General features: G+C 34.8%; 2 protein-coding genes across 2 annotated transcripts in view; one reads left to right on the forward strand and one right to left on the reverse strand.

Moving 5' to 3' along the window:
• LOC138702704 (uncharacterized) overlaps positions 1-551 on the reverse strand; it is a 12516-nt gene extending 11965 nt beyond the window's left edge. Inside the window, exon 1 of the mRNA XM_069830026.1 lies at positions 438-551. The gene's annotated coding sequence lies outside the window, so the exon portion shown is untranslated. The remainder of the gene's footprint in view (positions 1-437) is intronic.
• Positions 552-38998: 38447 nt separating this feature from the next.
• On the forward strand, positions 38999-60260 carry LOC138702706 (uncharacterized). Its single transcript, XM_069830027.1, has 5 exons — positions 38999-39123; positions 40814-40945; positions 54668-54953; positions 58319-58450; positions 60053-60260. Exons 2-5 carry the CDS (start codon positions 40834-40836, stop codon positions 60228-60230), a joined length of 708 nt encoding a protein of 235 aa, XP_069686128.1. The 5' UTR covers positions 38999-39123; positions 40814-40833; the 3' UTR covers positions 60231-60260.
• The last annotated feature ends 10066 nt before the right edge of the window (positions 60261-70326 follow it).

Here is a 70326-nt window from a genome sequence, read left to right on the forward strand (position 1 = left end):
AAACATTTGTAAATTTATACACTTTCAGAACTCACCTATTTATTTTCATCACTTATAATAACCGATCCTAATAGATACTTACTTAATTATTTTAAGATATTGATGACAAACAGCATTTTAAATTTTTCACTTTTTTCTGTTACAAAATGTTGAACATAATGAAGTCCCAGAGAATGATGATTTAAGTAATGATAACTAGATTGTAATAAAATCCATTTTGCATTAATGTTAATTTTTGTTCAATTTTTGCTAGTTATGGCTGAATTTTTGTACTTCTTTTAATTTAAGGTTAGATATTTTACATATAAATATATGAAAGATGATTATTTCACAACTTCAATATTAGTATTATGTTAAAGTAAATTTAATTGAAATATTTAGAATGCTTTATGTGATGCTGAATTTGATGCCACATAGCAGTGCTAATTTCAACATACCTGCTTTCTCGTGCTTCTCTTGCTCCACACTTCAAGTTAATTTCAGATACTTCTGAGCTTACATAACAAGCGTTCCACCTTTTAAACCACCACCCTTTACTGAAATTTGACGAGTTTCAACCAATCAGAACAATCTTAAAAAAAAAAAAAAGTATTTTTGAAGAAGGAAAGAGAGAAACGTAGGGGTTGAATATAAGGGAAAAAAATATACTCAGGAATCTGAACCTTCAATCTTCACTTGTCTGCCACGAAACATGGGGGAGGAGACGTTAAACAACCCTCAGTCAAAGTGGCTTACCTGGAATTTTTGTCATCATATGCAGGTAGAAAACTCTCCAACAAAAAACTAAGGTTACGTGGAAAGATTGAGGAAATGTTAATATGTAATACCGTTAAGGGTTTAATTTCTTCCCACAAGAGGAGGATAAAATAATTAAGCATGTTTACGAATAACTTGGTGAAAACACGATTACAAATTTAGTTTGAATTCCGAAAAAGACGAGAGTCTTTCAAGGCTGTCACTTGAAAGACAGAAAATATGTTTGTGTATGTGAAAGAATGTATGTGAGTGTAAAAATGTGAATGTACCAACGTGTGCAAAAGCATGTGAATGTGAAATAAATGCGACTCTTAACTTGTCGAATGTGGAAGTTGAGTACAAGAAAAGTAGAGCGTATGTGGTATGTGAATGTGTGTTAAATTTTGTAAGTCTATGTGTGTTAACATATACAGGGCTCATCAAAAGTAATTTAAAATTGAATGACGGGATTTTGGTCAAAAAGTTGGCATGTAAAACCTCGTATTTAGAAAGGAATATGCTAACAAGACGAAGGCCATGGTCATGAAGAAAAATAAAGAAGGTGAACTTGCGAATTCTAAATGAGGCAGCTGAGATTACCAGACATTTCCCTTACAGTTCGAAAAAATCTCGGAAAAACTGCAGTAGATAATCTGCCCAAGCGAGAATCGCACCCAGGCCCTCGGATCACGAGTCAGCTCTCTCTCTCTCTGTCTCTCTCTCTCTCTCTCTCTCTCTCTATATATATATATATATATATATATATATATATATATATATATATATATTAATGGATGTTCGCAATCACTTGTCTTGTGTTCTTGGTTTCCTTCAGCATAAATTGATTCTGTTATTTTAGAGACTATCCACTCTTTTATGTTACGCAACCAAAACATGTTTTAGGACAGTATTCTTCAGACTATTCCTAAATGATAATTTGCAAGAAATTATGATCTTATTGACAAAGCGGGTGATTCACGAGGATTTACCGTCCCTTACGGAGCTTATTTCCGCAGACATTCTGAGCAAAAAATGTCATATAAACATTTGTATTAATCTCAATATTTTCAGAGTTACACTAATTTGAAGTTGTTTGTAAAATAGGCCTACCATTATTCTTGAGTTTTAAGGATAAAAGAATATTACAGGTAAAGAATGAACTGTTCAAGAGTATCATTTATTTAATTAGCTAGTATTCTGAAGCTAAAAATGTGTTGTGAATTCCATGGTTGCTTCGTACAGAATTTTTTTTTCGGTTTTTAACAACAAAATTACATTTTCTTACGCGTTTATCATAACAATTGTTACAAATCACGCCACTCTTGTATTCTTTAAGACTGTACATTAGGATGCAGAATTAAACTGTAAAGAATCAAGTACCTGAAGATTTGTAACAATTTTTGTGATAAGTGCGTAAGAATGATGTCATTTTTAGTTAACAATTGAAAAATAAAATTTGTACAAAGCAATTAACAACACAGTTTTAGCTTCAGAGCACTAGCCAATTAAATAACACTTCTGCATAGTTCATTCTCTATTTGTAACATTTTTTTACCCGTAAAACTAAAGAAAAAAGGTATTTTACTAACAACTTCAAATTAATGTAACTTTGAAAATATTGAGATTAGGACAAATGTTTATATGACATTTTTTGGTCAGAATGTCTTCCGAAATAAGCTTCGTAAGGGACGGTAAATCCTCGTGAATTACCCTGTATAATATGCTGTATTCCTTTTGCAATCGTTGGCTAAAGTTCCAATTTATTATTGACTCTGAACACACTATCTTCCATTGTGATTCTATCCAAGAAATAGGAAGAGGTGAAGTACAATTCAAATCGTTTCAAGTTAATTTCTTGTACACACCATTAGCATCCAAGCTTCCATGTCGTGCAATAGTAGAGATTATAACAAAATTCTAAGCTCTGATTTGAAATCCGTATTATTATGTTTGACGTAAAACTTATTCTACTTACAACCTGAGAAAATGTGTAACACTTCATGTAAAATGAACTTTCTAAAGTTTATTATAGGGACAGTATTATCGCTTTCGTTACTGCATCAGCCGATAGATAGCAGTTCTCAAATTATATGTAAAAGTGAATGACGATATCATTCACTGGTAAAATAATGTGTGTCATGCGAGTACAAACTGTAAGTGTCCACATATACAAGGGAAGTTGGCTACTCGAAATTGAAAAATAAATGGAAGGCTCCACTATACATACGGTACCTATGTGTCAAGGTTGAAATCAGCAACTTTTACAAAAGTTACTATTGCTTTGCTGTGGAAGCGAAAAAGCCGGTGAACTGGTAAACCCAAAAGAACCGAAAAAAGAGGGTGGAAAGGACATATGAGAAGGAGTAGACATAAGACAACAAAAAAATAAAATTACAATTTTAGAAGATTATATAGCTATAAAATAATAATACATATACTTACTCACTCACTCACTCACTCACTCACTTACTGCTTTCAAGGACCCGGAGATTCATTACTGCCCTCCCATAAACCAGCCATTGGTCCCTATCCTGTGCAAGATTAATCCAGTCTCTACCATCACATCCCACCTCCCTCAAATATATTTTAATGTTATCCTCCCATCTACGTCTCGGCCTTCCCAAAGGTCTTTATCCCTCCGGCCTCCCAACTAACTCTCTATATGCATTTCTGGATTTGCCCATACGTACTATATGCCCTGTCCATCTCACACGTCTGGATTTAATGTTCCTAATTATGTCAAGTGAAGAATACAATGTGTGCAGTTCTGCGTTGTGTAACTTTCTCCATTCCCCTGTAACTTCATCCCTCTTAGCCCCAAATGTTTTTCTAAGCACCTTTTTCTCAAAGTGAGAATCCAAGTTTCACAACATTAATATTTTAAATGTACAAACTATAAATGTTAAAAGAAGATAATTCTATAAAGAATTTTTCAGTTATTATATTAAATATTTATTAACAATAAGTTTGGTTCCATTTGTAATGTATGCGACAGGCTGTGGTACGAACAACGTCTTAAACCTATGAATTCAATCACATACTAAGAGTAAATATGTTTTACGCAAGCCAAGTGATTTCATAATCCCCAGTCACTTTTTTATTTAAAAAATACTGCGACTATTTCGGTACCACATATTACCTCTCCGAATCCCTCCATTACGCAGTCATGTTTCTAAATAATGGCTCCACTAACATATTCAGCTGATAAACTGGGTCAGATTCCTAGTCACAACTATAAACTTGGTGTTCTTGGTGTTTATCTACCAAACTATCCCAGTAATTGTAATTTTATTGCCGTTGAAGGTCTTGATTATTGTTAGCAATAATTTCCGTATCAGCAGCATATCGGATGTTGTTAATTCATGTTCCCTTGATATGAATGTCTTCCTCGATGTCTGGAAGTGCTTCCTGGAAACTGTCTCTCATAGACTATACGAATTGCATAATAATGGCAAGAGCATGTAATTTATCGGATTTACAACCCTCGACAAAAACCTGTCAGCTCTCTATATTACAATAATTACAAAGTTTACTTACCATTTTTTTTATAAAGGACGATCGAATTTGAATAAATACTGCAGTTGAAAGAGTCGTTAAATAAAATATTACTGTTACTACAACGGACAAAATTGACACAGCCAACTGTGTAGCTCGGAGGCAGAGAATTGATCTTCTTAACTGAGGCCACACTAGGGCATGGGAGTCCACACCTGTGGAGTAACGGTCAGCGCGTCTGGCTGAGAAACCAGGTGGCCCGGGTTCGAATCCCGGTCGGGGCAAGTTACCTGGTTGAGGTTTTTTCCGGGGTTTTCCCTCAACCCAATACGAGCAAATGCTGGGTAACTTTCGGACTCATTTCACCGGCATTATCACCTTCATATCATTCAGACGCTAAATAACCTAGATGTTGATACAGCGTCGTAAAATAACCAAAAAAATAAATAAAAAAACTAGGGTATGGGTTCGAATCTCGCTTGGGTGATTACCTGGTGAATCGTCGGTCTCATCTCGCTATGTCCAATTTCATTTATTCTAGATGACCTCGTAGTGAATACACCATCGGAAAATAACAGTAGATAAATTGAGACTTCATTAACCACAGTTCTATAAATTCTCTTGCTATGTCAGAATAATGCATAGGTTTATTCAAAAGTCAAGAAAGATTTTTAAGTCCCCTAATGTTGTTAAAAGAACTCCGTTCATAGATAAATAATATTAGTCAAGAAAAATCTGAAAGTCCCCTAATGTTGTTAATAACTCAATTCATAGATAAATAATATTGTCACGAAAGATCTGAAAGTCTCTTAATGTTGTTAAGAACTCAGTTCATCTACACTAATAATAAATCTGAAAGCGAAATTTTTCTGGTAATTTTCGCTTTTCCAAAAATAATCGGTGTTAACATATATAATTAATCACCCTGAAACTGAAAATCGCTTTTTTGAAACTTTTGTTTGTATGTCTGTCTGTCCGTCTGGATGTTTGTTACCTTTTCACGCGATAATGGCTGAAAGGATTTCGATGAAAATTGGAACATAAATTAAGGTCGTTGTAACTTAAATTTTAGGCTATATGGCATTCAAAATACTTTATTTAAAAGGAGGGTTATAAGGGGACCTGAATTAAATAAACCGAAATATCTCACTTATTATTGATTTTTGTGAAAAATTCTACATAACAAAAGTTTCTTTAAAAATGATTTCCGATAAGTTTTATTCCAGGCAAAATTTTGATAGGACTGATATTTAATTCTGTCTGTCTCTCTGGATGTTTGTTACCTTTTCATGCAATAATGGCTGAACGGATTTCGATGAAAATTGCAATATAAATTAAGTTCGTTGTAACTTATATTTTAGGCTATATAACATTCAAAATACTTTATTTAAAAGGGGGGTTATAAGAGGGCCTGAATTAAATAAACCGAAATATCTCGCTTATTATTAATTTTTGTAAAAAATGTTACATAACAAAAGTTTCTTTAAAACTGATTTCCGATAAGTTTTATCCGGGAAAAATTTTGATAAGACTGATATTTAAGGATATACAAGAGTTTTAAAATAACAATACAATATATTTCCACCGCCACCTCAGATCATAGTGTCGTTGTTCCGTAACTTTTATGTGCAAAATATTAAATTTTTAGTAGGAAGAAAAACAAATTTATTCATTCTATGGCAGTAGTGCATAGGAGATCGTGAATTCTTACATTTTCGAAAGAAAGGAATATAATTAAGTTATATATAGTAGATTGCATTATTTGCTGCATCACTATTTAAGTTATTTAATAGAGCAAAAATCTGAAAATCGATGTGACATAGGAATTATTGCAGGAACGACGACGATGGCTACAATGAAATCAAAACAAATGACTCCTTCTGTTTAAGGCGGCCTTGACGTTTATCAATATTAATATACAGAGAATATAATATTTAACTCACACATGTAAGGTCAATTAAAACAGTGTTCATGGGTTAGATAATAAACATACATATTACAGAGAATATTTTGTGTGTTTGTATGAAGTAACCTCAGAAGCTAATTAACCTTCACTATTTGAAATTTGTAGTTTTCTCTAGATGGATGTAATGCTACAAATGAGGACTGAAGTAAGATGAAAAGAAATCTGTACGCACAGAAAACTTGATATTCTGTCGAAATATTGTATAACTTGATTATTGAAACTTTATTTGATCCACATAAAATTCTCTAATTTTATACACTCATTTTACCATAGAGATCACTGGAGCTGAGTTATTTTAAAAGGTGTCATGAAATGGCGTTCCTGCTCTCATAATTTACCCATATTCGTTTCCTGTGTTTCTTAAAATAATATTTATATAGAGTACCTTAATTTTTTATTTGCATAAACAATGATATACAACCGGGCGAGTTGGCTCAGGCGGTAGCATTTGAGACACGCATTCGGGGTTCCCGGGTTCAAACCCTGTGGCCGACCAATCTGACTGAGGTTTTTCATGATTTCCCTTAGTCATAAAGGCAAATGCCGGATTGGAAAGATACATGCCATTATTCATCACCGCCACAATTACCAATACCGAAAACATTAATCAAAGTCTATAATCAGTTACATGAACACAAGCCATCTACAACACACAATAGAAACAGGAAATCAGCAAGAGTAAAAACGGCCTGCTGATATACCCACACATTCTAAACACGCGATATGACCACAGATGTTAAGGCGTGAATGAAATAAACTTAACAAAAAAAAAAGATGCACAGTAAAGTTTACATAAAAATGATCTTAGTACACAATCAACTCTATTAATTTGGAGTGATTTATTAAAGGATGCATTCAAGACTAATTTATAAAAATGTTAAACGAATTATATTTGCACCAAATGAGTGGTCTCTAGACCAAAATGATAGCATTTTAATTATTTAAATAGAATTTAAATTAAGTAGCATATTAAAAGATTTATTCTTCTATCAAACACGAATGTTCCCTGGACCAAATGTTCTATTTTAATTATGTAATTACTTTATATTTATTTCTAATAAGTGCAGCGGAGCGCACGGGTACAGCTAGTAGATAAATAATAATAGTCACGAAAGATTTGAAATTCCCCTAATGATACAAATGTAATCTTCATCTTACGATGTTTGGTGACGTATATACGTCCGTTGATGTGACATATTAATGAATGAATACTATTATAGTCACAATCATGCCATGGTATGGAAGAAAAATTTCACAACCTCGAGAAACTTTACAAATGTAATCTTCATCTTACGTCCGTTGATGTGCTCGAGGTTGTGAAATTTTTCTTTCATACCATGGCATGATTGTGACTATAATAGTATTCAGTTCATTAATATGTCACATCAACGGACGTATATACGTCACCCAAACATCGTAAGATGAAGATTACATTTGTAAAGTTTCTTTCCAGCCATAAGCAGTGCTGACTAAGATCAGACGCTATGGACAGTACTCTATAACAGAGTCGCCAGTATGAAAAGGATAATTCCGAGCCTTTGGCGTGAGACGAACTCGATAGCTCAGTGGTAGAGCGCCTGACCGGAGAACAGGAAGTCGCAGGTTCGATTCCCGCTCGAGGTTGTGAAATTTTTCTTTCATACCATGGCATGATTGTGACTATAATAGTATTCAATTCATCTCCTAATGATGTTAAGAATTCAGTTCATAGATAAATAATAATAGTCACAAAAGATCTGAAAGTCTCTTAATGTTGTTAAAAATTCAGTTCATAGATAAATTGTAATAGTCACAAAAGATTTTAAAGTCTACTAATGTTGTTAAGAACTCAGTTCATACTGTAAATAAATTGTAATTGTCACGAAAGATCTCAAAGTCTCCTAACGTTGTTAAGAACTCAGTTCATAGATAAATAATATTAGTCACGAAAGCTCTGAAAGTCTCCTAATGTTCATAGATAAATAATAGCCACGAAAGATCTGAAAGTCTCTTAACGTTGATGTAGATTCATTTTCCGGGCTGAGAGGCCGTGGTCTATTAGTTGGTTTTATACCAGACGTTTCGTCTGCAACTGCGGCAGACATCTTCAGTGGAGTGGTATCCGAGGTCGCAAGACTCTTCTCGGCGTACCTGAGGCAACTGATCCTGTGTCTGAATGAGTGAGTGAGTGGGGGAAGTGGGAGGAGAAACTTTAAAGGTACGTGAAAACACGTCCTTTTTGCAAGGGGGGAGTTGGGGCTGTGAAAAACTGAATATGTGAGCTCCAAGCCTCTTGGCCACTTGTCTCACTTCGGGTTTCGCCGCCCCAGTGAAGGAGCGCTAGAAATTTCTAGTGGGTAAGCCGAAAATGGACGTAACTGATTAGCTACAACATACGGGGGGGGAGGAGGGGCAGAAGTACAGCGACCTGATCCGGAGGAGAGACGCGATGGAGGAGAAGTCTAGGCACGAAACGGTGATAGCCAGTTTGGCTGTTTGAAGATTCGAACGCGTAGGGATTAATCTTACAATAGCCAATTGGCGCTTTGATTATTTTCCTCAGATCAGGAGACCAGCCAATTGGCTCCTTGATGACTCCAGTGATCTGTACAAGGGGACGATTGAACCCTGCCAGGGCCCGTGTTCGATGTGAACAATCATTAATCTTGAGCCGTCACCAATGTCTGGGGAAGTGAATTCAGGTCCGTGGCCCATTTCTTTTAGGGCTCATCCCGACATTTGTCTTAACGCCTTAGGAAAACCACGGAAAAACCTTAGGCAGGATGAGAATCCTGTGTCTGGTTGTGCGAGCGTATTTATAGTGCGGCTCGCGGGCCGAGGCCTGTTGTCGCTGCGGTCCGCGCCGCTTTGTTCGCTGCTCCCGTTCTGGGTTCCGTCCTTTTGTTGTAGTGGCTTCTTATCTGTTCTGTTTAGGACCGGGTACCAACACTTGTTTAGCTTTACGCCTTCTTCCTTGCGATTAAAGTTGTTGTTGTGTTTATGTATTTCGATCGCTTCTCTATGTAGACGGGGGAAGAAGTGCGTCGTCGTGCTCAAGATGTCCGTGTCCTTGAATCTGATGTTGTGATCGCCCTCTTGATAGGCATGTGCTGCCACTGCCGATTTGTCGATCTGTCCTAGGCGGCAATTCCTATTATGTTCTGTCAGTCTCGTCCTGACGCTCCGCTGTGTAGTACCGATGTAGACCTTCCCGCACGAACACGGAATCCTGTAAACTCCGGCGGACAGCAGCTTATCTCGTTTGTCCTTGGATGACCTCAGCATGTTCCGGATTTGCTTGGTCGGCAGGAAGGTCGTTTCCACTTCATGACGCTTCAGCACCCTGCTGATCCGGTCCGTCACATTCCTTAAGTAGGGTAGGAAGACCGTGCCCTTCTTAGTCGCTCGTTCCTGTGACCGCATCGACGGTGTTACTCTGGGACGCATGGCTCTCTTTATCTCCGGCCTTGAGTAGCCATTGGCCATGAGTGCTGTCGCTACATGGCTCAGCTCCCGTTGGATGTGTCGTGGCTCGGCTACCCGCCTGGCCCTGTTGATCAGGGTTTTCATCATGGCCCGTTTAACGTTGTTAAAATCTTAGTTCATAGATAAATAATAAGAGTCACGAAAGATTTGAAAGTCCCCTCATGATGTTAAGAAAGCAGTTTATAGATTAATAACACTACAGCCTTATTCATAAAAGAATCTGGTTAATTCTGGTATAAATCAGTTACAAAATAGAATCATCGCAGCATTCATATCGTTTTCCATCGACTTATATCTTCCACAAAGTTCTTTATCTTCCACGAAACAGGTGTCTTCAATTTTTTTTTACAAGCTTCCACGACTGTAAATTGCAAAATCCATCTCTAAACCCATTTATAGCTTTCTATAATCTCAGTGAGCTGAAAAAATCTTTATTAAATTGTAAGAACCCTGTGTAAGACCATTCGAATTTGTAGATGAAAAACCTTTATTTTCTCGTGAGGATTTGCTAGAAAACAAAAAGAAAACAAAAAATATACACATGTTAACTCACTCGAAATAGCTTGAATTGCTATTTCATTTATCACAGCAACAATGTGAAACAATTGAGACGGAAATTTCTATGGGAATAAACTCCATACTTTTATGAACAAAACTCTATTATTATTGAGTTGATGCAAAAGTTAGTAGCATTTCTTCGCTGTTACAAATGTTTTCATTTGAGATTAATAGAAGACAGCAATTGATCAGTAAAATAAATATTCTGCTACATTAACTATGACTATCTGCCAATGCTGGGGTATTTTTCATTCTGTGTCTAAAGAAATCTGCTGATTTGAAGTTAAAGAAGTTGTCAAGCCAAGTTTGTAAAGTATCTTCGTTATCAAAGGAGTTTCCTTGAAGATTTTTGGATAGAGAACGGACAACCTGAGGGAACAAAACCGGAAGAATATGGGAGGGTGTGGAATTACCTCCCAAACAAATTCCTGGATATCTACTTTCGTCATGTTAGCGGAGTGCGGGTGTGCATTGTTGTGTTGCAGCAGCAGTTTGATGAAGTTTTCCTGATCGTTTTTCTTTAACTGAGATCGCAACGCGTCTAAGTTGTTGACAATAAATATCAGCAGTTATAGTTACTTTACTGGGAAGCATTTCGTAGTACACGACGCCTTCTTTATCTCACTAGACGCAGAACAGTATCTTCTGTGGATGGACACTAACTTTTGTACGGGATGTTGTGTGTTGAAACGACAGCATTATCTTGCAGTGCTTTCTGCGGTGACATTCTCCCTGTACACGGCACAAATGTTTCGAGCCGTCTCCGCTGCCTTTGCTCTATTAAACTCAAACGGGAGAATATGCCGGAAATGTTCGTTCCCCCTCCCACTTGATACACCATCTTCTTTATCCCACAAGTAGCACAAATTTTCTTCAAATCTGCAAAATTCAAGGCGTATTTACAAGCACAATGTTCCAAATGACAAACGGTAAACAATCTCCTCACAACGCAATGCTGTAATAACGAACAAAAACGCTATGAACTTATGTATCAACTTAATATCTTTCTATAAATTTACTTCTTCATAAAATTAGAGGACTTTCAAAGTTTTCGTAACTTATGAATAATTCTATACATGTAAAATGGTTCCTCTGTTTTTAGTGGTGTGAATGATTGATCAGTAGAATATCAGATACAAAAGCATTTAAATCTCTTGCTTCTGTTCAATTTCCCTTTTAATTATTAGAAATTAATAGCTGTACGTCATAAATACATACACAGCCTATTTCAGTCAGGTTTGTATCTAGATTCTTGACTGTTTTGAAAATAAGTAAACTATTAATATTGGAGGAGAAAGATCAGGATGGGAATAATTTTGTTAGTGTTTTTGTAGGAAGAGCTTGATTAGGAGTCAGTCATAAACATTTTTATTTTTATTTTAGATAGGATTGACAATTTAAGATCTCCCTGCAAAAAGGGGGTAGCTTCACTTTTTGTTCAAATTAATGTTTTGCTTGTTTCATACGTTAAAAAATATGACCGAATATGCAAGAATTGTGTGATTCCGAGCATTTGGTAGTAACACAGTGGAATTGGAGCTGAGCTCCCAATCGTTTGATTGCAAACAGGAGGCAGCTACTGGAGCTATGTACAGAGTGAACCGTGAGTAGTGGCTTTAATTTCCAGGGGTTATTCTTTGAGATATTTCAAATAAAGAATTTTAATAAAATTTTGCTCGCTTTTACTTTTTTTTGAGATAAAAATTGCTTTATATTAAATATTTCATAGCGTGTTCTTGGAAAAACCATTGATATAATTTCCAAACTGTTCAATCAATTAAAGAAAGCAGTGCATTATGATTATAAATGGTTGAAAGAATTTTAGTTTATTCCTATAAATGTGCAAAAATTTGAGTCGAACAAATGTAACATTTATTTCTGCAAAGAAATTTTACAATATTACATTTTGTTTGCATCATATTCTTCACATTTGAAGGACTAAAATTCTATCAATAATTTATTGTAAAACACTGCTCTCTTAAATTGACTGAGCGTAAATTAAATCAACGGCTTTCCCAAAACACGCTATGTAATGTTTAATATAAAACTATTTTTATTTAGAAAAGGAAGCAAAAACGAGCAAAATTATACGAGTGTGAAACTATTTTGTTTGAAATACCTCAAAGAACAACCCCCTGAAATTAATGACATTACTTACGGTTCACACTCTATATATAAATCTGCTATGTTGTAGTTGATCACATTCGCACAATACTCGTATATCGTCGTTGTTCCTGCAGTAACTCCTATGTGCAAAATATAAAATTTTTCAGTAGGAAGAAAAACACATTTGTTCATTCTATGACAGTGGTACAGAGGAGATTGTGAATTCTTACATTTTCGAAAGAAAGAAATATAAGTCACCGGCGTGGCTCAGTCGGTTAAGGCACTTGCCTGCAGGTCTGAAGTTGCTCTCGGGCGCGCGTTCGATCCTCGCTTGGGCTGATTACCTGATTGGGTTTTTTCCGAGGTTTTCCCCAACCATAAGGTGAATACCAGGTAATCTATGGCGAATCCTCGGCCTCATCTCGCCAAATACCATCTCGCTATCACCAATCTCATCGACGCTAAATAACCTCGTAGTTGATACAACGTCGTTAAATAACCAACTTAAAAAAATACATATAATTACACATAGATTTTTTTTATTTGCTGTATCACTATTTAAGTTATTTAATAGAGCAAAAATTTAAAAATCGATAAATATGTCACATAGTTACTGCAGGAACGACGACGATATGGTGTTCAATGCGTTCGGTGCAAAATGTGGCTAATTATATCCAATTTTATTGCAAAAAGGGAGTAGCTCCATTATTTCTTTATATTTTACCCCCTCCCCAAATTGCTCTTTGTAATAAATGATTGAGTGATAAAATGATACTCTTATGTACCAGGACATACTCTGAAAAAGAAAAGAACCTCAGTTAAAATTTGAATTTTTTGGAATGTTTTTGTTGTTTTCCACATCTCCTTTTTGCAGGGAGCCCTTCAGTTGCTGAATTACATTATTTCTAAATGCAACGTTGAATAGGGGATTTTCAATATCGTTTTGTATGTAAAGGTATATGGAAACAAAATGTTACTATTACAAATTATCTTGTGTGAGTGTAGAATTCAGCAATGATCGTAGTTTTACAAAGACGATTATTTGACAGCTTCAGAAAGAGTCTTAGCTAATGCGTCATTGCTATACACATTAAGTTTACGATTAACCATAAAACCACTTTCGACTAATTTAGCGTATATTTATTCAAGGCTAGCAAAGAAAGAAGGGATTATCATGTTTTCTCTCTACTCACTTTCGTAGAAACTCAGCATTCGGGCTTGAAGCCATCTGTTACGAATGACATCGTAAAGATGTTCACTGGGGAAGAAAATTGATCAACAAATTGTCAGTTATCTGAACAAGTAAATTTCACTTGATTAACTTCTTACTTTCCTCCAACGATTACAGAAATCTAACCAGAGGAAAGTTTTAAAATAATAGATACAGTTTCGACATGGAACACTGGTAATCTCAGAGATTTTCTTTAACTTTCCTGTTATGTCAAATATAAATGAAAGTAATGCTACAGGGACATCACTTTATTTTTACTTCAATTTTTATTCTATCTGAGTTTTTGAATGTACTTCCCTCCCACCCCTTCTACTATTAAACTTCCACCCGTCTTCCACACAGAACCAAGGCCGCTTATGCAATCAAAGTCATCTTAACGGTCACAGTATACAGTACTGAGTGAGTATAGTACGTTCCAGAAATATGGTCTTATTTTGCAGTGAATAAAGTGAAATCATTACTGATTCATATTTTCGCATAGGTACTGTGTTCGTTTGGTTACGTCGCTTTCCAGTTTCCCGCACCCATATCTACTGGCCCCTCTGTAAAGGTTAGTGGCTGGGCTGTCAGCTCTTTTCTGAAAGCATTTGCTGCCAGGAATTAGAAGTCTAAGTAATATTATACAACTGTTTAAAATAATTTAAATAAAAGGGCCTCGTTAAGTAACTGTCACGTGATTTCCCCCTTTTCTACGACCCTGTGATATAACTACTTAGATGGACAGTAGATAGCAGTCTGAGTAAATTTATCTGTGCGAATCGGGCAGAAGTGAAAATTGAATTTACAATGCGTAAGGTACTCTGTATTCTTCACCTGACATAATTAGGAACATTAAATCCAGACGCTTGAGATGGGCAGGGCATGTAGCACGTATGGGCGAATCCAGAAATGCAGTGTTAGTTGGGAGACCGGAGAGAAAAATATCTTTGGGGAGGCCGAGACGTAGATGGGAGGATAATATTAAAATGGATTTGTGGGAGTGAGATATGATGATTGAGAGTGGATTAATCTTGCACAGGATAGGGACCTATGGTGGGCTTATGTGAGGGCGACAATGAACCTGCGGGTTCCTTAAAAGCCATTTGTAAGTAAGGAAGGTACTCTGTTATAGAGTAGATACAGAATTATTTGAAGAGGCACAGGATTATGATGCTTTGCATTATTTCTTTTGGGGGTACTGTAAAACAATAATGTGTTTGTTAAACATCCTACAACAGTAGAAGAATTAAAGAATTACATTCCAGAAACAATACATTCAATTTGAGAAGATATGCTTAAAAACGTTTTCAATAATATGTACACAACAGAACTGAAGTCTCTATCGAAAAGAACGGCCATCATTTTCAACAATTTGCTTAAATATCCAGATTTTGATAATTTTTCAATTTAAATGCACTCTCCATATTGTATGCCAATATGATGTAGACAGTGTAATATAGGCTGCATAATGAATACGCCCGCCTGGATAGTTCAGTTAGTGAGTAAAAACCCTTATTGTTAATACTATACTGTATTTTGAGTAAATAAAAATCTAACGAAAGTTATCAAACTGAAAATCGTAATAGTTCCTAGTTTACGTAAATGGATGCACTTCTTTTCTTCCCTCCTATACCTAGTAAAGTGATTTGTTTGTATTTTACTCTAGTATCATCAAACTCCGGTCGTGGAAGGGAGTAACATAGTGTTTGCGGTTCTCAACCGTTAATCTAAAGGTATAGCCAGGTTAATATTAGAAATGTTAGTAAAAACAAAATGATGACCCGGTATAAAATATGTATATATACTTGGACGTTTACACAGAAATAGTTACATGTTTTATGCCTACCATACCGACAAGGTTGTTTTATTCTTATGCCTCTTACCTAATTGACATTGCTGGCCTTGAACGTGTTCAGAGTTCGAAGACCTACTGTACATATACATCCCTCACAACAACAAAAAAGTGTCCGTCTTTCACCCCTACAGAGACTTAAAATACCGTTAGGGTTGAATTTTTTTATCGTGACCAAGTACTGACGTAATTCTGTTGTGAAACTTAAAAGCAACCCCTAGTTGGGAGGGTACCGTTAGAATTCTTGTGACCAGGAAACGGAATCAGCCTCCATACTGAGACGAACAGGTAAAACATAAGAGGGTGAACCAACAGGTGCACCACACACGCAGCTTGCTGCGGCGTGATGGGAAGACGGTAAACAATGCCTTCATGCTTTTGTCTTCCAATCTGAATTACTGCAACATACTTCCTCTACAGCTGCATAGAAATGGACGAATGGGTTTAAAGGGAAAAATGTAATTTATAGTAGGCTAATCCTTATAGATAAGCATTTCTTACGTATGAATAGAAATCAATGTTTAATCAATTTGCCCAAATATGTTTATTTATTTATTTATTTGTTTATCTATTTATCTATTTACTATTTATTTATTTATTTATTTATTTATTTATTTATTTATTTATTTATTTATTTATTTATTTATTTATTTATTTATTTTCTCTACCTTTTTACAGGGTTCTTAAAGTATTTATGTATATATTTTTAAATTGGTTATTTAACTACTCTTTATCAACTACTAGGTTATTTAGCGTCTATGAGATTGGGATAGCGAGATGATATTTGGCGAGATGAGGCCGAGGATTCGCCATATAATTATATTTTATATTACTTCATTGTATATATATAGACGTGTGCAAATTATTAGACTCAAACGATAATATATATGATTTTTCGATGTTTTCATCCCTGTGTCATATTTGGATAAGTGCTTCTATAGGTCCACCTTGGTGGTAATCGTCGTTTTTTTTTTTTAGTTTTTTTCTTTACGATATACCAAAGATTTTCAATTGGATTTGCGTCTGGACTGTTACCTGGCCAGGGAAGGACGTCTACATTATTTTCAGCCGAAAATTAGTTACCGGTACTGATCTGACTTTGTGATAGGATGCCCCATCCTGCATGAAGACACATTCACCATCAGAGAACCAGTCCCTCATTTGTGGAAAAATTCGAGTTTCTAGGACTTTTTAGTGATCCTGCCACATAGAGTCCTACAGACTTATTCTGTGGCCAGTAATTCATGATAATTATGAAAATGTAAAAAATGTGGTGCTGAGTCTAATAATTTGCACACGTCTGTATATATCTCTGTGTATATACTTTATTCAGTTTTTCCCCATCTTTCTCCTTTCTTTCTTATCCTCATCTTCATATTTTCTCTTTTACCCTTCAATTCCGATCAAGTTCTCCTCTCCTCACTTCACTCCCTTTCCCCGCCTTCCTTGTGTCCGTCTTTCCATATTTTAATACTTCTCTCAGTTTTTAATTCGTACATTTACTTACCTAACTTCGTTTTCTCTTTTGCTTTTCTTCTCTTCTCTCTTTTTTCCCTTCTTCTGTTACCCTTCCTTTCCTTTTTCTCCTATCTTCCTTCCCCTTAATTTCCCCCTTTTTCATTCCCGAAACTTCCTTACCCACTTCTCCTTTCTTATCCATTCTTCTTTCCTATCCTATCTTTTTCAATTCTTCTCTTCCCCATTTTCTTCTCCCCGTTTTTCTATTCCCCTTTTCCTCTCACTTCTCTTTCTCTTCCTTTCCACTCTCAACTTCATATGTTCTCTCTTTTATAATTCACGTCTATCTTCCCCCTTTCTTTTTTCCTCCTTCTCATTCATCTCTTTATTTTTCCGTCCCTCCTATTTAAATTCTTCCATTTTGCTCTTTTCCGTCTTTCCGTTTCCCCTTCCCTCCTTTTCCATTTATCTCTTTCCCCTTTTCTCTTCCACTTTCTCTTTTCCCTTTATATCTTTCACTTTTCCTCCTCTTTTTCTCTTTCTTCATCTCTTTCTGTTTTCTCCTTTCCTCTTCCCCTTTTCCTCGTCTCCTCATCTTTTACCTTCATCTCTCTCCCTTTTCCTCTTTTCTCTTTCTCCTTTTCTTCTTTTCTCTTTCCCCTTTTCCTCTTTTCTCTTTCCCCTTTTCCTCTTTTCTCTCTCCCCTTTTCATCTTTTCTCTTTTCCCTTTCTTCTTTTCTCTTTTCCCTTCTCCTCTTTTCTCTTTCCGCTTTTCCTATTTTCTCTTTCCCCTTTTCCTCTTTTCTCTTTCCCCTTTTCCTCTTTTCTCTCTCTCCTTTTCAGCTTTTCTCTTTTCCCTTTCTTCTTTTCTCTTTCCCCTTTTCCTCTTTTCTCTTTTCCCTTTTCCATTTTTCTCTTTACCTTTTCCTCTTTTCTCTTTTCCCTTTTCCTCTTTTCTCTCTCCCCTTTTCCTCTTTTCTCTTTTCCCTTTCTTCTTTTCTCTTTCCCCTTTTCCTCTTTTCTCTTTTCCCTTTTCCATTTTTCTCTTTCCCCTTTTCCTCTTTTCTCTTTTCCCTTTTCCTCTTTTCTCTCTCCCCTTTTCCTCTTTTCTCTTTTCCCTTTCTTCTTTTCTCTTTCCCCTTTTCCTCTTTTCTCTTTTCCCTTTTCCATTTTTCTCTTTTCCCTTTTCCTCTTTTCTCTTTTCCCTTTTCCTCTTTTCTCTCTCCCCTTTTCCTCTTTTCTCTTTTCTCTTTCTTCTTTTCTCTTTCCCCTTTTCCTCTTTTCTCTTTTCTCTTTTCCCTTTTCCATTTTTCTCTTTCCCCTTTTCCTCTTTTCTCTTTTCCCTTTTCCTCTTTTCTCTCTCCCCTTTTCCTCTTTTCTCTTTTCCCTTTCTTCTTTTCTCTTTCCCCTTTTCCTCTTTTCTCTTTCCCCTTTTCCTCTTTTCCCTTTTCCTCTTTTCTCTTTCCCCTTCTCCTCTTTTCTCTTTCCTTTTTCCCTCTTTTCTCTCTTCCCTTTTGATCTTTTCTCTTTTCCCTTTTCCCTTTCTTCTTTTCTCTTTCCCCTTTTCCTCTTTTCTCTTTTCCCTTTTCCTCTTTTCTCTTTCCCCTTTTCGTCTTCTTCTCTTTTCTCCTTTACTGTTTTTTCCATTTTCCCTCTTTTCCTTTTCTATTGTCCTTTTTTCTTTTTTTCCTTTAAACTTTTTCTCGTTTCTCTTGTCTCCTTTCCCTTTTTGCCTTCATTTTTCCTCTTTCTTTTTTATATTTTTTGCTCTTTCTCTTTTCCTTTTTCTTTTTTCCATTTTCCTTTTCCTCTTTTCTCTTTTCCTTTTTCCTCGTTTCTCTTTTCTCTTTTTCCTTTTTCTCCCTTCCCATTTTTCTCTTTATCCCTGTTCACTTTTTTCTCTTCGTGAATTTCCCTCCTTTACTTTCCTCTCGTCTCTTTTTATTTGCCCCTTCTCTCTTTTTCCCTTTTTTTATTTCTCCTACTAAATCTTTCCACATCCTTCGGGCAGTGTTCCGCACACTGGTACGCCTCCACAAGGTGGAAGGTGCGACGCGAACGTTTACCTATTATTGTAATAAATTAATAAAATTAATTAAAACTAAATTAAAATTAAATTCTTCTCTCTGGTGATACAATTAGTCGCAGAGTTACATGTCCAGTGACATCCAAGACATTATGAAGGAGAAAAGAAAGAGCAGTCAGAAGTTCTCATTTCAGATCAACGATATTAGGATTGCGTTAGCGTTTCACAGATGGAGCCGTTTCTATGAAAGGTTTCGTGGCTAAAGTACGTGAAGTATTATCATAACATACGGAGCGACCATTGTCTCATTCACCGCGAAGCCATTGTTGCGAAGTCTTTGCCATCTCCTCTGAAAATTGTGATGTTACGAAGTAATAAAAGTTAATATGCTATTGTTATTTTCAACTACATGAACTGGGCTTCTCGACGTTAACTGAAATTAAGACATTAAAGGGCGAGAGACTAAAATCCATCGATGAAGAAATTAGGCTTGCATTGTCAACAATTCCGCCGCGGTTCAGCCACCTGTGTGCAGCTAAGCAGGTTCAAGTATCATATTGAAATATAAGTAGACTTATTTACTTTAATATTGGTAATAGAAATGTGTAACTACTTTCTGCAGTGAATTAATGTTCATAAATTGTTAATAAATGCAAGAGTCAATTTCTGTTTGACAATAATAATAATAATAATAATAATAATAATAATAATAATAATAATAATAATAGTAGTAATAGTAAATTTGATTACATTACGTAATTATATTAAGAGAGTCGCATCATATATTTTTGAGGGGATTAACATTTTGGTGTGCCGTGTTGAGTCTAGGCCTGTCTAGGGTGTGCCGTAAGTAAAAAAAGGTTGCGGAACACTCCTCTAGACTTACTTTCCTGCTCCTTCTTTTATTTTCATCATTTGCTATCCGATTTTCTGCCTTCCTTCCACATTCTTTTATTTTTGTTCATTCCCTTCTATTATTTTTATACATTTTTCTTTGCTCTACTTTTAACGCTTCTCTTTCACCTTTCTTCCTTCCTTCCTCCTTCCTAACATATCCACAAGCATGTTTCATATTGATCTAGTTTGTTTACTAGATGGCAGATGCGGCACAACTGGTAATCCTCATAAGTCTGAAAACAGATCCTGTATTCCCCATTAGCGAAGTATAGTAAGGCGCGTTAACAAGCAAAATCGTAAATGTCAACAACTCCTTTTCCTATCGCCGTGCTAAGTGGCTGTTTCAACGGAACAGGCCATCCGATCGACAAACAAAACACGAGGACAAGGCCCAGATCTGCTGAACAAAGGGGCTAAAACACGTTTACATCATACGGATAGGCGTAACGACGCCGGGCTTCCTGTAACCTGGATTACGAGGCAGAGGCGATGACGTGTGCCCATGGCCTCGAATTTCTCGTTCGTAAGCGTACAGCACTAATATGATCAGTTTACAGACTGCAATGTTCCCAGAGGCCGTAACTAAATTTGGACGCAAGGACATCGCTAAATAAAATTGATTTTTTTTTAAAGTCATGCTATTAGTCAACAAAAATTAGGCGAATTTTAGCACTTGTTTAATCGTCATGAACTGTACTTATCTTTGCCCTCCACTTTTGTTAATCTTACAACTATTGCATTTCTTTCAATTGAACTATTGTTTTGAAAATCCGATAAGTTAAGTAAAGAAAATGCTATAAGAATTTTAACTGTACATCAACACTGTCATTATTATTACTAGAGACCGGATTTTAAAGGGAATTCCTTTTTTTTTTTTTTTTTTTTTATTATTTCAACACGAAACATGAAATAATTACGAAGTTCAAAACTATCTTCCACCGACCAAATTATGTGGTTTTGACTTCCTTTTTTTTTTTTTCCTTTTTTATTTCGTATTAGTCGTACCCGTACGCTCCGCTGCACCTGTTAGAAATAAATATAAAGTAATTACATAATTAAAATATATCGTTTGATCCAGGGAACAACTTTTACAACAGCGCAAGATAATCTGCTTCGCTCATTACCCAATTTTTTTTGCATTGAATTTATTGCATATATATTTTATGTATTTTAACACGATTCAATTGAGCATAATTAAAATTTGAATTATAAAATAATGGATTACTAAGCTAACGTACTATTACTGCATACTAACACTCTCGTTGTTCGTTAATTCTCTGAGATTAAAATGAGTGTAGGGCCTACATAAATATTATTTTAAGAAATACAGAAAACGACTGTACAAAATAGCCTATCAAATTTTCTGTGCATAAGAAGCTATTTTAATCTTATCTGCCCTCGATTTACTCAGACGTTACTGTAATAACATTATAGCATTATGTCCATCTAGAGAAACTACACTTTCCAATGGTGAAATAATAATTAATTATACAAATCGGTTAATTTAGCTTCTGATATTACTTCATACAAACACAGAAATATTCGTTGTAGCCTATGTTTAATAGCTTTCGATTGTTGATGTCCAAGGCCCCTTATAGACGAAGTCATTTGTTCTTAATTCATTGCACCGTCTTAGATGGCGTTATTTTAATTTTAAAACTCATTTATCTCATTAAATATCAGTCCTATCAAAATTTTGTAAAGAATAACACTTATCGGAAATCATTTTTAAAGAAACTTTTGTTATGTAACATTTTTCACAAAAATCAATAATAAGCGAGATATTTCGATTTATTTAATTTAGGACCCCTTATAACCCCCCTTTTAAATAAAGTATTTTGAATGCCATATAGCCTACAATCTAAGTTACAACGAGCTTAATTTATATTCCAATTTTCATATAAATCGGTTCAGCCATTATCGCGTGAAAAGGTAACAAACATACAGACAGACATACAAACAAAAATTTCAAAAATGCGATTTTCGGTTTCAGGGTGGTTAATTATATATGTTAGGACCAATTATTTTTGGAAAATCGAAAATTACCAGAAAAATTTCGGCTACAGATTTTTTATTAGTATAGATTTTTCTCCCTTTTTAAAAAAACATCTCTTATTTTGGTCCTTTTTTTTTTTGACAGAATACCGCAAAAATATAGATAATTTTCCTATATTTTTTTCCGATAGAACTATAACTTCCTGAGCAAGCGAAAATAAATGTCGTTCTTCTTCTGATTCCAGACATTGAAAAACTAATAAAGTGTGCTGATTTAGAGTTCAGGATAAAAAGAAAATTTTCACCTCTGGTTTCAGTTGATGTTGAGCGGTCATTTTCTGTTTATAAAGACATTCTGCATTCAAAGAGGCAGAATCATATTGAAACATATTGAAATGTTGAATGTGATCAAATACAACACTTTCCTTATGTAATGAAGCGGTAAATGTGGGATTGTGTGTGCCATGTACAGGGACATCATTTTATTTTTACTAACATTTCTAATATTAACCTGGCTATACCTTTGGATGAACGGTTGCTAACCCCTTCCACGACTGGAATTAAATGATACTGGCGTAATATACAAACAAATCACTTTATTATGTATAGGAGGGAAGAAAAGTAGTTCATCCATTTACGTAAACTAGGAAATATCGTGATTTTGAGTTTGATAATTTTCATTAGGTTTTTGTTTAATCAAAATACAGTACAGAATTAACAATGAGTGTTTTTACTCACGAACTGAGCTGTCCGTGCGGACGTATTCATTATGCAGTGTATATTATACTTTCTATAGCACATTAGCGTACACTATAGAGAATGAAGTTAAATTGAAAAATAATCAAATATGGATATTTAAACACATTTTTGAAAATGGTGGCCGTACATTTTGATACAGGCTTCAGTTCTTTTGTGCATATTATCGCACTATAGACTATTGCACCTAATTCCAATTACCAGTTTCGTCCCGCGTACCAGTAACTCATGTTGAAATAATTCTGTGCCTACTCTATAACAGAGTACCTTACGTACTGTAAATTCAATCTTAACTTCTGCCTGATCCGAAATCTACTGTCCGTCCAAGTGGTTATGTCGCAGGGTCGTAGAAAGGGGGAAAATCACGTGACAGTTAATTATTTTACGAGGCCCTTTTATTTCAGTTATTTTAAACAGTTGTATAATATTACGTAGACGTCCAATTCCTAACAGAAATTAATGTTTTCAGAAAAGAGCTAAGACAGCCCAGCCACTAGCCTTTACAAAGAGGCGAATAGAAGCGGGTGGGGGAAATCGGGATGCGACGTAGGCAAATGGACGACAGTACCTGTGCGAAAATTATTCAATATTGAAAGCTATTTCGTCACTGGAAAACGCGAACATATTTTTGGAACGTACTGTTTACTATGACCGTAACGCTACTGTACCTGTATATGCGGTCTTGGATCTGTGTGGAGGAAGGTTGAACTTCATTAGTGGAAGGGGTGGGAGTGAAGTACATTCAAAAACTCAGGTACAATAAAAATTGAAGTAAAAATAAAATGATGTCCCTGTATAACCATGAATGTGGTGAAGTGTGTTTTGGGGAATAATAGGCCTATAGTCCTTTTTCAAGTCCTTTTTTTTTTACTATAATTTTCCCTTTTTTCTTCTTTTTTGATGAAAAATTTTCCCTTAAAATCCGGTCTCTTATTATTATTATTATTTTTATTATTATTATTATTATTATTATTATTATTATTATTATCATCATCATCACAAATACATTAATTACTGATGTAATTATACTATTAATAATAAATTATGTAAAATGTTATTGAAGCAAAGGAAAACAAGATTTGATATTGTAAAAGAAAATAAGCAAACTAATAAATTGAATACCTCCCGGAATAATGATCTAACCAACAAATAATGTAATACACGTTTCAGGAGAAAGGAAAATAATTTCAGAGGCATATTTCGTTAGGTCTATATTTACTAGCAGAATCATTTGATTAATCAAGGATACAAGTGTATTCAGCTATTGGATGGAATAATGTATTGTTATAAATGAAAGCTTAATTTATTAATTTTATGTTACATCCTTTTTTTTCCGGTTAGGTCTTCAATTATCAACAAGTATAATAAAATAAATGTCAGCATTTTTGGACATCTAGTCAGTGAGATGCGTACTCCTGGGGGTACGCTACATAAATTGAATACCACTGATCTAGAGTATTGTACTTTTTAAGGAATTTAAAAACATTTATGCCGACGACCTATATTAAAGCAGCATATTTCTCTTTTTCCTAAAGTATTACTACATTATAGTTTATTACTTTGGGGAAATGGTGCTCACATTGGCATATTGTTTGTTATTTCATCAGATTATTAACAAATTCTAAGTCGTAGGCCTTTATTTATTAGAGAATAAATTTTGACCATAACTAGTCTTTATATTATGGAGCTATTAATGTATGAAAAAGCAATTTAAATTTAATTAAGCATAGTAATGAAATCCTTGCCTATAGCACCAGCAATAATGAAAAATTGAAAGGTTCAGAGCATAGTGGGCCAAGAGCCATTTATTAATAACAGAGAAAGCAAGTGTTAATGTTAAATGAATACCATAGTTAATGGAGATTGACATATCATTTAGTTTTAATGTGCATACTTTATATTACTTGCTATATGTTTCATTAAATTATGGTAATCACTTAATTTTAACCCTTGTTTTCTACGGTTTTAATATATGGCGCTTGGCCCACTATGGCTCTAAACCCTTCAATTGTACATGCCTAAATGTAGTCTTTCCATAACAGATAACAACCATCATGTTATGAACTTTAAATTATACAATTACCTTCATATAATTAGTTTGAATAGGCAGAATTTTAAGACAATTATACATAAGTGGTTGATAGATGGAGCATTTTATAACATTGATGAGTACTTTAAGACTCATTTTACATATTTAGTTTTAATTTAGGTATAGGAACTATGTCATTGCAATTTAATTTCTATTAGACAATAAATAAAAATATCAATATCACAGTGTCGTGTTTAAGGCTAAGCAATCTTGGCAGCTGTCTAGGGTGGTTCTCTCACAGAGGATGGCGATGGTTCGTAATTTTTCTCCCCATTTATTTATTATTTCTTTTTAATTTTTTTCTGGTTCTAGGCGAGGGATGACTTGGACACGACCAACTAAACTAACGGTAAACCGGCATTTTAAAAGCGAGATCGGAGGCGGATACTGTACATCCCTTATCCTTTACCTCAGAAACACTTCTGACGAACACGTTAATTAGATTAAGGGGTTAGGTACAGCTTACAGCAGTAAAAGTTTTGGAAATATTCAACATATTTTTCCTCCATTACTGTATCTTGTACCATAATGAAAATTGGTATGTGTAAAATACTGTCCTTCTGCTATATGGAAAAAACATTTTTACGATTTAAAAAAATATATATATATATATTTTTTTTTTCAAAATTCATAATTGTGGTAGTTCATTGTGCAGTTATGAAGCTTTTCCCTCATAATTCATAAACTTATCAATTTTTTCATGTTCTCTCTCTTTTATTTTATTGTTGAAACTCACATTTACAATATCATGCTCTTTCAACTACATTCCTTAATAAACAATATATATATTTTTGTTATGTTGTGTTAGAAGAAAGTACTGATATTTGACATTTTTAAATGAATTTATTTTTTATCAGACAATCTATCAAAGATATAGAAGTGATCTTGCATCATATTGTAGCTATTACATGCATAAATACACACAAAAAATTTCATCACAGAATATTGGATAGTTTTTCAGTTACGTGGAAAACGCTTCATCACTGCACAGTGAAATGAATTTTGAAAAAAATAAAAATGTAAATATTTTTTTAAATCGTAAAAATATTTGTTTTCATATAGCAAAAGGACAGTGTTTTACACATATTAATTTTCATTATTGTACAAGATACAGTAATGGAGGAAAAAATGTTGAATATTTCCAAAATTTTACTGCTGTAAGCTGTACCTAACGCCTTAAAGGAATTGAATTTCTTTTTCATAATGATACAGGTAATCTTCTGTTACGCTGCAACAATTGAATTTCTTTTTCCTAATGATACAGGTAATCTCCTACCACGCTGCAACAATTGAATTTCTTTTTTCGTAATGATACAGGTAATCTACTACGCTGCAATAATTGAATTTATTTTTTATAATCATAAAGGTAATCTTCTGCTACGCTGCAGCAATTGAATTTCTTTTTCATAATCGTACACGTGATCTCCTACTACGCTGCAACAATTGATTTTTTTTATAATCATACAGGTAATCTCCTGTTACGCTGCAACAATTGAATTTCTTTTTTCGTAATGATACAGGTAATCTACTACGCTGCAATAATTGAATTTATTTTTCATAATCATAAAGGTAATCTTCTGCTACGCTGCAGCAATTGAATTTATTTTTCATAATCGTACACGTGATTTCCTACTACGCTGCAACAATTGATTTTTTATAATCATACAGGTAATCTCCTGTTACGCTCCAACAATTGAATTTCTTTTTCATAATGATACAGGTAATCTCCTACTACGCTGCAACAATTGAATTTATTTTTTCGTAATGATACAGGTAATCTACTACGCTGCAATAATTGAATTTATTTTTCATAATCATAAAGGTAATCTTCTGCTACGCTGCAGCAATTGAATTTCTTTTTCTTAATCGTACACGTGATTTCCTACTACGCTGCAACAATTGATTTTTTTTATAATCATATAGGTAATCTCCTGTTACGCTCCAACAATTGAATTTCTTTTTTCGTAATGATACAGGTAATCTACTACGCTGCAATAATTGAATTTATTTTTCATAATCATAAAGGTAATCTTCTGCTACGCTGCAGCAATTGAATTTCTTTTTCATAATCGTACACGTGATTTCCTACTACGCTGCAACAATTGATTTTTTTTATAATCATATAGGTAATCTCCTGTTACGCTCCAACAATTGAATTTCTTTTTTCGTAATGATACAGGTAATCTACTACGCTGCAATAATTGAATTTATTTTTCATAATCATAAAGGTAATCTTCTGCTACGCTGCAGCAATTGAATTTCTTTTTCATAATCGTACACGTGATTTCCTACTACGCTGCAACAATTGATTTTTTTTATAATCATACAGGTAATCTCCTGTTACGCTCCAACAATTGAATTTCTTTTTTCGTAATGATACAGGTAATCTACTACGCTGCAATAATTGAATTTATTTTTCATAATCATAAAGGTAATCTTCTGCTACGCTGCAGCAATTGAATTTCTTTTTCATAATCGTACACGTGATTTCCTACTACGCTGCAACAATTGATTTTTTTATAATCATATAGGTAATCTCCTGTTACGCTCCAACAATTGAATTTCTTTTTTCGTAATGATACAGGTAATCTACTACGCTGCAATAATTGAATTTATTTTTCATAATCATAAAGGTAATCTTCTGCTACGCTGCAGCAATTGAATTTCTTTTTCATAATCGTACACGTGATTTCCTACTACGCTGCAACAATTGATTTTTTTATAATCATACAGGTAATCTCCTGTTACGCTCCAACAATTGAATTTCTTTTTTCGTAATGATACAGGTAATCTACTACGCTGCAATAATTGAATTTATTTTTCATAATCATAAAGGTAATCTTCTGCTACGCTGCAGCAATTGAATTTCTTTTTCATAATCGTACACGTGATTTCCTACTACGCTGCAACAATTGATTTTTTTTATAATCATACAGGTAATCTCCTGTTACGCTCCAACAATTGAATTTCTTTTTTCGTAATGATACAGGTAATCTACTACGCTGCAATAATTGAATTTATTTTTCATAATCATAAAGGTAATCTTCTGCTACGCTGCAGCAATTGAATTTCTTTTTCATAATCGTACACGTGATCTCCTACTACGCTGCAACAATTGATTTTTTTTATAATCATACAGGTAATCTCCTGTTACGCTGCAACAATTGAATTTATTTTTCATAATCATACATGTAATCTCCTCTACGCAGAAACGATTTAATTTTTTTCATAATCATACAGGTAATGTCCTGGTACGCTGCAACAGTGACAGTCATAATAACTGTTACGTACGTTTTTGAAATTGTGAAAACAAAAGCGTTAAAAATATAGGCCCATTCCAGAAAAAAAAATTATTGCAGTAATCACGACAAAAAGTTTGTTCGTTTCTCTTATTAGTTATTAATACACAAATTCAACATCTTCTTAATATAATTAAACCATACACATCATAACGAAATAAATATAGACTGATAATATAGTGATATACTTATTTTATATAGGAATCTAATTTCCGGATGTGTATTATTTTTATCTTAATCGAAATAATGTATTTTTAAAGCGATTCAGATATCTGTGGTGTATAAAATGTAGCGTGCAATGAAGTGTTTGAACTTTAACACAACATGCTAACGTATTCAGGAAGCGGCTGGTGAATATTCTGACATTATTTCAGTATCCGAGGCGTGACGTGCCAATTTCCAGTAATTTTGTAAATAATGTATCAGGACAGGAAATCATCACCGGCCCGTGTCACAGATTTAGAAACATCCAGTATTTCGGAGCTGTCTATCGGCTCCGACATAAGGGAAAGCTATGAAAGGAGAAAAGCCTGTCTGTTAGGAGTTACGTAATTACCAAAATCTAGAGTAGCGGACCCAAAAGATCTTTTTCTTTTTTAATTCCCTTTCTTCCTTCATCTGATAATGATACGTAGTCCCGATATTTTATTATATTCACATCTATAGATATTACAAAAAGGAGATAATAATAGAAGGAATGTATGGCGTAATTTGAAGATGCGTTTAATTGATATCGAGAGGCAAGAGATTGAGCTCCAGTGTTCGGAAAAATCCTCACTTTATTTACAAGCAGATCTCATGCTTAACTGGGGGAGGTGTGACTATATAAATTCTTGTAACAAAGACAGTAGAGCAGGTTTAGCGTGGCTAAGGTTGGGGGCATGGAAGGCTAATAAAATTGTTAACGAAGAAGGAGGGCGCCTTTGTTCACTGTGCGGGGAAAAGGACTTCTGGAGACATATTTTATATCCGGAGAAAATATCTATCACTCTCGATGCTAAGTCAGAATAGGAGTTGGCTTGCATGTCTTGACTTCGTGGGGAATAGAAAATGCGAACAAAAGACTGCATTGTTCCTCTTGAAGGCGAGACAGATTAGAACTTCAGCTGTTGAAGTTTGTGATGCAAACTGAAGAAGGGATAATGCTAACTACTCAATTATACACTTTTATGCCTGTTTTAGGTTAGAATATATTATACCCATATAGTAATGTGTTTTGTTTGTGCCATTTTCATTTTAATCAGTGTGTTCTTTTGGAGAGTGGTTGGATTAATCATAGGTGAGGGGGGGGGGTGAAACCTACAAAGTAGGATTTATTTTACAAAGCACGTACGGTCAGAAGACCCGTGCATTGGATTTAAGAGAAAATTCTGATAATATAGTACATCTGTATGTATAATATTTCTCAATAAATTCATCTATCTATCTTACAGAATGTAAACACCTAAAATATTCGCAACTATATGTTTTGCTTTTCTGTTTTAATGCTAATATCTGTACAAAAGAAACATAAGAGAGAAGTCTTCATTTGACCTGCATTTCATTTAATGTCTTGGCCGAAAGAACAATTACTTATTTAAAACAGTGATAGGACGAAAATGAAACAATAAATAACTACCCCGACAAAATCCACCTGTACACTTCTCGCGGAATCTCCAAGGAATTAAGTTCTGCCCTCCTTAGGTCAGATAACTCTTAGGTTGATGTCTAAATTCGTCATCACAACACTGCGTTAACAGTAATTATCATTTGTCATTAGTCATTTGTTATTTTGAGTGTTGTGCTTGTAAAGAAGCCTTGAATTTTGCGGATTTGAAGAAAGTTTGTGCTATATGTGGGCTAAAGAAGATAGAGTGTCAAGTGAAAAAAAAAACCGAACACTTCCGACGTATTCTTTTGTTTGAGTTTAATAAAAGAGCAAAGGCAGCTGAGGCGACTCGAAACATTTGTGACGTGTACGGAGAGAATGCCATCGGAAAAAAAAAAACACTGCAAGAAAATGGTTCTGTCGCTTCAAAACACAACACCACCCTGCACAAAAGTTAGTGTCCATCCACTTTGCGGCCGCAATTGAAGAAAATCGACGGAGAAGACTGCATCAAGTACTGCTGCAACACGATAATACATACTCGCACTCCGTTAACATGAAGAAAGCAGCTATCCAGGAGCTTGGTTGGGAGGTGATTCAACATCTTCCATGTTCTCCCGATCTTATGCCTCAGATTTCTACATTTTTCGTTCTTCATCCAACAATCTAAAGGGAACTCCTTTGATAAAGAAGATGCTTTACAAACTTGTCATGACTAGTTTTTTTTTAACTCCAAACTAGCATATTTCTTCAGATGAGGAATCGAAAAATTGCCCCAGCGTTGGCAGAAAGTCATAGATAATTTAGGAGAATATAATATTCCTGATTAATTTCTGTCTTATATTCATCTCAAAAACATTTGTCACCGCGAAAAAAACGCTACGATTTTTTGCATCAACCCAATAGATTGCTTCCGCAGCTCGATCACTGAATTATATCTTTTGTTTGTAGGTTTATTCAAAAGACAAAAAAGATTTGAAATTTCTTTACCTTTGTTAATATTTAAGCAAGTTTATAGAAAAATAATAATGCAGTTTTGTTCAGGTATAAACCAATTTCAAAACATTAAAGTATTTTCATTATGTTTCTCACCCATTATTATTAGTATTTTTCCTTCTGATGAATGAACAGTATTCAGAAGAAAATCTTGCGTTATATTTTCAATTTTGTATTAGCTTCAATAATAACAGCATATAATTTGCAGAATCCATAGTAATATTGAATAACTCCAATTCGCATTTGTAGAGACAAATCCATTATGTTCTGATATGGTTTTGCAAAATAATAGTAAACACAAAGTCGCTCAACAATAGATTGAATTCTTGTTTATTTATTTCCATAGCAACAGCAGTTTTAAACAATTGAAACCGAACATAAGTTTCTGTGAAAATGTTGTTGTTGTTTTCTAATGCCAGGCGTTTGACAATAAAGTCATTTGACTTCTTGCACTCCAATATTTTTCAAAGATATTATCATGACCAGCCAATGAAGCACAGATTTTGAGATGTTCCGAATCCATTCTTGGTTTGAGTTGCACAATGGGCAGTTAGAGGACTGATATATTCCAATTCTATGCAGGTGTTTAGCCAAACAATCATGGCCTGTTGCCAATCTAAATGCAGCTACAGACGATTTTCGTGGCAAATCGGGAATTAACTGTGGATTTTGATGCAGAGAGTTCCATTTTTTCCCTTGGGATTGTGTTATCAAATTTTGTTTGTTGAAGTCTAAGTATGTAGATTTAATAAATCTCTTCACAGAGTAATACGTAGATTTAGTAACAGGTCTGTAAGTAGCAGTGCTGCCCTTCCTTGCTAAAGCATCCGCATTCTCGTTTCCCAGGATTCCACAATGGGATGATATCCATTGGAATACAATTCTTTTTATTGAGTGATATTAATTGAGAGAGCATTTTAGTTATTTCTGCTGTTTGAGATGAAGGTGTGTGTTTAGAGACAATTGATAGAATAGCTGCTTTGGAGTCTGACAATATAACTGCATTCCTAAATTTATTGATGTGGCATAGAAGATTCCTGAGACATTCACTTATTGCAAGATTTCACCATCAAAACTTGTTGTTCCATATCCAAGTGATCTATAAAGTGAGAAGAGACAGCACGTAACACCTGCACCGGCACCTTGTTCTATGGAGATCAAGGATCCGTCGGTGTACAAATGAAGCCAGTTTTGTGGAGGGTACCTAATATTAATTGTCTCTAAAAACAATTGTTTCAGTATTTCAGTGTTTACTTCTGATTTCAGTATTTCTTCTGTTAAATTTAGATTATATTCTATATTTAATAGAATTAAAGGGTTTGGTTTAATTTGTAAGTTTTCTTTTAAATTCGGGATATTGATTTTCTGTTTTAATTCTTGAACAATGGTTATGAAACTTTTTTTGAGTTTTCAATCTGCAGAGAGGACTGTATGAATGCCAATTGTTTCCTGGTAATCTGATAAGTTTTTCATATTGAATCAGTGCTTTTTCTTCTATTGTCATTTTGATACTGTTAATATTAGTGAGGAATTTCATAGAATCTATTGGAGTTGTTTTGATTCCACCAGTAATGAGTCTGAGAGCATGGTTTTGAACATATTCTATGTCGTTTATGAAAGGTGAAGTAATTAAAATTTCTCCGCAGTATGTCAGCACTGGCTGTATAAACATTTTGTATGTAGTGTTCAAAGTATTCCTAGAGGATCCCCATTTCTTTCCTGCTAGTCTTTTTAGAAGGGAGAATCTTTCACGAGCTTCTTCAGAAATATATTTCAAATGGTTGCTCCATGTTAACTTACTATCGAAAATAACTCCAAGATATTTGGATTCATAAGTCCTAGGAAGGTGTTGGCCATTGTATTGGATATTGAATTCTCGTTTCTACGAAAATAAAGAAGTATTTCCTAACTTTTGAATAATCCTATATGATGTGTGAGCATATCGTTATGTCTACCTCTGACTTCTGGATTCCTATTGTTAACTCAGTTTCGAGCATTTCGAATTTTCAGCAACTCTGTAGAAGTCCTTCAAAACCTTAGAAAAATCCTAGAAAAAGTTTCTGTGTTCCTAATGAACGATGGTTCTAAGATAAAAATATTTTAGGTGTGCACTCAGTGCAGTGGATAGTTGAAGGATGTAAACAGTCACGCAAGGTCACATATTCTTTACCTACCCGTGTGGTTTGCCCATACAGGAAGGGAACAGGCTGTAGTTTGTTTACATTCTATCACTATCCTCTGCGCTGTCTGTACGTGGCACAAACTTCAAGTAGATCTATCCTTGCAACTTCAACTATTTATTTTGTAACAAATAGCGTAGTTTGAATAATTTGAAATCATAAACGAAATTAAATATGCAAGAAAATCTCTCCATACCTTAACTAAGTGTAATCTATCTTCTTCTGTCAATAATTTGTAACAAGTTTAATTGCGTTACAGAAAAGCAATAAATTTATCATACTATGAAAATCGTGTTTAATCGTAAAAGAGTAATTATTTCGGAATATGTATGATAAGACTTTCTTGTGTTAAATTCTAACGTACCTTGTTTACATTTTTCGACCTATTTATGGGTCATCCTTAGAACTAGTTCTTGTTTTGTTTCCTGTGAGGGTATGTTTGTGTGGTATAATGTAGAGTGAAAGAGCGTGTGTGTTCTGAAATTGAGTTGTGTGTTGAGAATTTCGTTCGGGTGTGTTTTCGTGTGTATATGTATATATTTCATATTGTTCTAGTGTGTTTAGTTTCTGGCTTTTTCGTTGGATGTGTAGTATTTCCATGTCTGTGTTGATATCTCTGTGGGTGTGGTTAGCATTTGTGATGTGTTCTGCATATGTGGAGGTGTTTTGTACACTGGTGGCCATAATTCTGGAAACTTTTTGTTTTTGTACTGAATTATTATAACATCTGCATTGATTCACAGATTTATACAATTGAAAATGTTTCTCTTGACTGATTCGTTAATTATGGGGTTATAACAAAGGTATTATATTAAATCCTGAATATTTTAACAATAAATAATCATTACTATGTAGGAAATTATGTTCTTGTCGTTTAAGATCTAAATATTAATTTCAGATTTTCATTATAAGTTTCCCTTCGATCTTTCAATGCTAATCGACAAATCTGCTTCACTTCTCTTGGACTTACTTTAGGTTTTCTACCAGTCCTAAGTGTTGTTTTACAAGATTCTATGGATTTGTACCTCTTACATATCTTCTGGACGCCAGGCAATGTAGCACCATTACCAAGTTTTCTTGCAATTTCCTTGATTGTGTAGCCTTCTTCTCGAAGTATGGCTGCCCTAGAAGGTGTTCAGTCCTTTCGTGGAGCCATTGTGATAAAATGATCAATAAAGTTTGTTGTAAAGCAATCAGGTGTTCACCTAACGAAATCTTAAGTCAGACTAATGAGAGAAACAAATTAATAATGTCCATATTTTATGCTACCAGTGCTCAACAATACTTCTACTGACCAACAATAATCTTAAACTCAACAATGGACCAGTTTTTATAACAGTAAATAATAGGAAATTATAATGAAATCTGAAATTAATATTTAGATCTTAAACGACAAGAACATAATTTCCCACTTAGTAATGATAATTTATTGTTAAAATAGTCAGGATTTAATATAATACCTTTATTATAACCCCATCGGTAACGGGTCAGTCACGAATAACATTTTCTATTGTATAAATCTGTGAATTAATACAAATGTTATAATAATTCAGTACAGAAACAAAAAGTTTCCAGAATTATGGCCACCAGTGTAATCCAACCAAAAAAACAGAAAGTAAACACATTAGAACAATATGAAATATACAGACAACGAAAACACACCCGAACGAAATTCTCAACACACAACTCAATTTCAGAACACACACGCTCTTTCACTCTATATTATACCACACGAACACACCCTGACAGGAAACAAAACAAGAGGCGCCAAGACCAACAACGACCAGTTCTGAGGATGACCCATAAATAGGTCGAAACATGTAAACAAGGTACGTTAGAATTTAACACAAGAAAGTCTTATCATACATATTCCGAAGTGATACAGTGCTAAAAGTTGTGTAATCAAGATGTATGAGTAATTATTGGTTAATTGGCATCAAACACTGTCTACTAATGTCCACTGTTACATAGTGATGTGGCACGTCTGTGGCTGAGAGCTAGTCTTCGATTCAGAAAGCCCAGGTTCGTTCTCAGGATTGGTCGTGATGGTATTTGTGGCAGATAAAGCCGAAATTATAGAGGGTTTTTCTCATAGTGCCCCTTTCTTCTTCCCCCCAAAGACATTCTTCATCTCTTCCTCATTTCATCTATCATCCGAAATAGTAAAAATAGGCTGTGGATGTTAAGTATTTGCGGTGATCATATAGATTCTAAAGACTTGGGACTCCAAACCCTGGCGTTTATTAGGCAATCGTCCTGGCTCTGTCAAATTGAGACAGGGTGACCTGTTCGTCAGTGTCGGCTTCAAGAATGACAACCAGACGTGCTATTGGAAAAATTATCCCATATGTAGGGTACACAATGAATCACTTGTGAGTCACGAACTCTTAAAATAACAATTTTATTTCTTGAAAAGCACCTTTTACTGATTCAATGTTAATTCTGCTAATTCTTGGTCATTTCTTTTTCTTACAACTTTACAATGCTGCTCAACTATTAATTCAGTGACTATAGTGCGTAACATCTTTCTGTACTTTCTGCTACTTCTTTTTCTCTTGGTAATTAGTTCCAAAAATGTTTAATATTTTAACCAAGAAAAATAACTTACGAGAATACGCTACTATAAAATAGTTGAAAGAGTCGTAATATTTTGTGTTAATGGTAATACATCAACATAAGAGTCACAAACAATATGGGACATGACATGGGTATATCGGTATTGAGGTAGAGTAGCACAGCAGACAAAGAGAGTTGCTTGGAGTTTTTGTTTATTTTACATCACTTTGTTGGCTTACTGGATTACGTCAAGTCTCCCAGGTGACAAATTTGACATTCAACATGTGCGTTTGTTTAGCTGACATACATTACATTACTTTTGAGGTTCAAAACAAGCATTGTTATTTATAACTATGAATTAAACTGATTTTATTTTGAGTCCCGGCAAGACAAGTGAAGAATTAAACATCGAACACAGGAACATTGTGTTTCTTATGTGTTTATTCGATTCATGACTTTCGGTTATACCAATAGCATGACAAGATAATTAGCTAAATAATGTGTATTTATGTATGTACTGTACTCGTCAAACTTAGACGACCCCGGCTCAGAGGAAAGAAGTCAAGTCAACATGCTGTCGATATTTATGTATGTTAGGTATGCAGTTGGCCGCGTCCCATGACTGAATTGCTTTATAACAACGTTGCCAAACATAGACGGCCAACCAGTCTTAGGACTGTTGACTAAACAAACATACATACATATATACAGTCCACACCTGTGGAGTGACGGTTAGCGCGTCTAGCCGCGAAACTAGGTGGCCCGGGTTCGATTCCCGGTCGGAGCAAGTTACCTGGTTGAGGTTTTTCCGGGTTTTCCCTCAACCCAATATGAGCAAATGCTGGGTAACTTTCGGTGCTGGACCCCGGACTCATTTCACCGGCATTATCACCTTCATTTCATTCAGACGCTAAATAACTTAAGCTGTTGATAAAGCGTCGTAAAATAACCTACTAAAATAAAAATACATACATACATACATACATACATACATACATACATACATACATACATACATACATACATACATACATACATACATACATACATTCAGTTCTCGACAAGCTTAGACGACCTCAATTACACCACTCTCCTGACTTGTGGCTTTTTTTTCCTTGTTAAGAGGGAGGGAACATTCCTGAGATTTATTGTACACCCCCTATATAGGATGAATTGCGTGCCCACCGATCCTCTACCCCAGTGATGTCAATTGATGCCCATAAGAGCAAGCGCGCGCTTTAGAGCTCAGGAGAGCCTGAGCGCTTTACAGCGGAAAGGAAAGAGACAGACGAAAGTGGTAGTATATTATGCCGCTTGGTCGAGCTATATACAGGGATGGCCAACACTGATTCAATAGATAAAGGGAAGAGAACTTATTAAAACTGTATCCATGTTAATTTTTAGATTTGTCTGAAAAGTATAAGTGCATTATAAGAATGTAAGTTTTAATTTTAATGCTCATTTTTTCACAAGTTTCATTTTTTATTCAAAAGAAATATTTTCTCAACTTCTTTTATAGAAAAGTGAAATTTTCAGATATATGCCTATTTATTTAGTAGCCTTACAGAATGTTTTCGTAAATCTAATACACGTAAATACGTATTGCTGAAGATAGTGTATTGAAAATTTTGAAAATATTCGCATGGAAATTGTTTGTAAGCAACTACTGTTACATCATAAGCAAAAGATATGTGCCCATGTGTTGTAATAATGTCAGCTGTATAGCTTCTGGACATTTCGAGAAATTAATTTAATATTCTGATATTAGGAAGTTGCTAACCAATATCACCTTTGTCCACACCTGTGGAGTAACGGCTAGCGCGTCTGGCCGCGAAACCAGGTGGGCCGGGTTCGATTTCCGGTCGGGGAAAGTTACCTGGTTGAGGTTTTTTCTGCGGTTTTCCCTCAATCCAATATGATCAAATGCTGGGTAACTTTCGGTGCTGGACCCCGGACTCATTTCACTGGCATTATCACCTTCATCTCATTCAGACGCTAAATAACCTAAGATGTTGATAAAGCGTCGTAAAATAACCCACTAAGAAGAACATATCACCTTAAAAGCATAATATGATAAGAGTTTTGTTAGGAATATTAGTTACACTTAAAACATATACAGCACCTAGGTAACGTTGCTTTGTACTGTAATATTATTTTGATTAGTTTAATGATGACTTTTATAAGGTAGCATCAATATCAATCCCAACTTACCATGTCATACTCAATCTATTTTTTTTTTTTTTTTTATTGAATATCACTTTCTTTATGATTGATGTATTTCATCCATTTAGTACAGTATAGTTGTACTACTATGGAATTTATGTGAATATTTCTGCTTAACTCTTTATTATGTTAAAACACAATTGCAATATTAAGAAATTGGTATTATTACTTTTGTTTTACAGACAATATAGATAATATCAAACAGAAAGAAGCCATATAAAAATAACGACATAAAATTTCACGTTCCGTTTGAAGCTTGTGCACCACTGTTTTCTTAATCCAACAGGCTGCTTATTCATATACACAAACCTTCCTCTTTCCAAACTTAGCGATTGATGCCCGCGCACGACGTCAAGGTCAGAAAAATGCGCTTGCTTTGACATCACTACTCTACGCGCACCGATCTAAACACTTGACCCCTTTAATGACCGTTCCCTACAGTCAACAGAGTCCATGTACCACTCCTGCTTCGGCAACCTCCCCCCCCCCCAAGGCTCCCTTAACGGTCCGAGGCGGAAGTCCTCCCCCGAGAATGTCTGCCCCAGGTGCCGTTGCAGAAGCTATCCATCATCACTTGAATACAATTCACGGAGGCCGGTCGAGTGAGCCAGCAGCTTCGGAGGGCCGCCTGCAGAGCGATCTGAAAACCAGAAGAAGTAACGGGATGATGAATGAAATGATGATAGAGGAGGAAAGGAAGTGGCGAAGATGAGTGGGGTTCCAATCACCTCATAAAGTTACCTGATATTCATCCATAGGAGTGAGGGGAAAAACCCGGAAAAAACCTCACCCAGGCAACTCGTACCAACCGGAGATCGAACCCGGACGCGCTAGGTTCGGAGTTATAATCCCTAACCCCTCAGCCACAACGGTGGACTGACTCGTGCCTTACCCAAAACATAATAAAAGATAAGGTGCATGCCTATTAGTTATGCAGCGTTGTCACATTGTGACTCTGAATTAGCCCAGTCGCTGATCTGAGGCAAGTACAATTTTTTTTACAGAGAAATTAGTAGTTGCCTGTTGCGACAAGACCCGTACTTAACTGACTGCGCTAAGTTTCGCTATGTATTCGGGTTGCGAGCAGGAAACCCCACTCGTGAAATTTCATGAATTGCTAATGATATTGAGACCTTTACGAAAGGATGTAGATGCCTAATATGATGGGGAAACGGGAACACCTCGAGAAAAACTCCAACTGTGACCTTTTCTACCAAGCGTCAAGAAAAATTCCAGGTCAGACTGGAGTTCGAACCCGGACCATCAGCGTGACAGTCCGATGAGTTGGTCCACGTAGCCACAGCAGGGGTCTGCAACCTTCCATGCTGCAGTATTGATGACAAAGTACGAAGTAAACAGATGTTTCTTTTGAGTGGCATTCCTATTTGTGGGGCAAACAGAGCATGTGAAGCACAAATTGAACTGTAACAGCAGAAGCAATATGCAAACCAAGACCGGAGAAGGAGAAATAATTAGTGTAGTAGTGCGGAGGGGACACGAGGGGGCGATCAGGGAAGTATAAGAGCAAGCTTCGCTTCTTGGAGTGGTTGATATTGTGCAATGTACTGTGCTAAGCTGCCAAGTGATGGAGTACGCGTGTTCGATGTGATCTCATGGCGTATTAGTGACGTTGAATTATCTCTATGCAGCTGGATCTGTGTTCGTACATGACTGTAAGAATTAATAATACTCGTATATCAAATTAAGAAAGCTTGTACATCATAGTGTTGGATCATGTTACATTCTATTTTTAGATCGAGAAATTTTGTAACATTTATTTTTAGTTGGTTATTTAACTACACTGTATCAACTGCGAGAGTATTTACCGTCGATGGAACTGGTGATAGCGAGGTGATATTTTGCGAGATAAGGCCGAGGATTCGCTATAGATTACCTGACATTTGCTTTACGGTTGGGAAAAATCTCGGAAAAACCAAACTAGGTAATCAGCCCAAGTGGGAATCGAACTCGCTCCAGTGCGCAACACCTGATCGGCAGACAAGCGTCTTGGCCGGCTGAGCTACACCGGTAGCTTTGTTACATTTAACAAGTGTGTAACGATTCGGCAAGTCCACCGCTGTGGAGTAACGGTTAGCACGTCTGACCGTGAAACGACCGGGCACGAGTTCAAATCCTGGTTGGGACAAGTTACCTGGTTGGTGTTCTTTCCGGGGTTTTCCCTCAATAAATTGAAGCAGAATTGCTGGGTAACTATCGGCGTTGGACCTCGGACTCGTTTCGCCATCATTAATTCACAATGAAGGGTTTGCGGGAAAAAGATGAATGTCACAATTCTGTTAAGGTTGATATCATTATCTAATTCAATGGATCACTACGAAATTTAGTGTTGTTCTTATGAAAACTGGTAAAAAGGAGAATTACTACCACGAATAGCCTACAGTAATATTTCCTTTACTTTCTATAAAAACAGCAATAGGCCTACATCTTGCAGTTATAGACTCAATTATATAATTATCTAATCCTTAACAGAAATATGGCATTCATCGTTTTTTCCCGCAAACCCTTCATATGAAGAGTCCACTGCAAGAATGATGGATGTCATTTGGAATACATTTTTCAGGAAAAGCAGTTGAAAGTTTGAAATGCTTAGCGCTCAAAGCTTAATTGTGATTTTCCGATCATTACTGGACAATGACTATCAGTGTTAATGCCATGTAACTCTCTATGTACATTCTATATGTCTTTAGCTATGCATTGACAGTCTTGGTTCATTTTCGACAAGAAAGTGACATCCATCATTCTTGCAGTGGACTCTTCATATATAATCATCATCATCATCATCATCATCCATACCATAGCCTGGATTAAGTTCACGGTGCAGTGTGCTATACTTGTACAAGAGCATGGCCGTTCGGCTACTCAATTATTCACAGAGTAGTCGGCCTCGGTAGCGTACTTGGTATAGCGCTGGCCTTGTATGCTCGAGGTTGCGGGTTCGATCCCGGCCCAGGTCGATGACATTTAAGTGTATTTAAATGCGACAGGCTCATGTCAGTACATTTACTGACATGTAAAAAGAACTCCTGCGGGACAAAAATTCCGGCACACCGGCGACGCTGATGTAACCTCTGCAGTTGCGAGCGTCGTTAAATGAACAATTTTTTTAATCACAGAATAGGAGTGATAAGCACAACAAGCTGCGTGCAAGAAAGAGAGAGAATGATTCAGAATTTATATTAGCTTAGGTTCTGTTAGTCTTGTGGATTACAAAAAAAAAGTATGAAGATCTGGTTGCTGCGTTAAAAGTTACATTTTTGTTGGAAGATGTATTAAGTGGAAGCACTACTGTAATATTACCAAAAAAAAAAACAGCATTGTTAAGTTTATTCTTTATTGTTTCAGAAAATTAATTTCTCTTCATTATGAAAAAAATTATTGTATTGTCAATCCTGGTGACTGTTGTTGTGTCAACAGAAAATGATTTACCGGTAGGCTTAAATGACGAAGCGGAGAAAAAGGATACTATAGGTACATGTAAGTATGAATTGCTTTCATGCTGAAATTAATGTCAATGTGAATTTCTTATAATCCTAATCCTACCTTGTTATAGTTACGTATAGCTATTTATATCTATACCTCACCCCTTCATTTGACAGTTTATTCTACATATCATAAAAGTGACAAAGAAAATTGTATAATTTCATGTTTTCCTTTACAGTGTGTGTTTACTTCAAAGATCTATGAATTTATAGCAAAAATATTATACAGAATTGAAGTAACATAACTGTGTCGACTTTAAGAGCTTATTCCTAAGATAGAATACAACAAACATTTCTAATACCATATTACAGTAGAGCGTCGCGTTTAGGCACAGTGAAAACGTAAACAAAGTGCAGGTAACGTGTCGGGGAGGACGAGCCGTACGATAAACACGAGGGATGCACAAGGTTTTAGTTACAACATTTATGGCGGAGCATTAATTGAAATTATATTTTCCAAAATCACACGAAACAAAAGAACACAAATTGCATAACGTTATCATATAGGCTACACATTTTAACAAACAAGCAAGAAAATTGTAACGTTGAAATAGTTCAATATAACAAATCAAATTTTGCTACTTGTATGATGTTGCTTTCAAGCAGCATTTTTACGGTCATGAATTTCATTTTCTATACAACTAACATAATATCACCGTTTTCTGTGGCCGAACCAACAAAACTACAGTATACTGGTCTGAAGTGACAACACTATTTCCTAAACATAATTATCCATTCTCAAAGTTCAATTTATTCAGATACAGTTCAGACCAATATACTGTAGTTTTGTTAATTCGGCCACAGAAGACGGTGATATTATGTTAGTCATACAGACAATGAAATTCATGACCGTAAAAAATGCTGCTTGAAAGCAACATCATATAAGTAGCAAAAGTTGATTTGTTATATTGAATTATTTCATCTTACAATTGCTTGTTTGTTAAAATGTGTATATGATAACGTGATGTAATTTGTATGTTTTTGGAAAATATAATTTCAATCAATGCTCCGTCATAAGTGTTTTAACTAAAACCTTGTGCATCCCTCGTGTTTATCGTAAGGCTCGTCCTCCCCCACAAGTTACCTGCACTTTGTTTACGTTTTCACTGTGCCCAAACGAGACGCTCTACTGTAGTTTCAAATGAATACTTTTCTATTAAAAAATATATATCGTAAATGTAAACACTGTTTTACTCGATAAGTACTATCCCTACGATTCTGATTTATACTCTATCATTAGATAAACTAATAAGGAATGATTTATCCTTTTGCAGTTTTTTAATAAAATGGACGGTATTCTTGCAAATTAAATAAAAAAGATTAACACTATCGTTGTTTCCTACCATTATGAAGTCTGGCAACTCTACTGTAGTGACTAATGGACGGAATACTGCTATTCAGACCTGAGTTATTATATATTCATTCGTAGGTGACTGGCGATGCGCTGTTGCTAAACAACGCAAATTTTCAGCTTAATTTTGTAATTAACCACGCACTTAATTACAAGCACATAGTAGGTCGTCTATTGATTTAATATATTCCATTGCCACCTTCAATCTACATAGTTATACAGCGTATTTAAAAGTATCCAATATTTTAGGAGATGATAGTATGCATCAAAACAAGAAAAACAATGTCTAATAAACATAGGTCCTACACCACATACTTTCTGAAATCTGAACACTTGTTCATAGGAGGTGCTCAATGTGATGTCCATTTATGGCAATGCATTCTTCTGCCCTACAATACAGTAGACTACCAGGTAATCACACCATAGTTGATGGGATACTGATATGTCGCGAGGAATACTGAAAACAAAAGTCTGGTTGCGGATATGAGCGGGGTTCAGCAGAAATGGTGTTGTGAATTTTCGTAATCAGCTGTGTGGGCTGATGAAAATCCCCGTTGAGTTGAAGAAACAAGGCATCAGCACCGATTCTCAATCAACGAATGGGCAGGCGTCCTTGGCGATAGATTAAGGGCCATATATGCTACCACAGAGATTAACTGTGTCTCGTTATCAGGACTTTCTTATTAACGTATTGCCTACCTTGCTGAAGTATGTGCCATGTCAGCAAAGACTAAAGATGTGGTTCATGCGTGATGGCACATCAGCACATTTTCTCCGCAATGTGCGAGAATGCCTGACGCTGACATTTCAGGACCGCTGGGTTGATCGGCGAGGCCCCACACCTTGGCCTGTTCGTTCCCCAAACCTAAATTTCCTATACTTTTATTTTATCAAAAACAATCAAGTCAATTTCAAAGATTGCGTGATTCCTTATGCCGAAGGACAGAGGAATGCATTGCCATGAATGGACGTCACATTGAGCACATCCTATGAACAAGTGTTCAGATCTCAGAAAGTATGTGTTGTAGGTCCCATGTTTATTAGACTTTTTTTCTTGTTTTGATGCATACTATCACCTCCTAAAATATTGAATGCTTTTTTCAACACCTTGTATAAATTCCACTCTGTACTCCATGAGCATCATTTCCGATAAATTGATTCGTATACACTGAATAGCCTATGAAAGAAGTCCGGCAAATAGTTTAGAAAGAACCGCTCTGCAGAGACAGATAGATTGCACACCCATGTAGCCTATCATGGATGCTAAATTTATGTGTTTTCGCTTAAATCTCAAAAACCATTTTTGTAGCAACATATTTATTGCTCCCTTTTTGTATTGTCATAACAGTATTCGTTCAGTATTCATTTATGAGTTGTCAATATACACTTGTATACACGTTTCTGACATTGTCAAAGTCTTAAGGTCACATAAAATCTTAAAGTAACAGTCTTTATTGAAAATAAATGTGTACAGATTCAGAAACAAAATTTGGGCCACCCGAATTTTTTAAAGTTCTAGTTATAACATACTGCGCATGCATACTAGCGTATGCAATATAGGCTATTATAACAGGTGGTCGAAATTTTGTTTCGGGATCTGCACAACTTTCAGCTTTTTTTAATTTATTTTGGAGGCCAGGCCCAGGATCTCAGTAACTTATGGAACGAAAGGAATTGAACATTTTTTAATAACAACTTTTAACAAACTTCCTTTAGAATATAGAATTTGACCAAATTGCCGGTGTTTTAAGAATTGTTTAAAAATACGTTTTTCGGAAGATTATTTATTTTAATTCTCAGTTGATTTATTTATTTCGTGGTTTCAAACTTTTTCTTCTTTCTGCCCAAAAGTTTATGTTATCTTACTATTTGTTTTTATTTTGCTTTTTTTCTTTCATAAATTCTTCTGTTATTGTTTGTTTTCCACAAACTGTAGTTTCATTACTTTTTAAATTACATTGTACAACATATGTATGTGTTTTTGTATAGCTTCTACATACGAGTTATTCCGTTGGGGCATACTCAATAAATTAAAAATAAAAACAGGAGAAGCCCGAGATAAACTCCTCCCCCGCTTGGACTAGCACAAAATCCTTCATGACTCAAACGGGGAATGAATCCGTGGAGGCAGAGAGACTAACCACTCGGCCACGGGTGAGGCTCTTTGTATTTTTTACAAGCGAAAGTAAAAACAAAATAGATTGTTTATAGTTAATACTAGTTTGATCAAAGGCGATATATGACAAAAATACTGAGTGTACTACATCTTTGTTAACTTATAAAATAAAATGTAACTCACTTAATGGTGAAACATGAAGTTATACCACACTTCTTTCTACTACAAAACTTACCTATTACTCTGATGTTGAACCCTTCTCTACTTGAATCATCTTCTCAGTAGACAGGATTGCAAGAATAGTGAGACGTTTCTGTGATATGGTGTATCTTAAAACGAATTTTATCCTTTTCAGTGAGGAAAAACACGCTTCTGGTTAAATAATCGCATTGGCATTGTAGCCAGGTTCCTCAACAGCTCTGCTACTTCCGGAAAACATATATAGTAGATTATATGAAAACCCAAACTGCAGTAATGGAACAACACCATCAGTGTTTTTGAAAGATTTCGTCTTCTACAGAATAGCGAGCTCTGTCTTTAGCCTATTCTTTCCCAAAGTGGGGTAATTTTGAACAGTAGCTTCAAGTTCCCTTTCTGTGATAATGTTTAGAAAAGTCACTGAAGTTGGCACAGTTTAACGAGTTTTCCGCATCAAGATGGCGTAATGACCTAAAAAGATGATGAGTCTCTTGCGTGATTCTGTCACACACTTCTTCGGCATGAATAGGCCTATGCTTGCCTTCCAGTTTTCTTCGCTGGCTGACTGATGAAGACTCAGTTCCGGTATAATGCGGTCTGTGGATTTCCTGATCTGTTTGACAGCCCCTATAAAATAAGTCACGGTATTCCTCCCTTTAATTGCATGAGTAGATCTTGCTTTTAACTGGTTGTAAGTTAGTCAACAAAGAAATAACATCTCAGTCCAATAGCTCCGTGACAAGTCTTGTCAGTCACATTTTCTTCAGTTCCAAGAAAGACGGTTTTAAATATATTGTTCTTGTTTCCTGACAGTTCATGAATTAAAATTACACCTGGTCGCAGAACAAACAGCTAGAAATTCTGACAAGCGTTGTTGTGACCTTGAAAAAGAAGGCGAGAAAAGCCGACAGATCCAGAGAAAATACTCTACGGAATACTTCTATGAAATCACTCGTTCCATGTTTAATTTCAATTGATAAGCATAGTAGTGAATGAAGTGTGTTTATTTTTTCTTGAAATTCTTTCATTTTATCCATCAAAAATCTGTCCAATTACTTTGTGTGGTTCATCTTTAAAAAGTGGATTCACTTAAGATTTATGGAATACGAAAAATGAAATGAAATAAAAAATGAAATGAAACTTCATTTAAGATGCATTCACAAAACGCATTTTTACTTTGACTCTACTTCAGTGGTGACCAAAACTCGAACGGCAGTGATTACACGCGAAGAGACAGTCTATGAAGTAAGGAGATAGGGTGGTTCGTGCACTAACATTGAGTTCTTCATCAACCCGCGAATAAAAATCGCAAGCTTTGCTGTATCGGTAGATAATGTCACTACTGTCACAAGAGCCAATAAAAAATATATACAAATTTTCTTGCTTTTTTTAAATATTCCTCATGGACACCCTCAGAAATCTCCTGAATTCTCTTCTGGATATTTAGTCGAGAAATGCACAGTTTTTAAAATTAATTAACAACTTACATTGGACAAATTATTTGAGCCACCTTGATCATTACGATTTTATAAAACTCTCCTTTGTTGGAAGGCTTAAGAGAACGAACTATTTCGTTCGCCACTAGATAGCTGGTTTCCTTACATTTATTTATGTCATCTTTCTCTTCATGACGATGATTTATGGCTGATTTCAGTTCTTGGAGTTTAATAGCTCGTTTCATTACTACACTAGCACGTAATATTCAATTAGTTTCTCTATATTATTATTATTATTATTATTATTATTATTATTATTATTATTAAATCAATAACTAGTAAATAACTGATAATAGTCATCAAAAGATTTAAATTAAAATGGAGATATAGCGTAGTCTAGTAATTATTTTATTCAAGGGAAGATGTAGGCCTATATATTTAGGCACACTTGCTGATAAATAATAATAATAATAATAATAATAATAATAATCATCATCATCATCATCATCATCATCCTTCACGAATTAGGCCTCTGTAGACCTGTTTCGGCCACATCTAGCAGTCTAGTAACCTATCTTAGGGAAAATTACATTACTTTCAAGCCTCAAAAAAGCAGAATAATAATAATAATAATAATACCTGTTATGCTGTATATTCAGGGTAATGCCCTGTAATGTCGCTTCTATATACTACTATACTAATTGAACCGTTGAACAAAGCAACATATTACATTTTCTCCGACAGAACAGCGAATAAATTCCTCTTCCCTTTCTGTACGAAACCTTCTGTTCCTGCTAGAGACAGACGGTTTGTAGTGCGACATGGTACCGACATTGCTTGCCTTTAGTACGTTAGCGAGACAGGGAGCAATGTACAGGAAACTCCCCTTACCAGTATGAATGTCTTTGATTACACGATGTAATCACGATACCCAGTTTGGTCACCGCTGCTCTACAGCTTAGAAGATTCCATAAACTCTTCAAACGTCACATCTTTGTTTTCATAACAAAAACCCGATGCTAGCTGTGATAGTTCGGAGACATCCGTTTCTTCATCAAACATTCTTGCAGTGAAGTTTGCTTCCTTTATTCCCTTCATTATTTCACGGCAGATTTGCAACATCCTATTTATTCCTTTACTTTTGCTCTATTTTCAGCTTTATTTTCGCTCTCTTTTCGCTCTAGTTTCCGCTCTATTTTCGCTCTAGTTTCCGCCCTATTTTCGCTCTATTCTCGCTTTACTTTCGCTCTCATATCATATACTACATTATGAACTGTTGTGCTCTAATTACATCTTAAACACAAATTAGTCTTCTGATGCTTTTATATTTGTACATTGAAACCGGGCCTAAGGATTTTGATCAAATGGAGCGAATCTATTATTTTCGTGTGCGAGAAAGTTAGAGAAGTCTCAACTTTGGGAAAACTCTTTCAGGGAGTTAAATAAGGAGATTAATTTCTATGAACCAATTATCTAAAAAAGATAAAATAAATCAAAAAGGAACTTTTACAAATCCAAATTTATTTTAAGTGTTTTCGTGGTCCGTTTAAAAATGTGGTTCAACTCCGTGGTCCTTCACAGACTGTCTGTACTCATCACGAAATCTATCAGTCCGAAGAACACACCGTTATTTTCTGAAGTGTCAACTTCATCGTGGCCTCTCATATTAAACTTGAAAGCCCCACAGAACTTAATAAAATCCATTATTTTTAAAAGTACATGCCTATTATTTTCAACTTGTTAATTTATTATACATCGTGTCTCTAAATTAAGTCCCACTTTCATAATTATTTTATTAAAATACTATCTTATCTTAGGCAATATACCTCTGATTGAGGTTCTGGCTGATATGTACATCTATTATCAGGCAGTACATCTCACTTGACGATATGTGTCAGAGGAAGAACAAATTGTTTGTATGCATCTGAAGTCTGATTAGTGGAATATGTAGCTAATCGGCGATGTATGCATTGGAGGAGGAAAGGAACTGGCCACCCTACCCCATTATCTCCTGGCCTAGTTGCCTCATGAGTGTTGCCTTATCGGTGTTACTTATGATGTTCAGACCTGTATTCGGACAGTTGACTAAACAACAACTTAGGCAATGTTTGATGACTCATGATGCACAAGGTACATAGGTTTGTTTCATTAGAGTTACTCAATGTGAGCACAGTGTGTGACGTAACGAAGATCAACGCAGAAATTCAGCTCCTGCTAGATTTAAAATGTTAAAAAAAATCTCGTGATAAAATAAAAATATGTAGGCCTAATCAAGAAATTAAATATAGTGACCATGTCAAATATCTTGGTATTACTCCTGACTAGAGTTACGGCGTCATTTAATAGCCAACCAGAGCCGTATGTTTGGTATAATACCGAAAATGCGTATTATATAGTATAACACGTGGTATCATTGATAACATTGGTTGGATTGGTGACATGAATGCTTGTAAGAACTATAAACATGTTCTTTTTTTGTTCTGAAAAATATATTTTTTCGTCATCAAAATAGTATTATAGCTTCATTGTACATGTACGTAAAGTAAATACTAGTAAATTAATTACATTTTACTAATGTAAACATAGTAATATTAATAAAACAAAAATAGAAAGAAATTGAATTGCAATTGATTTTTGGCTTATAATTTTAATGAAAAATAACTGCACTCATTCTTGCAAAAGAAAACAAAAATAACATTAGATACCGTATATTCTTTCACAATAGATTTCACGAAAACACAGAAAGCAAAACTTAAATATTTTGTACCAATATTGTAATGTTTTTATAAAGAATTGCAACAATTCCCAAGATCACTCGACCTCTTCATCGGATGACATTTGCGGTCCTTCATTCTCAACTCGTTCTGGTGAATCATCCTTGTATCGGAGATTTCATTGTACCGAAACCAGTTGACTGAGAAAGCCTGTTTCCTATTTTTTTGTGGATTTGCCTATGAGTTGACCAGTTGCGCTCATTTGCGGCTCATGATGGGAGTACATTCAGAAGTTTAGATGTCAGTGAACTTATCGGTTTTTTGCCACACAATTCCCTCCACCAGGTAGAAGGTGAGACACGTTGATCAGCAGCCCACAAAAGCACGTTGCTACAATCAATGATGTAGTCACTAGTCGAATGCTTCGTTGTCCTCAATTGCCGACCCCTTACACCAGTGATGTCAAAGCAAGCGCATTTTTCTGACCTTGACGTCGTGCGCGGGCAGCAAGCGCTAGTATGGAAAGAGAAAGGATTGTGTATATGAATAAGCAACCTATTGGATTGAGAAAACAGTGGTGCACAAACTTCAAACGGAACGTGAAATTTTATGTCGTTATTTTTATATGACTTCTTTCTGTTTAATATTATCTATATTGTCTGTAACACAAAAGTACTGACACTGATTTCTTAATATTGTACTTGTGTTTTAAATCTTAATAACATAATAGAGAGTTAAGAAGGAATATTCACTTAAATTCCATAGTAGTATAATATTATATTGTATTAAGTGGATGAAACACATCATTCATAAAGAAAGTGATATTCCAACGAAAGAGATTGAGTATGACATGATAAGTTGGAATTTATATTGATGGTATCTTTAACCTTACAAAAGTAATCAATAAACTAATCAAAACAATATTACAGTACAAAGCAAAGTTACCTAGGTACTGTATCTGTTTTAAGTGTAACTAATATTACATAACAAAACTCTTATCGCATTGTGCTTTTAAGGTGATATTTGTGAGCAACTTCCTATCATCAGAATATTAAATTATTTTCTCGAAATCTGCTGAAGCTATAGAGCTGGCATTTTTACAACACATGGGCACGTATCTTTTGCTTATGATGTAACAGTAGTTGCTTTGTTAATTCATTTCCTTACAAACAATTTCGATGCGAATATTTTCAAAATTTTCAATACACTATCAGTAATACGTATATACGGTATATTAGATTTACGAAAACATTCTGTAAGGCTACTAAATAAATAGCCTATACCTGAAAATTTCACTTTTCTATACGAAAAGTTGAGAAAATATTTCTTTTGAATAAAAAAAATCAAACTTGTGAAAAATGAGCATTAAAATTAAAACTTACATTCTTATAATGCACTTATACTTCTCAGGCAAATCTAAAAATTAACATGGATACAGTTTTAATAAGTTCTCTTCCCTTTATCTATTGAATCAGTGCTGGCCATCCCTGAATATAGCTCGACCAAGAGGCATATACCAGCTCTTTCGTCTGTCTCTTTCCTTTCCGCTGTAAAGCGCTCAGACTCTCCTGGGCTCTAAAGCGCGCGCTTGTTCCTGTGGGCATCAATTGACATGCCTGCCTTACACCGTTGATCCAATAAGTTCGCTGTAGCATGAATGGGCTTACATGTGAATTTCTTTATGTTCTTAATTGCAGCCTTCATAATTAAGTGATAGGACGGAGAGAACACTGAACTATCTCATAGTAGGCTACTTGATTGGCGTGATATGAAATTTGAGCTAATTTCTCATGGACATCAGACAAAATAGCAATATCTGTCTCAACTGTGTTAATAGCTGCCGACATGGGTCCTCTGAGAAAGTTTCTAGATTCTAGAAGCATCTTACTACGTGAACCAAATGAGTACTTCTAAATTTGAGACAAGTCGCCTGATGTTTATGCACAACGGAGAACATTGCGGTAGTGAATATGCGTCATTTTATACATATTATACTTAATAATCCATTTTGAATCTAGCGTACACTACTTTTAACATTTGAATATAAGTAATTGATTAACTAGCGGACTTACTCGTGTTAATTATGTAAGTCTGTGTGGCTTACAGCTGTTTCGGTGCTTCATCACACCATCCTCAGAGCCTACTAGATCTCGGCGTCATCTCGAACTTATCTGCCTGTTATGTAACACAAACAAATAAATACGACCACACAGGTGTATAACAATCTCACATGTAATAGTTGCGACAAGTTCTACATTGGACAGACAGGCAGATCATTCCAAACACGCTACAAAGAACACATTAAAGCAATAACCATTCAGGACAATGGTACACAGATTACTCAACATACCCATGAGGCAACAACACTACAATGAAGAAGTGAACACAAATACATAGCACACGAAAACGGTTACAATCCAAACATAATAGACAACATCATAAGAAAGACAAAACAAAAACTTAACAAACACAAAAACACGCAAAACACAACACAAACACAAGAACACAAGAAATACATCACACTAACATATGAAAACAAAAGCATACATAAGATCGCATCTTCATTCAGAAAGCAGAAATACAACATAGCATACAGAACAGAAAACACACTACAAAGACATCTCAACACACAAAGAACACAAACAAATAAATACGACCACACAGGTGTATACAAACTCACATGTAATAGTTGCGACAAGTTCTACATTGGACAGACAGGCAGATCATTCCAAACACGCTACAAAAAACACATTAAAGCAATAACCAGAGGACACAATACATCTACATACGCCGATCACATAACCAATGCTAACCATACATATAATAATATAAATCCGGACATGGAAATCCTACACATAAACCCTAGAACCAAAAACTCAACACACTAGAACAATACGAAATATACAAACACACTAAAACACACCCCGATCAAATTCTCAACACACAGATCAATTTTAGTACACACACACTATTTGACTCCACTTTTCAACACCGTTCAACAATCAAACGCACCCACATAACAGGCAGAGAAGTTCGAGATGACGCCGAGATCTAGTAGGCTCTGAGAATGGTGTGATGAAGCACCGAAACAGCTGTAAGCCGCACAGACTTAGAATAATTAACACGAGTAAGTCCGCTAGTTAATCAATTACTTATTATACTTACTTAATTACTTACTTATTTACTGCTTTCAAGGAACCAGGAGATTTATTGCCGCCCTCACATAAGCCCACCATCGGTCCCTATCCTGAGCAAGATTAATCCAGTTTCTACAATCATATCCCACCTTCCTCAAATTAATTTTAATATTATCCTCCCATCTACATCTCGGCCTCCTCAAAGGTCTTTTTCCCTCTGGCCTTCCAACTATTCGCCCATACGTGCTACATGCCCTGCCCATCTCTTTATACATCATATACTATGATTAATGGAGTATTATACAATGCTCGTTGGCAGGATGCGAATTAACGGGGGTGATGGGGGGATTTCCCCCGTTGGAAAGTTATTCCCCTCTCATAAATATATTAACATCCTTGCCAAGGATAACTTCTATCCCCCCCCTCACAAAATATAATTTTATTGTTTTAATACGAGTATGCTTTATAAAGTACAAAGTAAGCAAAGAAAATAATATTGATGTATTATCATCTCTGGCAAGCTGACAACAATCAATAACTTAGGAATTACGCATCTTATCTTAAAGCCTGCTCATGGATATAATTAATTATTATTATGATCAAATTGCTAGACAAACAACTCAGTGCGACCAAGCGTTGAGCCATATCGAATGAAGATAATAATTTTGTGTGTGGCATTCTTATCTAGGATCCACACTTGTGGAGTAACGGTTAGCGCGTCTGGCCGCGAAACCAGGTGGCCTGGGTTCGATTCCCGATCGAGGCAAGTTATCTGGCTGAAGTTTTTTCCAGGGTTTTCCCTCAACCCAATATGAGAAAATGCTGGGTAACTTTCAGTGCTGGAACCTGGACTCATTTCACCAGCATTATCACTTTCATCTCATTCAGGCGCTAAATAACTAAGATGTTGATAAAGCGTCGTAAAATAATATACTAAAATAAAAAAAAATCTTATCTAGGATTCTATCCCCCTCCCCACATCAGAAATCTTAATTCGCACCCTGCGCTTGTTGGTATTATACGGTATTTTTACAAATCTACTCTTGATAAATTGTTAAAGTAGAAGCATATAAAATCTGTAACAACTAAGAGCTTTCTTACAACATTTAATCTTTTTCCTCTACTCAAATCTCTTGTTCTCAGTTCAAGAAGAAAATTAGTGATTTTCGACATTTAATTCTAGAATAAAGTAACCATGTGGCAATTTGTAGTAACATTATGACAGAACTAATAGTTTACTGTAGAAACAATAAGTCATAATGGTTATTTACTGACCCCTACAAAGAATAATATAATACATTTTCCTGATAAGTAGACTTCGTTGAATTGCCACACGCAGCATGCAATCAGGTTGCCGATGTAAGGTAGTATAGAGGAGGTGAGCGACCGCCCGATCTCGTAGTATAAACAGTTCATGTTAAGAGATGTGACCGGTCCAAATAGATAGTGCAGCTACAGCTAATGTATACCTATGTAAGCACTTGTTTTTGCATTACTGTGGTTGGAATAGTCAAAGCTTAACATTTGTTCAGTGCAGACAAGAATTCAATCAAACATACTACAATGAGAGTGTTGCTGTTCCAAATAATTGCCCCTGGAATACCCTTACCCCTGCAGCCAGTCTTGACCCGTTGGGGAACGTGGTTGGATGCTATTAATTATTATGCAGAACATTACGGCAAAATAATGGAGGTAATTGATGCATTGGATAGCACAGACAGTTCTGCTGTTGCAGCTGTAAAAATCATTGCCTCCTGAACAGCTATTGGAAGATATTCTGTTCATTGATTCTAATTTTAAAATCGTGTCCAAAAGCATCATCCTGTTAGAATCGTCTAAACTACAACTCTTAGAAGCCCTTAATATAGTGGATAAAGTATCACAAACCGTTATCAAAATTAACAATTCACTAATTTCAGAAAAAGTGAAATGTAAGTTGAGAAACATTATTGCTAAAAATTCTGCTTATTCACAACTTCGTATTACCGGTATAAATGATGTACCATCAGGTCACGACAAGACATCTGAAGTTGGTGTACTAAAAAGTAGTGACTTTCCGTTCTTCAAATATGTGTGTATTACATCTTGTGATGTTGAACGTACATTTTCCCAAAATAAAAACTGTTTAAGTGACCATCGGAGAAGGTTATTTTGCAGTCGCTCAAAATGTACGTAACTCTTCACTGTAATGCACATATTCAAGGATGATGTATCTTAAATTAAATTTTAAAAGTTAATATATCTCACTATAAAATAATTGTGTATTTACATGTTTAGACATTTCCTACTTCAGTGATCATTCATCATATTTCTTGAATGCAGGATACAGGTTTTATTGTAGCCGCAGTATGCTGCTCAGTGTTCACATTAGAGGCATACTCTACCCGTTGCACGTCCCCTTCTCATACAGTCTATACCGCATGCGCAGTAAACCTTGCGATTCTCGTGGCAATTCCACGAAGTCTACTGATAAGTGATAAATCACTACTTGATTGTTAAGTCATTATAATTATCCCCGCATAAAAATTAAATTCTTGTGGGAAGAAGCCATACCAAAAATTTAACATTGCTTTTATTTGCTCTCATCACTTCTCAATAAAGTATTTTAATACGTTGTCTTAGTGTTTCTTTATACTTAAAAAAATATATATATATATTTTTCACCATTAGCTTTTCCATGTAATTCAACTTACCAATGCATATTCTACTATGTGCTATTTGATGTAAATACAGTGTTATGTACAATAATACTGTTCTGCCACCAGGGCATCATTATGATCTTGCTGTCCTGGGCACAATACTTGCTATCAAGTTCAAGGCCGTTCTACTTGTGCTGGCTGTGATTTTTGGAATAGGCGTATACTTCAAGCTGTTTGCAGGATTTGGTGGCTATTACAAAGGATTAAAATGTCCACCACCTGTTGTCTATGAATCTCCGCATAAATATCATCATGAGGCATATGGACACCCTGATAGACGTGACAGAGCGATTGGGACGACAAAATATTCTGAAAAACTGGATTTTGAATTGCTCTCTACAGTCATGAAAGGGTGAGTGCAATGTTATTGTTTTCTAATGCCAGGCGTTTGACAATAAAGTCATTTGACCTCTTGCACTTCAATATTTTTCAAAGATATTGTCATGGTCAGCCACTGAAGCACAGATTTTGAGGTGTTCCAAATCCATTTCCGGGTTCGAGTTGCAAAATGGGCAGTTAGGGGACTGATATATTCCAATTCTATGCAGGTGTTTGGCCAAACAGTCATGGTCTGTTGCCAATCTAAATGCAGCTACAGACGATTTGCGTGGTAAATCGGGAATCAACTGTGGATTGTGATGCAGAGAGTTCCATTTTTTCCCTTGAGATTGTGTTATCAAATTTTGTTTGTTGAAGTCTAAGTATGTAGATTTAATAAATAATTTCACAGAGTAATACGCAGATTTAGTAACAGATCTTTAACAGGAGTGCTGCCCTTCTTTGCTAAAGCATCCGCATTCTCGTTTCCCAGGATTCCACAGTGGGATGATATCCATTGGAATACAATTCTTTTATTGAGTGATATTAATTGAGAGAGCATTTTAGTTGTTTCTGCTGTTTGAGATGAAGGTGTGTGTCTAGAGACTATTGATAGAATAGCAACTTTGGAGTATGACAATATAACTGCATTTTTAAATTTATTGACGTGGCATAGAAGATTCTTGAGTGCAATGTAACTTCCAACATAGGTAGTGTTTAAAATACGCAGCCATTCTAAAATTAAACTGACTATCAATGTATGTACACAGCAGTTAGTAGCATTTGGGGCTGTCAAACTCTGTTTCATGCTGTGCTACACCTTATGTTGCAACTGGAAAAAGGAGTCAATGTCACACCAGGGTACGAATTAACGGGGGGGGGGGATGGAGGGATTTACCCCTGTTGGAAAGTTATCCCCCTCCCATAAATTCATATTAACATCCCTACCAGGGGTAACTTCTATCCTCCTTACAAAATATAATTGTTTTAATACGAGTATACTTTATAAAGTACAGTACAAAGTAAGCAAATAAAATAATATTGATGTATTATCACTAGAGACCGGATTTTAAAGGGAAAATTTTTCATCAAAACAGGACAAGAAAAGAGAAAGTTATAGCCAAAAAAAAAAAAAAAAAAGGATTTGAAAAAGAATTATATTACTCCCCAAAACACACTTCAACACATTCATCATGGATATACATGGCACACACAATCTTACATTTATCTCTTCACAACATAAAGTAAGTATTGTATTTGATATAGTCAAAAAAGGTCTTCAAAAAGGACTATGTTACTCCCTCAAAAGGATGCAATTTTAATTTAAAACACACTTCAGCACTTTCATGCATATACGTAGCACACACAAGCTTATATTTATCGCTTCACAACATAAGGAAAGTGTTGTATTTGATCACATTCAACATTTCAATATGTTTCAATATGATTCTGCCTCTTTGAATGCAGAATGTCTTTATAAACAGAAAATGACTGCTCATCATCAACTGAAACCAGAGGTGAAAATTTTCTTTTTATCCCGAACTCTAAATCAGCACACTTTATTAGTTTTTCAATGTCTGGAATCGAAAGAAGAACGATATTTATTTTCACCTGCTCAGGAAGTTATAGGCCTATCGGAAAATCATCTAAATGTTTGCGATATTCTGTTAAAAAAAAGGACCAAAATAAGGATGTTTTTAAAAAAGAGGGAAAAAAAGGGAATATGGACTAAAAAGGGAATAAAAGGGAAGTCAAAACCACATAATTTGGTCAGTGGAAGATAGTTTTGAACATCGTAATTAATTATTTCATGTTTCGTGTTGAAATAAAAAAAAGGGATTCCCTTTAAAATCCGGTCTCTAATTATCGTCACCAGTAAGCTGACAACAATCAATAACTTAGGGTCCACACCTGTGGAGTAACGGTTAGAGCATCTAGCCGCAAAACCAGGTGGCCCGGGTTCGATTCCTAGTCGGGGCAAGTTATCTAGTTGAGGTTTTTTCCAGGGTTTTCCCTCAACCCAATATGAGCAAATGCTGGGTAACTTTCGGTGTTGGACCTTGGACTCATTCACCAGCATTATCACCTTCATCTCATTCAGATGCTAAATAACCTAAGCTGTTGATAAAGCATCGTAAAATAACCTACTAAAAAAATAACTTAGGAATTACACATCTTATCTTAAGCCTGCTCATGGATATAATTATTAAAATAATCAAGATGGAAGACAAGTAACTCAGTGCGACCAAGCATTGAGCGGTATCGAATGAGGATAACAATAATTTTATGTATGGTATTCTCTATCTAGGATTCTATCCCTCCCTCATCAGAAATCTTAATTCGCACCCTGGTCACTGCTAATAATAACGCACAATGTAACACTTTTGGTACTGAAAGCAAAAGTGGATATTTAACATTGATGATAATGAGCACTATAATGTGTTACAAGAATTGTTGAAAATCTCAGCAACACTTTCTTGAGATCCGTGTAGAAAATTCTCGTACGCAGAAGTTGCTCAGGTGTGTTTAAAACAATTTTTCGACTCATATTTTCTCCATGTTGAATCTTTCTAGTAGGCTTTGAGGATGGTGTGAAGAAGCACCGAAATAGCTGTAAGCCTCACATGCTTACACAATTAACACGAGTAAGATCGCCATTTAATCAATTATTCATATTTTCTTTTAGTCTAACTTTTCTTCCATAAAAACTCGCTGGATAATTTCAGAGATATGAACTGTTTCTGAGGGCCTTCATGCTTTCATTGACGACCATAGCTATTCTTCTTCACAGCTTCACAAAACTTTGTATCGTCGTCCTTTTTTGGTACACGACAATGACGGTTCTCCCCATGTAGTAACCTACTGAATGACAATAACACTATTACCACGAATAAAGGCTTCCATAGCCGGATTCTGATCTCAACTGTTCAACAATTCATAGCGAACTAAATGACAATAATGTGTCGAAAAGACAATGCCAGCGTGTTTTGTTAACTGCATTGCTGCATATACTATATGTATACTACAGTATATCTAAAGGTCCATCTTGTATTAATTAGAATTTCTTGCAGTATCACCAATTTTTTAATTTTCTCTTATCTTAAATTTTTTAGATTGCATTTTACTCCCCCCTTTTTTTTTTTTTTCACTTTGTCTCCAAACTTATTCTCCACACTGTGATGGTATCCACTGCAATATAATTACTGAAATATTATATTTTTTAGCATTAAACACGTTTCTTTGATTTTAGGTGGTTTTTGGAATGAGAGAATATGTACTGTTTTTTGAATGGCTGCTTCAAATACAACAAAAATAGCATACAGTAGGATTTGGGAAGAAGTGAAAATTTTTGAAACACTTATAAGATTTAATATTTTAATTGATGATGCTTATTTACAGAATTGGTCTTGAAGACTTAAGTTTTAATGTCACAGATAAAGAAAATGTTTCCTGCAAGAAGCGGTTTATTTGTGAAGCAGACAAAATGGCGCCTGAATTACCTGTACTCAGTCACGCCTTCCATGTCCTAAGGTACAACATAACATTCACTGCTGCTCATAATTGATCAGTATTAAGACTACCTCATTGAATTCATATTTTTTTATTATAAATTTTCGGTTTATTTAATTGTATTGAGTTAAACTGAGTGGCTCTTCTTTGTCTTATTACTCTTTCTGTTAAAACATAGATTTTAAATTTACGGCGGAAATATAATATGGTAATTTTCCTTTTGATGAAAACTTGGTTCTGGCTTCCAGAAAAGTTGTTACATACTTTCTCGGTAAAATGACGCCCAAAACAACACGTGCTCACTTAATAAGATTAATCTGTTGAAAAGAAGAAAATGTGTATATAGCCAAGTTTTCAAAGTATATAAAAACAATTAATTATGGTAATTCTTCAGAATCTTTTGCTCTTCGACCAGGAAATAATGATTCAAAGTTGAAAGATATTTACTCTAAAATTAACATATACTCCTTCATTGAGTGTAGTGTATAAATATTGACTGATACATATCTACTTGTAATACCGGTACAGTTCATTAAAATAACAAAGTCCTCTCCGCATGTTGCATAACAAATTCAAGTGGTACCAGTAGTAGAGTCAGAGCACAAGACTTTATTTACATTTACATAATTATAATTGTTGTGTGCATTCAAAATGATTCTCTACTATTTTATTTATTCTAAAAGAAAGAACAACTGGAATCCAGTTACCGGTAACACAAAATAGAACCTAGGATGGAAAGTGATAAAGAAGAAATTACTCTTTTCCTACATGGAATTTGTTCCATTTTTTTATTGAGTTTAAATTAAATTTATTTGCAAAAAATTACAAGGATTCGAAATTGCGTGAAACATTTATGCTATTCGTGATTGTTACCCTGAGTGTGGTTGAGATTGTAAAGATGCTTGGGATTTGAAATGAAATGTTTAATTTTTATTTGTTATTGATTTTGTTTTTAATTTTCGAGATAACAATGATAACAAATTGACTGTCGAAACGATTCACACATCAATATGATGCCAATGAATTGTTTTAAATTACAGTGAATAATTTATGTCATTACAGAGAACTGGTTTAATTTGGAAATTAATACCACAGTTAATTTCTTCAGAATTAGACTATGTTAAATTAATTATTTCTGTTTTTACACTCCTCGCATTTATTAATCACATCCATTTGTGTACAAATAATAATGAATTCATTATTATTTGGCATTCATTTGTTCCTATTTCGTTTTATAACAGCTGAGTGAATTCGAAATTACTTTCTTTCAAACACATTATAATTTCAGTCATGCAATCTTATTGTAATTAATGACGTCATTGCTTTAACAGAAGTATGACCAGATTTCTCGAATGTGAAGCACATAAACGTTTCAAGTTAAAAATATTTTACTCATAAATTCGTAGAAATTATATTAAAAAAAAATAAATCCACAGTGATTTAGAGGAAACTGAGATGGGGGAAGGATAGTGTTAGTTGGTAATCTATAAATTTCTTCAAACAACTGTTGGATTCCATATGATTGAAACCAGATTTTCCTTAAATTCACAGAATAAGATTCAGTACCGCTTCTATTGCTGAACAAGACTTTACAATTTTAACTTATATTTGTTATTATTTCAGTGGTTTAAACAAATACAGAACTTCAGGATTAAGGAACAGAAGATCATATAACTGCACTGCTCTTTACCCAGAATGCATCAACAGTGCACATCTGTACTCCGAAAGAGTGCATCATATAAATAAACTTGTAGAACAATCAGGCAGCAATGGACGAAATAGACAGCATAGAAGAGAATAATTTATATAAGTTATTTAATATTTTAATAAATTATTTTAAATTTCGTTATGTTGTTAGTGTATTTTACATTGTTCCTGAATTATTTTTCAGCACTCTACCTCTTTTTTCCCTAAATTTAACTTCACACCATTTTCGTATGCTCACATAAACCATTTTACCATTTTATCTGAGGCTGCTAGAAGACAGTTCATGAAGTGCTGTTAATCTCTACGTTCTAAACTACCAAATGGCATGGTCTAGTCTGAGCATTCAATTAATACCCAGTGGTGTCAGAGACGACACTTCCCTCTGAAGAGGTAAGATAAGAGTTTGTCAATTGATTAGGCCTTCTCAGATGCTGCTCCAGTCAGAAGGAGCAGTAAGATATATCTATCAGTGATGCCTTAACATTTTTAATTGACATGCCGATATCATTTCCACATTAAGTATATAACATTATCACATCTCGAGTTGATTGATGATGACAAAAAAGGTTAGTAGGTACCGTATTAAATTTCAATTTTAATTAAAAGTCATCTTATAGCTTAAAATTTATTCACTGTGGATGGTGGTAGTAGAAATCAATGTCTTGGTGTTGATGTAAAAATAATTTTAACTAGGGACAATCTTTATAATGAAAATGTGACAACATCGCTTGATGCTACAAGCAATGATGGGTGCAAAGAAGATTATATCCAACACAAAGTCTGTCGCTAGGGTATTAATTCAACGACTTTACTGTAGTAACCAGTGCGTAGTAATATTTGTCTAACAAATATTCTACAATATAACATCTGAATTCGTGTTTTGATCTCACGTGTTGTATTGATCCTCAGTAACATCTGAACCTATGTTTCGGTGGCACACATTTTCATAAAAACACATGAAAGGATCTGCCTGTCTGCCAGCATATGACCACTTGCAGCTGGTTCATTAACATCAGATGGAGATTTAATGTGACACAGAGAAGCATGCAACTTGCTTCTTCATTATTTTCCGACAAGAGAAGTTAAAAGGATAGTTCATTATACCCATGAATGTGCTATCTGTCAAAGTTCTAAGATGAGAATATTTTTTGGTCCAAGGAGAATCCGTATTTCTTTCAATCAATCAATCAGTCAGTCAGTCAGTCAGTCAGTCAGTCAGTCAATCTTCTTAATGTATCCAGCTGTTTGCTGACAACATTAAGTCCACTATAGTCCACTGTAGTCTTTTCAGTTCTTGTTTTTCATGAGAAATGTGGAGTATATTGATCGGTGGTCATTATATATGCCTGTTGCTAGTAGCCAGAGTTGGGGTGTAGTTAATATATAGGTATTGCAGAGCTGTCTCTTCTGCAACTGGTACTGATGAATTTAACTTAATTCTTTTGTGGTTTATGGATGGACAGTATAGAATAATGTGTTCCAGATCATGATTATTAAATCACAGACAAATAGGAGTATCAGAAAGATGAAATCGGTGTAGGTACAAATGTGTGACAATGTGACCTGTTCTGGCTCTTGTTAAAAATGTTTGAACATGTCTGGGAAAGTTTTTGTACATTTCCAGGTCATTTGGTTTTTTTTTGAACGGAATGTAAAATGTTTCCTAATGTGGACAGAAGAGAGCCAATTGTTGATCCATAGGTTTATAAAATAAGACCTTACTGAAGCAAGGGCAATGAATAGAGATATCACTTGAAGAGGTCTTGGTTGCAAATATATTGTTTGTTTTGCAATATTATCAACTTTCTCGTTTCCAGGTATGCAACAATGACTAGGTATTCATTGAAATGTTATTTTATTTTGGAGTTTTTTTTTTTTTTTCAATCAATCGAACAAAATTCACCTCACATTATGATTTGATAGGAGTAACAGAAGATCTTCCACTTGGACTTCATTTCTTTCTTTTTTATGGCACAGTGAATCAGACTACTTATCTGCCTGTGATTAACAAATGGTTACTTCTTGAACTCTAGGAGAAAGGCATATCTGAAACTGTGTCACTTTACTGAGATAGTGCACCAGCTCATTTTGCCAAGTGTGAGATTATGCCTTAATGAAGTTTTTTCAAACTGGTGGATTGGTCGGGGATTCAAGAATCTTTCTTTACCTCTGCTATGGCCAACACGAAGTCCAGATCTCACTATGCCATGCGATTCTCTTTAGGGAATCATAAAGCAAGATGTCCACAAAAGGTGCTGTTTCAAATGCTGAGTTGAAGAATGCTGTGTGTAATGCCTTCATAACTGTAATGCATCAAGTGGTAGAGCAAATGAATAAATTGACCTCGTGAGGCATTCATCTTCGCAGAGATCATGGAACCATACAGATATTTTAACCTATAATAGGAAAGTCGTAACATTTTAAATCTATACTGATGGCAGAATTATACAGGCTTTTAATTCACTCTGTAGAATAAACTGACAAATGAGAAGGTACCGTAATAGCATCCTTTATTTATTAAGTAGGTTTATAGAAAAATAATAATGCAGTTTTGTTCATAAACGAATGGTGTTTATTCATATAGGTCTATTGTTGTTGTTAGTCAACTGTCCGAAGACAGGTTTGAACTTCATAAGTAACACCAATAAGGCATCACTCATGAGGCAACTAGGCCAGGAGATAATGGGGTAGGGTGCCCAGTTCCTTTCTCCCTCCAATGCATACATCGCCGATTAGCAACATATTCCACTAATGAGACTTCAGATGCATACAAACAATTGTTCTTCCTCTGATACATATCGTCAAGTGAGATGTACTGCCTGATAATAGATATGCCAGAACCTCAATCAGAGGTATCATATAGGCCTGTAAACCAATTTAAAAACATGATGCCTTAGAACACGTACCAGTATCTATGGCACAAGACGGACTGCATTATACAAAATACAATTCATGTCACTCCTTTGAAGTTCGTAATTTTTGTTTTTCTTTGTTTTTACATTATGCCAAGTGATGTTAAAGGGCTTAGGAGTGTAACAGATACATTTCAGATATGTAAAATTTTAAATTATGGTTTATTTAACGATGCTCGCAACTCCAGAGGTTATATCAGTGTTGCCGGTGTATCGGAATTTTGTCCCGCAGGAATTCTTTTACATGCCAGTAAATCTACTGACATGAGTCTGTCGCATTTACACACACTTAAATGCCATCGACCTCGGCCGTGATCGAACCTGCAACCTCAAGCATAGAAGGTCAGCACTATACCAACTATGCTACCGAGGGTGACTTCAAATATGTATGTATGTAAACAAATGCACCTAACAATCCCATCCTTCTCCTATAATTATACATCTCCAAGTTATGCAGAACTTTCTTCTTCTTCTTCTTCTTCTTCTTCTTCTTCTTCTTCTTCTTCTTCTCCCTTCAAGGTTTAGGTGATATCACCTGTTCCAGTCTCTTATCGTCCAGCCACCTCTTGCGAGGTCTACCCAGATCCCTTTTCCCGATCGGGCGATAATTCATTATCTTCTTTGGTAGCCTATTCTCTGCCATTCTGTCAACATGATCTTTCCATTTTGTTTTATTTTCTTCTACCATGTCGTGTACTGAGAAAATATTTAAATCTGATCTTATTGTTTCATTTTTTATTTTATCGGCTTTAGTGCATCTTCTTACGTATCTCATAAATTTCATCTCTGCTGATTGTATACGTGATTCTTCTTTTTTTGTTATTGTCCATGATTCAGAGCCATATATAAGAGTAGGTACAGCCATAACTTTATAAAATTTCATTTGAGTTTCTTTTCTCGCTTTTCTTCCTAAAGTTCTTCCAATTGTTCCACATATCATCTGAAATCTATTAACTTTCTTCTCAATATCTTTCTCATAATTAAAACTAATATCACATCCTAGATAATTGAAGTGGGATACTTGTTCTAAAATGTTTCCATTTACTATTATCTTAGATCTAACAGGATTTTTCCCTTTAAAAGCCATTATCTTTGTTTTGTTTGCAGATATAGTTAGATTGTAAAATATTGCGTTTTGGCTTAATCTATACACTGCTCTTTGTAGGTTATCTTCTGTTTCCTGGATAATTATTTGATCATCAGCGTATAGTAAAGTATTTAAAGGTGTGTTAGATTCTATTTTAATCGCAGTCTGTATTTCATCTTTCCACTTCAAAACTAGATCGTCAATATATAAATTAAACAGAGTGGGTGATAAACTGCACCCTTGTCGAACACCTAAATTTGTTAAAATTGCTTCTGACACTTTAAAACCTGAGCTAATAACTATTTTGGTATTTACATATAAACTCTTAACGGCACTAATAAGGTGCTTAGGAAAGCCTCTTATTTCCAGTATTTTCCATAAAAGGGGTCTTTCCACTTTATCGAAAGCTTTTTCATAGTCAATGAATGCTAAGTGGGTTTCCAAACCAAACTCTCGACGTTTTTCAATAATCTGCCTCATTATAAATATATTATCACTAGATGAGCGTCCTTCTCTAAAGCCTGATTGTTCCTCTGATATTACTACATCAGCAATAGCTTGTAATCTTTGATTAAGAATTTTTCCATAGATTTTATATCCTGCATCTAATAAGGTTATTCCTCTATAGTTTCCTGTGTCATTTCTATTACCTTTCTTGAATAGGGAAATAACTTTGGCTGTATTCCATTCCATGGGCACTGAACAATTTTTCCAACACATGTTCAGAAAATGAAGGAAACAGAATTTTAATATCATTCCACCATATTTAATTAGTTCAGCATTAATTCCGTCCAATCCAGTAGCTTTTCTATTTTTTGTTACTTTTAAAGCCGCTTCTAATTCTTTTATGTCTATTTGATCTATAGAACTACTGTCACTTTCTACATAATAATTCTCTTCACAGTTTTCATCATACCATAAGTTTCTGTAGTGTTGTATCCATTGGTGTTCTGTAATAATGTTAATACTTGCAGTATCTTTCTCTGCTTTATTCATATGTTTCATAAGCTTAAAGGCTACGTTCTGTCTTCCGTGGATGTCATGTTCAATGCTAGCAATAAATCTTTCCCAAGATTCACTATGAGATCTTTTTATCAAATTTTTTGTTTTATTTCTTTTTTGTTTATATATTTCCCAAGATTCATCCGTTCGTGTTTGTAAGTACGATTTATAAGCATCCTGCTTTTCTTTAATACTATTAGCTATTTCTGTGTTCCATATTTTCAGACCCCTTTTCCGATTTGATGTTTTACTTTTTCCAAGTACCTCATTAGCTATTTTCAATATTGCTGATTTTAACCTACTCCATTCTTCTTCAATATTGTCTTTAGTTTCAACCATTTGCAGTTCACGTATGAGTCTTTGTTGGTATAAGTTCCTTATACTCTCTTCCTGTAGAAGATGCACCTTAAATTTAAAATTCTGATTTTGAAGTTTCGTTGAACATTTTTGTTTCTTCCATCTTGCCCATATTTCAACCTTTGAAGTAACTAAAAAGTGATCGGAACTTATATCATTGCCTCTAAATACGTGGGTATCTCGAATTTGGGAAGACATTTTCTTATTGGCTATTACATAATCAATTATTGAGCGTGAGCCCCTTGCATTCCAAGTATATTTATTTATGTCTTTCTTTCGAAAAAAAGGTGTTGGTAATTTTAAGCTGATTAAAAGTAGCAAAATTTCGTAGTGTTTTACCATTTTCATTTAAGGTAATTTCACCAAATGGCAGAACTTTCTTAAAACATAAAATGACTAAATGAAATTGGCTTCTTTAGAGACAGAAGTATGTAAAAATAATCAAAACACAAGTAGGTTCTCCTCCCAAGCTATTGAATTGACCCTCGATTACTTGCATTGCTGCACACTTATGTTTCCATGCAGAGCTATGTCTGGAAGAATAATAGTGAAATGAGTTTTCATGATTATCATATAGCAATTAGCCCTCCCATTTCAAACAGGTATTGGTTTGTTTACTTTATGACGTCCTTAATGGTTTCTGTCTTTCAGTTGTGGAAGGAAGACGATTTACGAAACAAACCCCATCTCTTTTGAATGAAAAGTTTTCACCGAAGAAACAAATGTGAGGAAACAAAAAATAATAGAACAGCTACACAAATAAAAGTTCACCGACTATATGTTGAATTTTAAAAATTTAAATACCTAACCATTGTTATTTAATAAATACGGAATTGTGAATACAGAAGGAAAAGTGTACCGTACCATTATTACCAATATAAAATAGTAATAAAAAGACCTATTACTTTGTAGTCTTATAAAATATGTCATAACCCCTACTTTATAAGCCTAATCAGATTATAAAAAGTGCCACACATAACCCTAATTCAGCAATAAATAATCTTCAATTTTAAAAACAAATTACTGGTATTGGTAATACAAGTGAAACAATATATAGATATTTTTATGGATAGGTGTATGTGAGAGAATTATTAAATATATACATCTTGATTACACAACTTTTAACACTATATCACTTCAGAATATGTATAATAAGAACTTTGTGTTAAATTTTAACGTACCTTGTTAACATGTTTCAACCTATTTTCGGTCATCTTCCGAAGATGACCGAAAATAGGTCGAAACATGTTAACAAGGTACGTTAAAATTTAACACAAAGTTCTTATCATATTAAATATAATTAAAGAGTGTGATCCCAGAACGTGTTCAGTCCATTTTTAAGAAAGGACAAGGCCAGTTTTTTTATCCACCAGTCTACGGACTGAGCGAGTTTTCAAGTGACATGCACAATAACACAAACTTTTAGACAAGGATTGACGTTATTTTTGAAGAAAAGAAGCTTAAAATATAGTGAGAGGTCTAAAAAAATCATATATAGGCTATGTGTAACTCATAAAAATGGTCAAATGGACTGAGCGAATTTTGGGATCACACTCTTCAATTACAGTTGAAGACAATCCCACTTAATGCACTAGTAGGTATATATATATATATATTTTTTTTTTTTTTTTTTTTCAGGATTAAAGATTTCTGCTTTATGGTTTAATGCATTTATTATGAAGAATTTATTTACTCAACAAGCAATACTCTTCGAAAAACGTTGAGATACCAGTATATGTTTTTGATTACACACCAGCAGCCTAATTAATTGAAATAAGATGAATATATAAAATATAAACCCATACATGCAAAGTTTATGTACATACTGGATGTAAAACGAGATTCAGTAAAGAAAAAGCAAATGAACGTGTACATGCTTGCATAAATGCATCACAGTATGTATAAATAAATAACCTGAATATGATAATCACTACATAACAAATTAAAAAAATATAACAACAATTAAAAAAACCAGGAAGGTGGAACCTAAGAATCGAACTTGGATCTGAAAAGCTGGAAGTGCAACACTAAACCAACGCAGCCATTCACAGAAAAGAGTTCTTTGCTCCAATCGCTATAATACTGTTGGGGAGTATCTACTTCAAGCTGACAGTTTTTTGAACTGAGAGCCAGAACTTAGAAATCACAGCTACAAAACACATAACATTTTCAGTGACACCCACTGTATAGAAATACCTTTTTTACATTTTAATTAATTTCTTTCGTGCTTAGACTTTTATTACAATAATGGAGTAAATACTTTAAAGCATACATTTCGAAGTGGCATTCGTTTTCGGAATTCATACTAATAATTTCACGTGATCAAACAAAATACATTTTTAGGTTAGGTCTCGTGTATCGTAAACTGTTTAATCAAAGCATTGAATTTCATGTTGCAGACAAAATACATTTCAATGTTAGATCGTACACTAATCTACTAACATAATGTGCGAGAGGTCCAGAAGAAAAATATACTCTTTCACAAATTATTGAATATTTTAGAAGACACCTCCCCAACATAAAGATGAGATGTGGTAAATAAGCAAGATATCGTCATTGTGAATACTATATTATTATTATTATTATTATTATTATTATTATTATTATTATTACTACTACAGTACATGGCATTGTGTGATTTTATCCTCTTTTGGTGATATCTAGTATTAGTTGTCAACGCTGAAGAGATGGCCAACTTAGTCTTTTAGGGTGCTATTCATAGACATTTCGCTAGCCCGCACTATGGGCATGCTAAACTAGCCCAGGCTATCGACTGATTACTTGTACAGGATTCTTATCAAATCATATCGCTAACACTGGTTTATGAATACGAAAAACGTTAGTTCACTGATCATCCACCAGAAGCCCGCACTAAGAATGTCTATGAATACGGTCCTTAGGAATTACTCTTACGTGATCCTCAGTATACATATAGTACAAATCTGTTAAGAAAAGGCTGTACAGTACTCGACTAATATTCTCTTAAATTCTTGGCCAGACTACAAAAAAAACTGCAAAAAAAAAAAAAAAGAAACTAGCTGACTGCCCATTTATCTCGCTAGCTATTAGAATTCCATCTCCAATTACCCAGATGTTCCCCTTTGAAAATTCGAATTAAATAGGCCTATTACATTTTAACAATGGTTTAAAAAGAAATTTGGAGAAGACTAATGGCTAGATCAAATTACCAGTTACCACTGTAACAGAAAATTGTTTCAAGCACAGGAAGCTGTAACAAGGAAAATTAAAATAATCCAAAGTAATGATCTGTATTATTCAGGTTTATACAACCTTTTTCTTTTATTCTCAAGTAAGTAGAATGAGGTACTTAACATGTACAATCATATGTCTTTTCAAAATTACACAACACAGTAATACATTATTACATACCATTTTCATTTGTAGTTGTACATTCTGTTCTACAGCAAGACATTTACAGAAAAAAAAGTGGTCACAGAGTTCAACTTCACAACAATTCACACAATGATAACTATCTCACATTTTTTCCAGTTTACAAAATGGGAAAATCACATCACAACCAAATAAAAGTTCGTTGATGAAATACATTAACACACGTGATAAATAACTTAAAATATGATATTTAACAGCAGTTCATTTGGATTATTTCAAATCTGTATTTATGTTTATTTACAGCGGAGGTAATAATCTAAATGAGAACAAAATAATTTGTTCTTTATGATTAAATGAAATTTCTCAGAATATTTTCTTCATTAAATTATAAATTTATATGTATACATATAGCTCTGAAATAAAATACAAAAAAAGACACACGACTTTTATTATTAAATGTTACGTATTGCAGCCTTACAACATTCATAGTACTAATTACTTGTTTTATACATACTTCTCAGCTACAGCACTGCTTTTTTTGATAAAGGTTCTTAGACCTGTAGGGCCTATTGGGTAGTTTAAGAACTCTCTGAAGAAAACATCTAGATGTTAAATCAGATATACTGACATAGCAAACTGTTCTTGAATGTTACATTCACGACTCTTGAGTGACAGTGGCAGTAGTAGCAGAATTTTAAATTTATATTGGGTGGGAGACATCTGGTTGGACAAAACTTAACCAAAATTGGCAATCATTGAGAATTATATAGGATTTGATTATTACCAATTAAAGCAAATTTTATATTGATTTTCATTCATGCATCACCTCGATAAGAAACAGAAATAAACATAATATTGGCTTATTTTTAAAACCCTGTAACTGCATTCGAGGAAACTGAATGGAGAGCAAAATAATTTCTTATTCTCTTTACACCCCAGCTAACAATTGTTATGCATTCATTATTTATAAAATATAGAAACATTTGGAGGCTGACGAGGTGTTGTCGGTAGAAGCATTTTGAAAATAGATGCAGATTTCAACTTACTTACAAATGACTTTTAAGGAACCCGTAGGTTCATTGCCGCCCTCACATAAGCCCGCCATCGGTCCCTATCCTGTGCAAGATTAATTCAGTCTCTACTACGTCTCGGCCTCCCCAAAGGTCTTTTTCTCTCTGGTTTCCCAACTAACAATCTATATGCATTTCTGAATTTGCCCATACATACTACATGCCCTGCCTGTCTGGATTTAATTTTCCTAATTATGTCAGGTGAAGAATACAATGCGTGCAGTTCTGTGTTGTGTAACTTTCTCCATTCTCCTGTAATTTCATCCCTTTTAGCCCAAAATATTTTCCTAAGAACCTTATTCTCCAACACCCTTAATCTCTGTTCCTCTCTCAAAGTGAGAGTCCAAGTTTCACAACCATACAGAACAACCAGTAATATAACTGTTTTATAAATTCTAACTTTCAGATTTT

The sequence above is a fragment of the Periplaneta americana genome, chromosome 7 (assembly GCF_040183065.1).
Source record: "Periplaneta americana isolate PAMFEO1 chromosome 7, P.americana_PAMFEO1_priV1, whole genome shotgun sequence".
Classification (NCBI taxonomy): domain Eukaryota; kingdom Metazoa; phylum Arthropoda; class Insecta; order Blattodea; family Blattidae; genus Periplaneta; species Periplaneta americana.

Bases quoted from the DNA above. Each gene is read 5' to 3' on its own strand.
- LOC138702706 (XM_069830027.1), top strand. From the start codon at position 40,834: ATGAAAAAAATTATTGTATTGTCAATCCTGGTGACTGTTGTTGTGTCA. The intron at 40,946-54,667 runs GTAAGTATGAAT...TTCTGCCACCAG, and splicing joins AAAGGATACTATAGGTACAT to GGCATCATTATGATCTTGCT. The intron at 58,451-60,052 runs GTACAACATAAC...TTATTATTTCAG, and splicing joins CACGCCTTCCATGTCCTAAG to TGGTTTAAACAAATACAGAA.